General features: G+C 46.1%; 1 protein-coding gene across 1 annotated transcript; it reads right to left on the bottom strand.

The window, feature by feature from the left end:
- Positions 1–18,000: 18,000 nt before the first annotated feature.
- On the bottom strand, positions 18,001–58,623 carry LOC142216320 (dynein axonemal assembly factor 8-like). The gene is made up of 30 exons (XM_075284071.1): positions 58,498–58,623; positions 58,278–58,367; positions 57,162–57,458; positions 56,850–56,925; positions 56,459–56,621; positions 55,852–56,001; positions 55,339–55,629; positions 54,714–54,864; positions 54,316–54,504; positions 54,082–54,234; positions 53,746–53,940; positions 53,134–53,244; positions 52,676–52,820; positions 51,983–52,298; positions 51,839–51,900; positions 51,604–51,758; positions 51,195–51,342; positions 50,834–50,965; positions 50,075–50,266; positions 41,059–41,373; positions 40,771–40,821; positions 39,682–39,735; positions 38,374–38,543; positions 37,817–38,012; positions 35,753–35,850; positions 30,581–30,677; positions 26,634–26,845; positions 22,847–22,932; positions 18,443–18,506; positions 18,001–18,172 (listed from the first exon to the last, which is right to left on the bottom strand). Exons 1-30 carry the CDS (start codon positions 58,621–58,623, stop codon positions 18,095–18,097), a joined length of 4,563 nt encoding a protein of 1,520 aa, XP_075140172.1. The 3' UTR covers positions 18,001–18,094.
- Positions 58,624–58,907: the final 284 nt, after the last annotated feature.

Here is a 58,907-nt window from a genome sequence, read left to right as displayed (position 1 = left end):
GTACCACTCATTGGCATGGATGATTACACTAGAAAATGGACACCATATTGATTAACTCATTATACCATTTTTTTTATGATCCAATTATGGCAGTTCAAAAATGGCGTTCATGTATGAAAGGCTCAGTCTCCTGCGCGTGATCCCCTTCAAGTCAAGTATTAGGATTTAAGGGAATTGACTAAACATAGGTGCTAATGGCGTAGCTATAGGGGGTGCAGAGGTAGCCGTCATTACCAGGCCCAGGAGCCTCAGGGGGCCCAAAGACCTCTCTACAACATAGGAAGACATCATTATTATGCAGAGCACATGGCAAGTGGGGGCCCTATTAAATATTGCATTAGGACCCAAGAAATTCAAGTTGCGTCTCTGGGTGCCACCATTTTCATCGGGACTGCTGCTGGGTTCTGTTCTGTTGGGTTCTCTTGGTTTTTTGATGGCAAAAATGGTGTCGTCCGCATGCTATTCTTCCTGTCAAAAGAACTGAAGAATGACCGACATTGGGATCTGTCAGGATTCATTGGGATCTGCTCAAAAATGGATCCGTCAACAGCTGCCTTGGCAACGTTAAGAACAGAACTTAATGCTAATGTGAACTGAGTTGAATATCTGTATAATGTATGTACAGTTTCATTCAGTGTCAGCAACCTATGGCTAAATTCTCCCTCCTCCCGCCATGATGTACATAAAATGGCGGCCATACCTATTGGTCAAGTATCTACAACAAGTTATCTAAGCCTCCTCTGTGTATCCGAGGACTTGCTACTCAGTCAATACAAATCATCTTAAGGGCTACAGCATTGCTATATCAGTGGAAGTGCCGTATCTAACACCAGTGCCCGTTACCAAAAAAATAAAGCGGTGTACACATCAGAGTAACACAAGATGGCTGCCATCGGGCCTAGCTCCTTTCTCTCAAGACATCAGAGCTTTTAAGAAAGATAATCATTTCTAGATGTCTATAAAACTGTCGAAAAGGCGTTTACGTCTTTGGAAACGAGCAGTCAGAGCACAATAATGGGCCTCGTGGACCGAAACCGTCTCTAAGGAGCAAAAAGCCTCCACAGCAACCAATCGGGCCTCAGCTTTCATTTCCTCTGTTGACACAAAACGCTCAATCTTATTGGTTGCTGATAACAACCAATCAGAGCCCACTTGTCACTTTCATAATGCAGTGTAAGAAATGAAAGCTGGATTCTAATTGGTTGGACTGTTTTACCACTAGGCCCGATCTTCCTTCCTTTTTGTCTCCCCCCGGGTTTAGGGCCTAGTCATGAGTTTTTTCAAGTTTTGAGTGAGACCCTGTATATTCCTCCGACTCTGAGTGGTATAGACGACTTAAGTAGCATACCCCCCTATTTGCCTTAGACGTCTTCAATGTTCACAATATTAGTGCAATAATGTAGATAAGGTGATAATTGAGAAACTTTTTAACTTCCGTGTAGGGTATTTCTCATTCAAGGTTAGGGCTAGCTTAGTAAAGTTACCTCAGTTTAGCTGACCTGTTAATAGTATATATATATACATATATATATATATATATATATATATATATATATATATATAGATACCGTATACGGTTATGTATAGCTGTAGAAAAGCATATTCCTATATGTGGACTTTTTGTTTTAATGTGACTATAACACCTTTTGTTCCACGGACCTCTATTTACTCTTGTGACAAATTCTCGGAGCGTCTATCATTTCATCTCGCAGCCTATCGGACCTTTTTGGACAATCCCAATCTATTAAAAGGGTCCATTGACCAGAATCTGATTGTGTATCTCTCTCCTGTTCCCCCAAAGATGAGCTGTAACCCAGCAGTATGTGTTTAGTTTCCCTGCAGCACCCCCGCAGGAGAAATCTAGTATTACATAGTGTACATACAAATTAATTGTTTGTGAAACCTAGGACGGGACAGGTCCTCCAAAGTGAAAGACGCTCTTTGTAACTGTGATACGTATCTCAGAGGACCCCCAACTATTAACTCAGAATTTCCTTAAAAGGGTGTATGAAAATGGTTTTTAAAATTGGATAACCCCTGTTCAGGAGAGCGGCGACACAGCATATTTAGTCCTGGAGGACCTTCCATCTACGTATATTAAAAAGACATCCCTTTTTTTTTTTTTTTTTTTTTAAATTATAGCGTGTAATACTTCATTTCTCCTCTGAGGGTGCTGCAGGGAAACTGAACACTTGCTCCAGATTCCCACACGGTCAGGAATGACATATACTATGCATCTTATTTATGAATTCATTGCGCCATATCTATATTTCCCGCTGTGCAGTGTGCCCGGAACGTTTCCCCCTTCTATATATCACCACGCCACCTACTTTATCACCACGTCACCCTCTTTATCGGGGACCTCGTGGCCCATGGTCTGACTATTACAGTCTTGCACTGCGTGTACTATTCTGTTTCGCCAGTACGAGTGACACTGTGAGACCTGTCTACGGAGACGTCTTAGAATTATCTCTCCGATTCTGGCCTTTTCAGTGGCGTTCCAATAGAAACTGAAGTGTTGTGCAAAAAGGCCACTTGAGATGCGCGACCCTACGTGCGTCTTCTTAGGAAGCCCTCCGCACACTGTCCTCCGGGTCTTTAATTTATCTCTCTTTCTTCTCTCTTAAGAATCCTTAATAATACAGGACAATGCATTATAAATAAGATACTTAACTTGTGCCCTGGGGAGCCGAGTCATTAAAGTATAACCACGCGTCCACTAACCGTTCTTAATGGCCGACCATTTCACTGCGTCGGGAAGGAAATTTTTTTTACTCTGCATTTCCTATTACTATATATTCCGTTTCACTATTAGGACTTTGCATCTAGTCGGTGCGTGGGCACTTTAAATTTCGTGAATAATGCACAGTATGTGCAATAGATTAACCCCTCCCTGTCCTCGAAGAAATTTCTAAGTGCTCCTAATCACCCCGGAATGGGGCAAAGAGAGGTCAGCGAGGACGTGGAACATGAGGTGTCTTCTTTCGTTGGTCGTGTGGTCTGTCATTGTGTTAACGTGTCTTTCCGTGTTCCTGCACTGCGAATGAGGGAGGAGCGATTAGCAAATGAGTGCTATAAATAAACCACACCCTCAGAGACGTATTCATTGTACCGAAATCCTCCCTGCGGACTCTGGATATCATACGTACCGTGCCGGCGGTGCAGAGGAAACTTTATAAAATGTGTGTGCATTTTTATTTTTTATTCTTTTCCTGGTAGACAATAAATTAAAATTCTGAAAATAATAAAATTGGAGGATTTGTGTTATTTGTAATGGGGGCCGATCACGTGGCTGCCATGGGGCCCTTGGACGGATAGGGCCCAGGTTTGGTTGGTCCATTCGCTTTACTACCATAGTTAGCCTGCTGCATTGGAAGCAAACAAGAAGTTATAGGGGTTGTCCAGGGAGTCTGCTCTGAGGGGGGGCTTTAGATGATGGACTTAGGGATCTGGGGCTGGTTCCGATCCTAGGTCATGTGATCAGAACCACCACGTGGCCCTTAGGTTGTTTTGGTTCCACTCCATACCTGTGCTATGGGGAGGGGGCTTTACTACAGTTAACCAATGAAAACAGGAGAGGAGGGAGGAGGCGTGACAACCCAAGGATCAGGTGATGGTTCTGATCAGGGGTTGTCCAGAGAGTCTGCTCTAAGGGGGAGGCTTTAGATGCTGGACTTAGGGATCTGGGGCTGGTTCCGATCCTAGGTCATGTGATCAGAACCACCACGTGGCCCCCAGATTGTTCCGGCTCCACTCCACACCCGTGCTATGGGGGGGCTCTACTACAGTTAGCCAATGAAAACAGGAGAGGAGGGAGGAGGCGTGACAACCCAAGGATCGGGTGATGGTTCTGATCAGCCCTGAACCGCCATCTAATACACGTAAGTTAAAGCAGACTACCTGGACAACCCCTTTAAGGCCTCCCCCAAGATAAAAGGAGGCCGATTTTGGTGCCGTCTATAGGAGTCTCCGCATCAGATGATATTTGGTGAAAGAAGGATCGGGCATGTTGAATTTCAATGTCTTATCTAAAATAAGTTGCCCGGGGTGTCTGGGAGCAAGTGACTCCCCTCTCCTCATTGAGAACACATTCACACTTGACCAAACCAAGTATGCATGTGTTATTATCAGGTATATCCAACTCCTCAATGGTCATTATTATGGTTTTGCACAATGGAGTGTACTTTGTAGGGTAGGTAGTTCCTACATCGGTGACCACCATTTTGTTTCAAAAATTTCACCCCATCAGTCCAATATGGCTGTCCTTAAACAGACCAATGACACCAACATAGTTTAGACTTGGTCCGAAACTAAGCCGCAATTTGCGCCACAGGCCGTACAATGACTGTTCCGCCATATTATACAGGCTTGTTTCAGACCCCCTACAGCACAACGGAGAAGATGGCCGCCATTAGAGTCTACGCCTCTTTCTAAGAAGGGAAACCTGTAATCCATGTACACAGCGCCACATAATAGGGTCACGTGACTATATTCGCTAGTCTGTTGCCAGCCATATGAATAACACATTCTCTATATTCGCGCAGCTTATCGTCTTACGCGGCGAAATGTCCTATATTTAACAACCGGATTAACACATGAAAATCTCTGCAAAATAAAGCCGAGGAAAAAAAAAACGTGGGTGATAATGACAGATCGGAGATTTCTATTTTTAAGCCAAATCCGACATTTATAGAATTCAGATGTTGGCAAAAGATAAAATTGTATTGTTACATATATTCCAGCCACCGTACTGTATATCTGTGTATGAAAGCAAAGCCGCCATACTGTGACCACAAAGCGCTATGGGAGTATCTGCTGTCCATGGTGACCACCTGTCATATAGTGGCCCTATACAGGTCATGGGGCGCCTCATCTGGCCTCCAGCCTTGTGGCTACAACCTATTAGCTACTTGGGTCCAAGGCAGGCTACAAACTACCATGACCTAATGTTCGCAAAAACCACTTATACGTTGATGCCGAAGTGCCTTCAAGGCCGATGACTACATGACTACTTATTTCCAGAATCACCTTGACCTACCTCAGCTGCCGACGCGTAGCCGGCAAACCAATGACACTTGCCAAATTTCTTAGAGAGCAGTCCCTTTAAGACCGTCCAAGTCGTATATAATACTGCAATACAGTACTGTAGTGTGTTATATGAACCGTCAGAGGCGCAAATCTTCAAGTCCTCGACCAGAAATCGGCCAATGAAAGAAAAATTTCCTGTAAAAAATGTCCACACAGAAAAATAAGACAAAATTTCAAAAATACTGAAATCATACCTGTCCTTAAAGAGAACATTTCACCAACTTGACTTCTTTGCGTCCTTTAATAGCCCCAGCGCCGCTGATTCCGGCGCAGTTGGAATTTTTTCTCTAGCCCTCACCGTTCCTGAGCAATCAGTGCTGTTAGTTTTGGTGCCTGATAAGCGATCTAGACTCCCTAATGTGCCTGACAACACCCGCGGGCTGTTAGGGAGTCTAGATAACATGAACCACCAAAACTAACTGCACTGATTGCTCGTGAACAGTAGGGGCTAGAGAAAAAATTCCAACTCCATCGGAATAGGTCGAAGGGTGTCTATTAGAGGATGGAAAACGCCAGAGTTGTTGGGGGTGCTGACAGGTCCTCTTTAAGGTGTTAAAGTCAACCAACTCTGAGAGCTACTGTCTATACTAGTTTGTAATAGGGCTGAGCAGCAATCTGGAGCAGCAGAGTACTAAGGGGTTAGCTCTATTACCATGCAGTGCAAGGTGAATCTGGGACAACATCAGGATGGACTTTGTATGTTGTCCCCTTCTTTGGGTGGGTTTCTTTTGGTTTCTCCAGTCTCTTTCCAAACATACCAGTAATGGCGGCTCACCAACGAATGTGTCACATTGCTATGGCTATGGGCGCACAACAAGGATATCACTGACTTGAGGGTCCCATGTAGGTACAAACCAATCCTGGTGGTTTATTTAAGCCAGGCAAGGTCCTCCAAATTAGGACAGAAAGGGAAATGGTCACGTCTTTGGTTGGACATGTTCACCATCACTGCTATATGGACCTACAGTATATGGTACACTGCGGTACTACATGAGATGAACTAGTGGTCACCTAGATGGGAGATTAATGGTTGCTAAGCAATCTGAAAGGACAAACCTTTAATTATACACTACAGGGAAGCTACAAGTCATATAAACATCATCTGTCACCTTTAATTATTTGTATGTAAGACAGTTACAATTTAAAGGGGGACCTTTCGACACCTCCATCAACTCCAACTCTTTGCATCTGTTGTTAAGTGCCGCTCCACTAATTCCGGCGCAGTTGGAATTTTTTCCCTAGCCCCTACCATTCCTGAGCAATCAGTGCTGATAGTTTCAGCACCAAATATAGCAAAGACTCTCTACTGTCTGGTGGGCGGTCCTACGACAGAGCAAAGAGTCAGGGACCGCCCACCAGAGCTTCTACAGTATATTGGGTGCTGAAACTAACCACACTGATTGCTTGGGAATGGTGGGGGCTAGAGAAAAAATTCCAACTGTGTCAGAATCAGGGGAGCAGGGGCTATTAAAGCCTGCAAAGAGGTGGTGATGTTGAAAGGTCCTCTTTAAGGTGGAATCCCCCTTTATTCCTACCGAACGGTGATTCAATGTTAGGCTACCATCCATCATGTGTCCGTAGCGCCACACTAGTCCACCGGTTGTTAGCGGTATTTCACCTCGGCCCCTTCAGTTTGAATGAGCTCCAATTCCAAACACAAGCCATGGGGAGATGCGGCGCTGTTTTTGGAATGTTTTTGTAACCCTGGACAATCTGCTTAACGTTACACCAAGCTATCTTACGGTTATGGCCTATAATATAAAACCCATAAGAGACAGTCACGCCCGCAACGCGACCCACTTGACTAACATCAGTCACACATTGATCTCTAGATACGTGACAGGTGTCGTGACCGAGGTCGGCATGTAGCCCTATCCTCAGTAACCGGCGGTATAATTATAGTACACCGTTATAATGTCCTCCCTCCATTTTATACCGAACATTCAGCCATCCTTCGCTCCCCGCTGCTGCCATTATTGCGCTGAGATATATTCGTGATAATGGCTCCGTCTATACATGTTGGCCCCGTATACGCGGTCGTGTTTCGCTGCTTGTCAGGGTTGGCCCTCGGTGTAATACCTCCGCTATATCTAGACCATACAGAGAGGGCTCTCATGGTTACCGCGGCAACTGCATCAGATAACCATCCACATGAAAGAAGCTTGCAGAGCGCGGCGTCCCTTGTTATAGCTACACAGGGAGCTGTGGATACAGCACTGAGCCCCCCCCCCGACTTGGCACGCCGCTCCGTTACCTAGAATACCAGGGAATAAAGGAGCAGAGCGGGGCTCCTCGCAGCCGCCACAGCCCTCCGTAGCCATGTTTATTAGTCTACGGCTAGAGAGTGCTGTATTCATTTAAAGGAGCCGATCGCCGGCCTTCAGGGCTGGTTTTAGGGGGAGACACACTGACTAACTGCCCCAGGCGCTGTATAGCGGTATTATGGGGATACCATATAGTTCTTTTATTTGGCACTGGGTGATAGTATGGTGTGGGAAATATATGGACGTGCCAAATGAGCACTATATGGTAATATTATTTGGATTCTGCTATAGAGTTATAATTTCCGTATTATATGGCGGTATTATTTTGGCACTAAATGGCAGCATAATGTAAGAAATATATGGACATGCTAAATGAGCAGTATACGGTAGTATTAGTTGGAGGTATAATTTATGTATTATATGTCAGTATTATTCTGGCACTGAATAATAGTTTTGTGAAGGAAGTATATGTACATGCTAAATTGACAGTATACAGTAGTATTAGTTGGATACTACTACGGAGGTATAATTTACGCATTATATGTTGGTACTATTTTGGCACTAGTGGCAGTATATTGTAAGAAATATATGGACATGCTAAATGAGCAGTATACGTTAGTATTAGTTGGAGGTATAATTTATGTATTATATGTCAGTATTATTCAGGCACTGAATAATAGTATTGTGAGGGAAGTATATGTATATGCTAAATTGACAGTATATGGAAGTATTATTTGGATACTACTGTGGAGGTATAATTTACGTATTATATGTCGGTACTATTTTGGCACTAAGTGGCAGTATATTGTAATAAATATACGGACATGTTAAATGAGCAGTATACAGTAGAATTATTTGGATACTACTGTGGAGGTATAATTTATGCATTATATGTCGGTATTATTTTGCCACTGATTGAGAGTATTGTGTGGGGAAAATATGGAAGTGATAAGTGGGCACCACATAGTAGTATTATTTTGATTCTAGTATGGAGGTATAATTTAGGTAATTTATGTTGGTACTATTATTGCACTGAATTGCGGTATTTTTTTGAGAAATAGATGGAAAAGTAAAGTGGGCACTATATGGTAATATTATTTGGATATTAGTACTACTATGGATGTATAATTTAGATAACATATGTGTATATTTTGTATATTAGAGAGGTATTCCTAGCTTATATAGTGATGGTATTTTGCAGATATATGCCGTCGATTTATCATCGGTGGGGGAATCTAAGTCCTGGGATCCAAAAGGGGGCCAAAGCTGATTTAGCACGGCGCCCCCTTCACTACCGCAGCTCTGTACACTTTGTATCAGCTCGATCTCATTGCTTCTCAGGACCATTGACAATTTAACAATGAGGGCACATAATACCGCCAGACATTTCGTAAGTAGTGCTTTCATACAAAGCCCAAAAAATAGCAGTAGGATTTAGACTGGAGAGCTATGCCATTTCTGTGTGATCTATGTGGCCTGTTGTTTTTGTAGCACCTGGTGGAGGCAAATGGCCTCACTCAGAGGCATAACATGAAGTTCTGGGCCCCAGACCGAAATATGTAATGCGGCCATAATACTGGTATCCACTTATGTTGTGTAGAGACCTTTGGGCCCCCTGGGGCCAGTAGTGACTGCTGGGTCAGCATATCCTTCACTTTCAATATTTCACCACCTGATCAAGTTGACGTACATATGGCGGTATCTTAGAAGATGGAGCTTTCAGTGCATCGCAAGTATAGATTTTATCGCGGGCGGCCTGGATATATCCGATTGTAATAAGGTCTGATGGGTTATGGCCTAAATACATCACATGGTCGCACAGATGCCGCTCAGACAGTTTATCAGGACAGCTCGGAAATCTCCCCGCCATCTCCGTCAGGGGGTCTTGAGAGAATCTGCTCCATCTGCTGCTGCATTTCTTCATCTGGGATTATGTAAAAGGTATCATGTGATGGCATCTGAGATTATTGGGCTGAGATGGGAACGGTGCGCTGTTCCCAGCAGATTGTGACCGGTGGATACACAGCCCATCCATATACATTCCAGCTCATAGGTGGAAATCTAACACCCATACAGTGCTAGTTAGCAGTAGTATTATTTGAGGACGATATGGCAGTATTATGTGGTATCTTTAAAAGGAATATTATTTAGATGCTTCATATTATTCAGCCACTATTTGACGGTATTATCTAATCTGTACTGGATAGTATTACGCCGTCTTAAAGGAATATTATATAGGCACTATTTGGCGGTATTATGTAACCTGCCTATGGCAGTATGCTGTGGTCTCAATAAGGGAATGTTATTTAGATTCTGCATATTATGTAGGTATTATATGGAGGTATTATGTAAGCTGTATATGGCAGCATTATGTGGTATGGAAATATTACTTCGATTCATATTATTTAGATACTATACAGCAGTATTATTTAGATACTGAATGCTATTTAGGCACTGTATAGCAGTGTAATGTAAGCTGCCTATGACAGTAGTTTGTGGTCTAAAGAGAACAATATTTAAACGCTGCATATTACTTAGACACTGTATAGCAGTGTTATGAAAGTGTATATGGCAGAATTATGTGGTGTTAAGGGAGTATTATTTAGGCACTGCATAGTGGTATTACTGTATCTTAAGCTGTATATCGCAGTATTACGTGATCTTAAGGGAATATTATTTAGATGCTACATATTATATATATGTTATAGGACGGTATTACTTAGTCTGTATTATTTGGCAGTATTAAGGGAATACTATTTAAATGCTGCATTTTATTTAGGCACTATATGGCAGTATTATATATAAGGTGTATATAGCAGTAAAGATGTGGTCTTAAGGGAATATTATTTTGGCACAGTGGGGGGTAGGTATAGAGGTGCCATGTCATATTAGGACAATTGCATAGCTATAGCACCACATTTTAGTGACTTTTTATGCGGCAGTATATGACAGTACTGTCTAGTTGGTAACAGCACCATTGTAGACTACAGATCTGGATTGTTTGTGTAGGGTATCATGCATCATCTCTACTCACATGGAAATTACAGGCAGTGATATAAGGAGGTGGGGGCTCACAGAGGGCATGGATGTGGCACAGAGGGAGGTAGGCTGGCACTGCCTCCTCCTTCAAGTGCAAACAGAGCACTTGGCAGGACAGGGTATGTGTGGGAGAGGACAGCACTGCTGCCGCCCCTTCTGTACCTGTTCTGTACACAAGAGGAGAATCTGGCAGGGCAGCACGCGTGGGATCTTGGCACTGCTGCTGCCCGCGCCATACCTGCTATGTGATCAGAAGGTTCTGTTCATTCTGTGGAAATGATTTAATTACCTCTGATATACCGGCTGCCGCAACGCTCCTCCGGCTGGGAGATAGAGACATTGGCAAAACGTTAGCAACGAGATATATCCCCAATCGCACCCGCCGAGGGGGGACGCGACCCAGATTGTAGGGGTCATAAGGGTGAGATGTGACGCTGCAGCCAAAGAGGATCTGGATCCCGTCTCTTCCTGCTGAGAAATCACAAAAGAGGGTTTATGGTGACAAAAATATACTACGCCTTTACAGTAAAGAATCCTCCACAAGGTCACGGGGTGCGCACGTTGTTGCGTTCGAATGATCTGGCGCTGTCTAAGGTTTTCTCGAAACGAGCTAAGGAGGACCCGTCCTCTCTCCTGATGTCGGATTACTTGAAACAAAAATTCTGTAGCATCTTTAACCAGAAGGGTAGCGGTTGTGTCCCTCCATTGTTCCTCCTGTTTATATTTTCAGATTATAGATTTTTTTTTCTATTTTCTGTCCAAGGTGATGGGGGCGGCCATCTTGCCTGAGCTTCTCCTCTGCTCCGTTAACAGCATTTAGTGATCTGCTTTACAGCACAGTCATGGCCGTAGGCAGCAATAGACTGGAGCCAGCGCAGAGAGGGGGGAGGAGATAAGCTATGACATCATCTATTGTCACTAGTGATGTAATAATGTATTAGTAGTGTCATCTATAGGGGTGCTATCTTCTATTGTAATTCTATGTGTGATGTAAATGAGGTGACTGCTGCAAAGAAATGTCAGAACTGACAAATTCCAGTCTTATTAAAATATATGAAAAATCTTAAGTAAAATCATCAAACAATCTCTAAAAATAATCCCTTTTGGTGACACATTCCCTTTAAGGAGCTGTATATAACTGGATGACATTGACCTTCCTGCTGGTTCAGACTCCTCATACAATAATGTCTACCGTAAGAGCAGACCCCGCATCCTAGGCCGCCGCCGCTCGCCGATGTACTTATGGGTTAAATGGAGAAGGGCGGCTCAATCAGTCTCATACATTAAGGTATTGATGCTCGGGGTCCCCTGTGGGAACATGAAGACACAGCTGGAAGGCTCAGCACAGACACCCGGAGGACCTGTAACCATGAAGACACGTGTGTCCCTACATGACAGCAGAGCTGTTTACCTGAACCGAGGCCTTGCCGAGAGAGCTGACAGTCTAAATACGTCCCGTTCTTATGGACTAAAGCTTATGGTGACTGAAAGCTGAGATGATACGGCAAAGTAGTCACTTGGAGCTCGCTTAAAGGGGAACTCTATCCATAACACATAGAAAATCACTCATGAGAAGTGCTCCCAGTTTTTTCTCAGGGACCATAATGCTTTATGGCATCTCACGACCTGAGGAAATCTCCTGCCAGGGACCAAGGAGTTGGCACTGGTCAAAGCCACCATCACTACATATCTCTCAACATTCAAAGGACTAAAAGAGGGCAAAAATCTGTCACACAACTAACATGGCATCCTCTGGGCACAACCCATTCCGATATGTGTCCCCATATATTAAGATGCCCCCTTAGTGGGGCCACCATTACGTACCCCCTCATTGTGACTTCTACAGTATAATGTCCCCTCATTGTGTCCGCTACAGTATAATGTCCCCTCATTGTGGCCTCTACAGTATAATTCCCCTCTCATTGTGGCCTCTACAGTATAATGCCCCCTCATTGTGACCTGTACTGTATAATGCCCCCTCATTGTGGCCTCTACAGTATAATGCCCCCTCATTGTGGCCTCTACAGTATAATGCCCCCTCATTGTGGCCTCTACAGTATAATGTCCCCTCATTGTGGCCTCTACAGTATAATGCCCCCTCATTGTGGCCCCAACTGTATAATGCTCCCTCATTGTGACCTCTGCAGTATAATGTCCCCTCATTGTGGCCTCTACAGTATAATACCCCCTCATTGTGGCCTTTACAGTATAATGCCCCCTCATTGTGACCTGTACTGTATAATGCCCCCTCATTGTGGCCTCTACAGTATAATACCCCCTCATTGTGGCCTTTACAGTATAATGAGTCCTCATTGTGGCCTCTACAGTATAATGTCCCCTCATTGTGTCCTCTACAGTATAATGTCCCCTCATTGTGGCCTCTACAGTATAATGCCCCCTCATTGTGGCCTTTACAGTATAATGAGTCCTCATTGTGGACTCTACTGTATAATGCCCCCTCATTGTGGCCTCTACTGTATAATGCCCCCTCATTGTGGCCTCTACAGTATAATGCCCCCTCATTGTGGCCTCTACAGTATAATGCCCCCTCATTGTGGCCTCTACAGTATAATGCCCCCTCATTGTGGCCTTTACAGTATAATGAGTCCTCATTGTGGCCTCTACAGTATAATGCCCCCTCATTGTGACCTCTACAGTATAATGCCCCCTCATTGTGGCCTCTACAGTATAATGCCCCCTCATTGTGGCCTCTACAGTATAATGCCCCCTCATTGTGGCCTCTACAGTATAATGCCCCCTCATTGTGGCCTTTACAGTATAATGAGTCCTCATTGTGGCCTCTACAGTATAATGTCCCCTCATTGTGGCCTCTACAGTATAATGTCCCCTCATTGTGGCCTCTACAGTATAATGCCCCCTCATTGTGGCCTCTACTGTATAATGCCCCCTCATTGTGGCCTCTACAGTATAATGCCCCCTCATTGTGGCCTCTACAGTATAATGCCCCCTCATTGTGGCCTCTACACTATAATGCCCCCTCATTGTGACCTCTACACTATAATGCCCCCTCATTGTGGCTTCTACAGCATAATGCCCTCTCATTGTGACCTCTACAATATAATGCCCCCTCATTGTGGCTCCTACAGCATAATGCCCTCTCATTGTGACCTCTACAATATAATGCCCCCTCATTGTGGCCTCTACTGTATAATGCCCCCTCATTGTGGCCTCTACAGTATAATGCCCCCTCATTGTGGCCTCTACAGTATAATGCCCCCTCATTGTGGCCTCTACAGTATAATGCCCCTTCATTGTGGCCTCTACAGTATAATGCCCCCTCATTGTGGCCTCTACAGTATAATGCCCCCTCATTGTGCCCTCTACAGTATAATGCCCCCCTCATTGTGACCTCTACAGTATAATGCCCCCTCATTGTGGCCTCTACACTATAATGCCCTCTCATTGTCCTCCTAAATGTCAATTTTTTAAGTGGATTTTCCAGGACCATACAGTGTGTATGAGTGAGTATAAAAAAAAAACATCAAAAACAATTTCCTAATTCCTGAAGCAGATTTTTTCCCCTCTGTGTGAACATGCCCTTACTCAGATGTATTCAGTTCGGAGATGGGTTCATGTTACTGCCCCTTTAAATGAGGATACGTGTTAGTAATTGCGGGTGTATTTGCGGGCTGAGATATAGATGTCATACTTATTTAGTAGAAGGGTAAGCTTCCTCCGAATCGCGTGTTCCCTCCCACAGATGCCACTTGGATGGAGGTTGTGAACATCGTACGAAGATGGAAGTTTTATTTGCCGAGACATTTGAGACATTTTTCAGCCTTGAGCTTTATCCAAAACCATTGACAGATGGCGAGAGGCTGACATGAGGGGCGGCAGTGGATCGCAGAGCTCTCATGTACCAGAACCCCGCACTTTCCGGATGGTTTAAAGGGCTTGTGCAGGATTGCAACATGACTTCTTTATCCAAAAATAGCGCCACACCTGTCCACAGGTGGTGTTTGGTATTACACTTCAGTCTCAGTAACTTTCATGGAGCAGAGCTGCAATACCAGACACAACCTATGAACAGATGGAGCGCTGTTTTAGGAAGAAATCAGCCATGTTTCTACCTGTGTTACTGCATAGCAGCAGTCCTCATATGCTAGTTCTTACAGTCCATCATCCGAACCAGAGCTACACAGTGTACAAAACAGGCAGCAGACAGCTCTGTACACTGTGTAGTGGCTATGCTGGAACTTGAACAGAGCTGAGCTGCAGTGCCCCAGCATGGCCACTACACAGTATATGGCGCTGTCTCCTCCCTGCTCCATACACGGTGTCTGATTTTGATGACCTATTCTCAGGATAGCCTATTGATATCTAAGCCTTGGACAACCCCTTGAATCAGTACAGAACGTTGTCCCCCATTGTGATAAGTAAAACACGACACTGATGACATCACACAGAGGCTGATGACATCACAAGTAGAGGTTTATTGTATATAGTCATAAAATAAATACAACTTTTTATATTAATGGGGGTCCTAAACCATTAATATCGTCATGTAGGGGCTTTTAATAGGAGCAGAAACATATCCGTGTGGCCACAAACCGACAAAGCAAAGCAGAGATAATCATCTTCTTATGAATATGCAAATTAGACTGCAAGTGCACTGAGGGCGGGGCTTCATTTACCAGATTTGCCTACAGACAGCTGGGACATGGGGAAAAGCTGAAAATGTCAATTGCAGATAAAGGGACCGTGTTGACTAATGATTCCAGAGGAACAATGGAGCACTTGCAGCTGCCTGAGGCAAATCTGGTAAATCAGGCCCCGCCCTCAGTGCACTTGCAAGCTGATTTGCATTTCCATAAAAAGATGATTATTTCTGCTTTACTACATCGGTTTGTGGCCACACAGGTATGTCTCTACTCCTATTAAAAGCCCCTACATGGCACTATTTCGGGTTTGGGAGACATTGAGGACCCCTTTAAATATTGATAAATAAAAACAGGATTCAAGTTCCAGTCTTTACTGTAAATTTTGGTTCCATAGATTGCAATGGTGGAGATGAGAGACTTGTTGTGGAAAAGTCACCATAGTCAGACCAGGAAGCTCTAATGGGGCGAAGAAATCCCCCTCTCTAATGATAATGGAAGAGTCCATTATATATATCTGCAGTGACAGGTAGCCACTTCCAACATCAGAATGGAGATCTCATGAATGAGGTGGTCCAGGGCTACAAAAACATGGCTGCTTTCTCCATAGAGCACTGCCACATCTGTCCACAGGTTGTGAGTGGTATTACAATTCATCCCCATTCATTTTAAGGGAGCTGAGCTGCAATACCGGACACCACTCATGGACGGGTGTGGCGCTGTTTCTAGAAGGAACAGCCCTGTTTATCTAAAGACAAACAACACCTGACAGTCCGGTTTAATGTCAAAGGCACCAATGTTTTTTAGCCAGGGCTTGAAGATACATAGAAACGCTGCACCGACCCCTCAGCTATGAGAAGTATTAGGCCGGGGTCCCAAAATACGGAAGTTTTTAAAAACACAGTCACCAGTTTATAGATAAAGAAACCTAAAAAAGACATGGCTTGTCATAGGAGAATCAAGGGTTAATAGGCGAGCCCCTCCCCCCCATGGGACCCCTATGGCTCATTTATTCAGGTCCTGAGAAGAAGACAACTATAAATGGGTCTTTGGTCGTAGCCTCCAAATTATATACATTATATACATAACACTTCTGGACGGATCTGGTCAGCTCCTCCAGTCCTAAGACTACACTCACTTAAAGGAATTGTCCATGATAACACAGAACAGTCTACTTTTTCTCATAATAGCGCCACCCTTGTCCACAGGCTATACCTGGTATTGCAGTTTTCATCTGTATGCGATTATGAGACACTGCCAGGTGATAGGAGTTGTGTTTTTGGAAAAAGCAGACCCTTTATTCTAATCTTGAACAACTCCTTTAAGGGTAAGATGAAGAGATAGCCAAGATATTGGACTGGAGACCTGGCTTCAAGGGAAGCTTCCCGAGAAAATCCCTTTAAAGCGTTGATCAGCTTTATCCCTGGTTTGGGGTCCTCTCCTCCACTATAAGGAGGTCTCCCGCCGTCTTCTTCGAGACATCTGTAAGAGTCCTGAAGGATTCCAGTAGATTCCAGCGTGGCGTCTTCTCCTTATAGACTGGTAACTTTCTGAGTCAGCCTTTCTTGGTCGTCTTCTTGTGTTCTCAGACGCGTCTTACATATGTTTACAAACCACTCTTAAAGTGCACCCCTTGATCTTTAAAGGGGATGTAAACTTTTGCAACCATTTGTCTAATCCATCTAATAGAACAATGACGCATCTTTGCAATGAACCTTGACCTTCTACTGTTTTCTGTATACAGCTCCTATACAGAGCTAGGTGTTTCCAGACTACAAACAAACCCGGTGTCGTCTGAAGACATATTATTATTTTCTACTTCTTACTACAATACGGAATCCATCTTATCGAGAAGACCTTTGCTACTTCCACCAACTCAAGTTCTTTGCATCCTTCAATGGTCTCTGCTCCAATAATTCCAACACCGTTGGAATTTTTTTCTCTAGCCCCCATTCCTGAGCAATCAGTACTGTCAGTTTTGGTGTCGATATGCTAACTAGGCTCTATAATGTAAAGGGGGGGGGGGCGTGTCAGACAGGGGGCATGGTTCTGAGCTCTGATTGGTCACGTCTAGAGATGGCGAATACTATTTGAAACAACCGAATGGACGCAGCCGGCGCGCAGGGGGTTAAGCGGACAGCGCCGGCTTCATCCATTCATTCCTATGGGAGCATGCTATTCGAAACGGCCGTTTCGAGTAGTATTCGCTCATCTCTAGTCACGTCCCTTACCTGCTCCTGCCTGACACCATCCACTTGACATTAGGACAGTCTACTTAAGAGATCAGGCACCAAAACTAACAGCATTGCTCAGGAATGGTGGGGGCTAGAGAGAAAATTCCAACTGTGCTGGAATCAGTAGACGGGCGACTATTAATGGATGACAAGAGCTTCAGTTAGTGGTGGTGAAAGGGATATGACTGAAGAATCCGACTACACTGGGTTTGTTTGTAGTCTGTAATCATGGAGACACACGGGTTTATACAACAGCTGCAAAACTGCTTAGATTTCTTTAAATGCATTGAAGAAATACAAACCATTGGTTTCAATAACATGGGTTGGGGGCTATGTTCTAAAATGTAAAATCTGCTCCTTGGTTCCAATGTATTCTTAGAACTCCAGTTCCTGCTTCCTCCTCTAGGTGGCACTTTCTATATATAGATCAATATATGTCTTCAATAAGACTGAATAGCGCCATCTAGTGGAAGAATTGGAAGCTGTATTTCTCAGAATAGGATGTGAAAGGACCAGGGTAGAGAAGGAACCAAGCCTCAGTGTCCATGGAAGTAAACTGCAGACCTAGTTAGAAATATCGAGTCTTAAAGTTTTCTTCCAAGAGTTCGGAGAGGCCATTAGGCCAGAAGCGACTACGGCAGAGCAGCTGAGTCTCCTCGTTCCGGGTACCAGTCTTTGCTTCATCCTCTAAGGAGAAGACGGCAGAGATCTGCTAAAGGAGGTTTGCAGAAGATCTCCTTGGTTTGAAGGGTTAAGTCTATAAGAACGTCCCCTGCAAGGCTCTCAGGGTGACATTGAGCCTTGTCATTGCGACTTGACGAAGGAAACCGGGAAATGGCACCTCCTCTTCTCAGGAGGCTTCAGGCACAACTTGGTGAATGCTGTCAGGGGTCAGTGAATCAAAAAAGCAGCTGATCATCCTGACGGCCTAAAGGGAAAAATAATAGGAGGATGGGAGGCGTGTGGATGGGACCGGGCGCGTACGGGGGCATGATGGAGAATACAATCCCGCGTCAGCACATCCTCCTCTTATCTCACAAGTCCCAAAGGCCCCAGAAAGAATGTAATTCACTTCAGCTAAATGAAATCAACAATATAAATGCAATTCTCCACCACCTCCCCGGCATCTGGACTGTGTACATTGTGTATGTGTCATCATATTATCTGACAAGGCTGCGTTCCGGGGAAGCGGACTTACCTGCCGCTGGCTCTGAGGGCTCAGGATCAACGTCGAACACTTCTGGTCTCTCTGCGGGTCGTGGCTGCAACAAGGAAAATAAGAAATTACAAATAAAATCTATAATAGGGCAATAGAAAAGCCCCCTGGGGGGTAAGTGTCTGGTCCTAAGGGAGTCCTCCGAGGATAGGGCTCTCCAGTACTGCCTAGAAACCCAAGGTTCTTGAACATGGGTGTCCTAAAAGGTAAACGTCCATTGTAGGGGTGTCTTAGATGGTCGGTATCTATTTCCAAGGGTGTCCTGGTTAGCAGGTATCATTGGAGGTGGAGGCCCTCTTTAATGGGTATCCTAAACAGTAGGTGCCCTTCTTAATGGGTGTTCTTGAAGAGCGGTGTCCACTCTAAAGGGTGTCCTACAGAGGTGCAATCTGAAACGGGGCCCTACCTACCATGAGCCTTTCACAATAGTGCTATCTTTTAGGTCCTTTGGGGCCCCTCGGGTTCCAGGGCCCAGTCGTGACTACTACCTTTGCGCCCATCAGCTATGTGAAGGGGCCGAGTGCTCGTGTTGTTACAGGCACCCCATTCTCAAGGTTGCAATTACATTGTATGGCCACTAGGAAACAGACTGTGTGATAAGGTCATGGCACGAGTGTCGGGGGTCAAGGGTGTAGGACCACCAATGATCTCTTACTGGGACCAAGTCATAAATAAAAATGAACTGGACATCCCCTTTAAGAATAGGCAACAATCATGGGCACCTTCATTGACCAGCCTCTCTATTGGGCTTCCACAATTCTTGTGATCATTGAGAGTGTCAATAGTGGATCAAAGAGGTGCAAAGTAAGGACTTTAGAACGACACGCCATCTTCTTGCAAGATCCGTGCCGTATGAATGGCCGGTCAGTATTAGAGCAGCCGGTTTTGGACATGTATTTGGCATAAATGTCACCATTTTGGCCCCAAGTTAGGAGTTTTCACCTTGCCTGTTGGAGAACCGTTGGTATCGGTGTCCTGTGCGGTATAATGGCATCCATGTGACATCGCTTAATAGCCAGCTGCTGAAATCCAGGCATTAAGGGTTAAACTGCTGTACGTCAATGAAGGGGGTCATGGAGAGAGGATTTGGGAGATTGAAGCCGGGACAGTTCAGTTTCCGCTGATGGATTATGCTTGGGGAAAATCCGTTTATAGGAGGCTTTTGTTATGTCACAGATTAGATGGCGTGCCCATACATTCACCGAGAGGAGGGCACCTTCACACCACGCCAAGGGCAGGGGGCAGGGTGTCTTCCTATACCGCCATGCAGACTGAATATTAACCCATTGAGGGCTCACTAGGACGTCACTGAGAAGCTGTGTGCCTGATGCTGTAGGGATCTCATAGAATATATAGGGTCACCCTCAGCCATGTACAGGTCTCAGGTAGGTCATCACGGGTATGCACGAAACGTATGGAAAAGCACAAAGTCAATCCAACTGGTTCACGCTCATTAGATCCTGAAGAAGGCAAAACCCTGAGAGGTCTCCTTAGAAGGTCACCCTGTCCCCTGGCACTTCGTGCAAAAAGCGGGGGATGTTGGTTCATGGAGTTCTGCTTTTTTTTGTTGTCCCATAAAACATTAATATACAGAACATTATTATTCTGGCACCAAAAGTAGGTAAGTCGGAGCATTAGTGCCCAACACTTGAGCGTGGTTCCTGACATTAGTGCCCGCCCTCTCTACACGATTCCTGAGTATTAGTGCCCGCCCTCTCTACACGGTTCCTGAGTATTAGTGCCCGCCCTCTCCACACGGTTCCTGAGTATTAGTGCCCGCCCTCTCCACACGGTTCCTGACATTAGTGCCCGCCCTCTCTACATGATTCCTGAGTATTAGTGCCCGCCCTCTCTACACGGTTCCTGAGTATTAGTGCCCAACCTCTCCACACGGTTCCTGAGTATTAGTGCCCAACCTCTCCACATGGTTCCTGAGTATTAGTGCCCAACCTCTCCACACGGTTCCTGAGTATTAGTGCCTGCCCTCTCCACACGGTTCCTGAGTATTAGTGCCCAACCTCTCCACACAGTTCCTGAGTATTAGTGCCCGCCTTCTCCACACAGTTCCTGAGTATTAGTGTCCAACCTCTCCACACAGTTCCTGAGTATTAGTGCCCGCCCTCTTCATATGGTTCTTGACATCAGTGCCCATTACTGCTCTCCATGTCTGTGTGGTTTTTGAGCATCAGGGCCTCTGGGTAATTCCTGTTACTTTGGGCACCACCAGCATCCCTGCTTGCTTGATGGAGTCTCGGCCTTAGCTTCGGTATCTTCTAGACCAATCCATATCTCTATGTATAGCCAAGGCCAGCCTTTTAACCCTTTAACTACCTGTCGACAAATTCGCCATATAATAAGTCAATGCATCTAAGCAGTCCTTGGTATCTCCTACCTAGATTGCCCATTTCTCTATAAGTCCAGGTCCTTCATGCCAATAACTTGGGGTGCTCATCATTTCTGACTCCAGGCTTTTCCCCTGGAGCACCAGCCATGTGCACTCACATGTATATATACCGCACACACGTGTGCATGTGGCACGAGTGTATAAGGCTTCTAATTCAGGAGACAGCAGGGAGCAGGCTATGTGACAGGAGGCTGTGTCAGTCCCAGCGGGAAACAGTGTTGATTTCTTTCTCTCTGTCAGAGGGAGAGGGGGGTGACAGGAGCGTCTGAGATGCCCCCTCCTCGGCTCTCTTAGCTCTTATCTCTGATGTTCCAGCACCGCTATCCTCAGAACCATGAGTTATAGCCAGCTGCACAAGGAAACTAGGCCAGACAGAGTTTAGAACAGTCTATTGAAATCATGCAAAACCCCAGCAAAGGGATTTTACTTTGCAGAGCAGTGTTCCCGTTACCTCCACCAAAACCACTTCTTCAGCGAGTTATTTTGAGGATGTTTAGGGCGCGATTATTCTTACTCACTATTTGGTCATCATCGCCACCTGGACCTCTGCTGAGCTTAGGCTTTTGTGCAAAGTATAGGAGATAGTGATGTGTCCTACAAGAAGATGTGAGGGTCAAGCAACAGGGATGTCCTCTAATCCTAAAGCCTCATACACATCCCCGTCTGCATTGCCAGTGTGCTGGGTAACACATCGCACACTAACCCATTCATTTCTATGGTCCTATTCCTGTATGTTTTGTGGCCTGGGTTCACTGAGAGCAGAGAATTGGGCCATGGAGGCAAGGACGGCACATAGATGTAATCCATATACTGTCATGTGCCGCTCTACTACCTACCCAGCTCATGTATATGGTCGTATGTATCAGTGGCCTGATCCAGGAGATCTAAGGAGTTGGGTTCAGTTCTGAAGACTTCTCCAAAAACATAAGATACCTTAAGATACCTACTGGAAATGACAAATGCTTTATAGGACGCCCATCAGAAATGGTGACAACCTTCTAGGACACCAATTACAAAGGACATTGCTCTTCCAGGGCTCTTATATTGCTTTCTTTTTCTTGCTTATATAGCATCAACATGATCTGCAGCACTTTACAGACATCGCACTGTGTGAGGAAACCCATCCAAACACGGGGCGAACATACAAAGTCCATGCAGATGGTGTCCTCTATTACATTTGATCCCAGGACTCCAGCACTGCAAGGTGCTATCACAGGCTCAGGCTGGTCCACCTTGTTTCTAAGACACCCTATGGCGCGGACATTTGTTGATAGGATACCATTCTTTAGGGACACCTCATAAAAAGAAACCTACCTTCTCTGCAGGTGCTAGGACACCCATTACAAAAGATGCCTAATTTGTAGGACAACCTTAAGATTAGACGCTTCTATGATGTATCTTCTAGCAACCAACTACCCTGCATGACTCCTAACTTCTTGGGTAGCCTTTGGGATGTGCACCTACCTTTGAGGATATGAGGGGTGTAGCTATAGGAACCCCTTTAAGTATAAGTCATATATGAAACAGTTTTGCCAGTCATACCAGTCTAACCATCTGGGCATCTGCAGGCAGTTTTATAAGCAGAAGGTGCCCCTGGCATCTACTTGTTGTTTTGTGGGTAACCCCGATCTGATACCTTCTAAGACCAAGCAGCGTTCCTATAGTCGTACTACACAAGGCTGCTTTGAAGTATACGAATATTTTCCAATCCTGTGACCTAAATATGTCAAGACGCTTTGTATAGAAAAAAAGTGTCTAAGGAATTACAGTATTCTAGAGGGCAGTCATGCCAATGGGTCAGGGCACAATGGATCGGCCGCCTCCCTGGAAGATTCTGTGATCTGCTCTTCACGTGGCGGTTCCTTGTCTGAGCAGGCGCTCAGATCGATGTGGCTGTAATAAATTATTCACTTCATTTCCTTAGCTAATTATTCCCAGGGTTTTTGTTTTTTTTTCCATGACAGAAATACACTGGCGCTTACCTGGCCATTAGCGAGTGGAAACAGGTCACAGCGTTGTCCCGCTGGGCGGCTACCAGCAGACAGGGGCCCGCCATCATAGCCCTGAACTGTAAGAGCCAGAAGTTATCTGATCAGTATCTAGAAATAGTCTCTACAGAAATAGAAAGATCACGCAGACTCCACAGTGTCTAGGCAGATGCGACATTCAGGAATCTGGGAAAGCTGAGTGATACGGAATATGGCTGCGGGAGTGGAGTGTTATCACTGTGCAGCACTGTATACCTGGTGTACAGAAAAACTTGTACTGTGGATATCAATAAATTGACAACTGGGCGTTACCCTTCTCTTTGTCAATGGGGCAAGTCTACACAGACACTGGCGGAACTATAATAATAATATAATACATTTTATTTATATAGCGCCAACATACTCCGCAGCGCTGTACAATTTATAGGGTTCAGATACAGACATACATAACAAAGAACGTCATTTCACACAATGGGACTGAGGGCCCTGCTCAAAAGAGCTTACAATCTATGAGGTAGAGAGGGTGACACAAGAGGTAGCAGGGGCGGCATTGCTTATACAGTGTTCAGACAATTTTGTGCATTAGGAATTGTGATAGGCTTGTCTGAAAAGATGCGTCTTTAGTTTGCGTTTGAAACTGTAGAAGTTGGGAGTTAATCTGATTGTCCGGGGTAGAGCATTCCAGAGAAGTGGTGCAGCTCGGGAGAAGTCTTGTATACGAGCATGGGAGGTTCTGATAATAGAGGATGTAAGTGTTAGGTCATTGAGTGAGCGGAGAGCACGGGTTGGGCGGTAGACAGAGATGAGGGAAGAAATGTAGGAAGGTGCGGCATTATGGAGAGCCTTGTGGATGAGAGTAATAACTTTATATTTTATTCTATAATGAATAGGCAGCCAATGTAGCGACTGGCACAGACCGGAGGCATCGCTGTAGCATCTAGCCTGATAGATGAGCCTGGCCGCTGCATTCAGAATAGATTGTAGAGGGGAGAGTTTAGTGAGGGGAAGACCGATTAGTAAGGGATTACAGTAGTCAAGGCGAGAATGAATCAGAGAGACAATCAGTGTCTTTAGTGTATCTCTGGTAAGGAAAGGGCGTATTCTGGAGATGTTTTTGAGGTGGAGGTGACATGAACGTGCGAGTGATTCAATATGAGGGGTGAAGGAAAGGTCTGCGTCAAATATGACCCCAAGGCAGCGGGCATGCTGCCTAGGAGTTATAGTAAGGCCTGAGACTGCAATGGATATATCAGGGACAGATCTGTTAGATGGTGGAAACAGTAGTAGTTCAGTCTTAGAGAGATTTAGTTTCAGATAGAGCGAGGACATGATATTAGAGACAGCAGAGAGACAGTCACTGGTGTTCTGAATGAGTGCAGGGGTGATGTCACGGGAAGATGTGTATAATTGGGTGTCATCAGCATAAAGATGGTACCTGAAGCCAAATCTGGCGATGGTTTGTCCAATGGGGGCTGTGTAGAGAGAAAAGAGCAGGGGGCCGAGGACCGAGCCCTGAGGAACCCCAACAGCAAGGGAAAGAGGAGAGGAAACAGAGCCCGCAAATGATACACTGAAAGTGCGGCCTGAGAGATAAGAGGAGAACCAGGAGAGCGCAGTGTCATTGAGGCCAACTGAGCGGAGCATAGTGAGGAGAAGTTGATGGTCAACAGTGTCAAAAGCTGCAGAGAGGTCCAGAAGAATAAGAAGAGAGAAGTCACCATTGGATTTAGCCTTTAGTAGATCATTAGAGACTTTTGTGAGAGCTGTTTCAGTAGAGTGCAGAGCGCGGAAACCAGATTGTAAGGGGTCAAGCAGAGAGTTAGCAGAGAGATAACGGATTAACCGAGAATAAACCAGGCGTTCCAAAAGTTTAGAGATGAAGGGGAGGTTAGAGACAGGTCGATAGTTAGCAGCACAGGATGGGTCCAGGGAGGGTTTTTTCAGTAGCGGGATTATAACAGCATGCTTGAAGGAGGATGGGAAGATTCCAGAAGAGAGAGAGAGGTTAAATATTTTAGTAAGGTAAGTAGTGGCAGCAGGGGACAGAGATTGGAGAAGGTGTGAGGGGAAGGGGTCACTACTGCAGGTTGTGGGGCGAGATGAAGAAAGTAGCTGGGAAACTTCCTCTTCTGTGACAGGTTCAAAAGATGAGAATGGACAGTCTAAAGTGCGGCTGGTGAGGGGATCAGTACTATCGTAGGTGTGGGAGTCAATGCCACCTGGGGCTTGGGCAGTAATTTCCTGACGGATCTTATCAATTTTATCATGGAAATACATGGCCAGGTCATCAGCACTAAGGTCTGTGAATGGCGTCTGCACCTTGGGTGTGAGTAAGGAGTGAAAGGTTTCAAAAAGCCTTTTAGGGTTGCTGGAGAGAGAAGAGATGAGGGCGGTGAAATAGTCTTGTTTGGCAAGGTAAAGGGCAGAGCTATATGTTTTAAGCATAAACTTGAAGTGGAGGAAATCTGCAGGTGAGCGTGATTTTCTCCATAGACGTTCGGCACACCTAGAGCAGCGCTGAAGAAATCGTGTCTGTGGCGTGTGCCAGGGCTGATGCCTCCTATGTGGGACTTTACGAGTGGAGGGGGGAGCAACCTCATCCAATGCATTTTTGAGGGTATCATTATAGTGACTGGTGGCCAGATTGGGACAGGAGATTGAAGAGATGGGGGACAGGGAGGACTGTAGAGTATCTGAGAGGTGCTGGGTGACGATAGCACGCAAGTTCCTATATGTGTGATGGGTAGGGGCGTCTTGTGAAGGGGAGAGAGCACTGATGGTGAGAGATAGAAGATTGTGGTCAGAAAGCGACAGAGAAGAGTTAGAAAATTTAGAGACTGTGAGGAGTCGATGGAAGACTAGATCAATCGTGTTACCGTCTATATGTGTGGCGGAAGAAGAACATTGTGAGAGACCAAGAGAAGTGGTTAATGAGAGAAACTGTGAGGCAGCCGGGGAGTGAGGGGGGGCAATAGGGATGTTAAAGTCACCCATGATGAGCGTAGGAATGTCACTGGATAAAAAGTGGGGAAGCCAAGAAGCAAAGTGGTCCAAAAATTGGTAGGGTGAGCCAGGTGGGCGGTAGATCACAGCTACACGTAAGGAGAGTGGCCGGAAAAGTCTGATAGCATGGACTTCAAATGAGGAGAATGTGAGTGAGGGGACCGGGGGAATGGACTGAAAAATGCACTGCGGTGACAGCAGTAATCCTACCCCACCACCCTGCCTGTTGTCAGGCCTAGAGGTATGTGAGAATTGTAGGCCACCATGACACAGAGCAGCAGGGGAGGCAGTGTCTGCCTGCTGGATCCAAGTTTCAGTAAAGGCGAGCAGGCCGAGGGATTTACTAAGGAATAAGTCATTAATATATTCTAGTTTGTTACACACTGAGCGGGCGTTCCAGAGAGAGCAGTTAAAGGAGACAGGGGAGAGATGAGGGGAAGGAACACGGTAAATATCGATGAGGTTTGTAGGCCTTCTATGTGTGCAGGAAGAAGAGCTAGTGAAGGAAGGAGGGCCGGGGTTAGGAGAGATGTCCCCAGCAGCCAGGAGGAGTAACATGGACAGAGACAGAAGGTGGAACTGATTGTCCCGGGTCAGACTGCGACAATTACCGTAATTTGTCCATTTGCAAGAGGAATAACACAATGCAAAGATGTAATGCAGCTCTAATATGTTACTTAAAGGGGAATTATAGTATTTAATAAATTGAACATGACCGAAGGAGTGACCACTCCTCTTTATTAAAGACACACATACCCCCGTCCACGGCTAGTCATACCTCGGCAGAGAGGCTATCCTGTAGACTATACATCTCCGCAACAAGCTGAGCCTGTGATTGGTCGAAAACCGTCAGCCGAGCCCCCGTGATACTGAAGGCCTTCCTGCTCAGCTGCTCCAGCCCTTGAACGTACGCCGGTGAGGAGCCACCTAATGTGCGAGAAGGGAACAGCAGGCACGTGGTCTGACACAAGGCGCTAGTGAACAGGGCACCTAAAATACAAAACACAGGAAAGAAAAAAAAAATCTCACAATCTTGTGCGAATCAAAGTCAGATCCAAACTCTACCGCGAGCGTGTAATAATGTAATTGTGTTAATTGCGCTGCGTCTTCCTGCGTGTAATGGGATCCCTGACAATGAGCGCTGTCACTCCGCCTGCCTGTCACATGTAATTTATAAAGTGATTAGCGAGCGACGCTTCCTGATTATTATATGTTAAATATTGACATGACTATATAATTATCCTGTAGAAAATAACACGATGAGCGCCGCCGCCCAAACAATCGCGGAAACATCAAACTCAATGACACATTTATTGTGCTTGGATTTGGGATCTTCATACAGGGTCATATGTCAGAGTTGAGAGAGTAGCAGAGATCACAGAGTCCACTCTGCTACATGGAGATATGGGTATCCCATGGCCCGCTATAGTATTACAGGTTATCTGCACAGTTCTGAAGCCTATGCACCCCATCCCCCCTTCACGCCGTACCAGCGGAGACCACAGTATACTGTACAAGAGTCCCCCAGAATGCAGCAATATGTGGCCCCTATACAGTGTCCGGGCCAGGAACACAGCACAAGGAAGCAACATGGCACCAAAGCAATCTGCAGAACTCTGTCACCTCTACACCAACCTGCAACCTCAACAACAATGTGATCATCTGCAACAACTTGTATCCTCTGCAATAACATAAAACCTCAACATCACCACCTTGTAACCTCTGTATCACTCTATAACCTTAGCATATTGCATCCACCTGCAACCTCTGCACCAACCTGTCACATTTGCAAAAAAACCTGGTCTGCCTTCTAACCAACCGCTAACCCATTACCTTTGCAGACTGCACCGATGTGTAACCTTAGCCTACTGCAAACTGTAACCTACACACAATCCTGTAAACTTAGCATACTGTACCAACCTGAAACTTTAACCTTAGCATGCTGCACCAACTTGTAACTTTTACATTCTGAACCCACCTGCATACCTTTCCACATAGCGCCACCCGCAAACCCTTTGCATGCTGTACCAAACTGTAAACCTTTGTAAACCATCCTATTCGGTCACCCCTTGCATGGTGGCACTATATTGATGCTGCACAATGCACCAGCTTGTTACCCCAGCGTTCTGTACCTCTGTATCAACCTGTAACCTAAGCATAATGCACATACTGGCACTCTGGTATACTGCACCCACCTGTAACTTTAACCTTAGCATAGTGAAATAACCCTGTATCTTTAACTTTAGCATATAGCACCAACCCACAATCTGAACCAACCCGTAACCTTAACTTTTGCAAATTGCACCAACCTGTAACCTTAACTTTTGCAAATTGCACCAACCTGTAACCTTAACTTTTGCAAATTGCACCAACCTGTAACCTTAACTTTTGCAAATTGCACCAACCTGTAACCTTAACTTTTGCAAATTGCACCAACCTGTAACCTTAACTTTTGCAAATTGCACCAATCTGTAACCTTAACTTTTGAAAATTGCACCAACCTGTAACCTTAACTTTTGCAAATTTCACCAACCTGTAACCTTAACTTTTGCGAATTGCACCAACCTGTAACCTTAACTTTTGCAAATTGCACCAACCTGTAACCTCTGAACCGTTTCCATACTGTACCATACTAAAACCCTTTGCATGCTAGACCAAGATGACGTCTTGAACAGTGAATCCACTTGGAGTCTGCACAGTGCCCTAACCTGCTACCCCAGCACGCTGCCCCTGCTGGTGACTCAGTAATCAGCATCATCCCATCTGTTCTCACACTAGACCAGTCTATGACCCAGCATCATCTCATTTGTCCTCCACACTAGACCAGTCTATGTCCCAGCGCCATCCCATCTGTCCTCACACTAGACCAGTCTATAACCCAGCATCATCCCATCTGTCCTCACACCAGTCCTGTCCATGACCCCGCACCGTCCAGTACAGTTCCCTGCCCCATTTCCTAACCCCTGCACACAGCACCAGCCTATAACACCTTGCCCGCTGCCCCAGCGTACTCCTCCACCCCACTGTCTTCATCCACCATCTGTCATGTTCTGACAGTTCATCTCAAGTGAGAGAATTTCCCGCGCCCTCACGGCTGCACATTTTCATCAAAACATCACAAAATCTCATTTGATTTCAGAAAGTTCAGCTCTTCAATGTGGAACACATCAGGATTTCATTATGCCACTTTCACGTCTCGACCCAATAACAGCTCTGGGTATAGGTAGCCCCCGAGACATTGCGAAATAAGCGGCGCCGCAGACTTTCCATTGTTGTTGACACACAAACACAATTCTGCTAATCCGCTTGCTACGCCGAACCCATTTAACTTTAGCTAGGATTAGTTCAGACTGGGAAACAAGTCTGTGAGCCGAAACAGAAGGGAGAAATTGATCTGCCGGGAGTGAATGGGTTAACGGGACGCATGGTCCTGAAGAAGACGATGGCGGAAGTGTCGGACAGCTGTGTTCCTGTGCAGAGATGCTGACACCAGCGTGCGTCATTAGCCCGGCACACGTGTCGCTGTCTATGTGACTTGCATTTTCCATAGACTTAGACTGTAAGCTGCAGGCATTTGTCACCGATACAGCCGCAGGTCCTCGCCATTAACCCCGAGTGGGATAGCACGCTGTTTAACTCCTTCAAAGCCAAGCCTTTAGATGCATGGCAAAATTTTACAGTGCCAAATTCTAAAGGTGAAATTTTTTTTTATTGTGGCTCCAATACAAATTGGTTTTCATTAGTTAAAGGAGTATCCCGATTATAACAATGGATAGGTGATAGCTGTGAGATTGGTGGGGGTCTGGCAGCTGGAACCACCACCAATCTCCAAAATCAGGGTCACGTCCCCTGACTCACTCAGCCACAGGACCGTGACCAGGAGGAGTTAAATAAAGGGTGTTAGGCCTTGCGCCCTGCCACTCCATTCCGATACCGAAGATAGCTAAGCAAAGGCATAACGGCGTCCCAATGTAAAATCTGTAATGAGGCCGCCACTTCCATCTATAATACTGGTGACTTCTTACCTTGTAGAGAGGCTTTGGGCCCCGGTACAGATAACATAATGTACCCCAGCATTCTTCTAGAGCAGGGGTAGGGAACGTACGGCTCTCCAGCTGTTGCAAAACTACAACTCCCAGCATGCATACTGGCTCTGCTGTTCTGGGAACTCCCATGGAAGTGAATGGAGCATGCTGGGAGTTGTAGTTTCACAGCAGCTGGAGAGCCAAAGGTTCCCTACCCCTGTTCTAGAGTGATCTAGTTACTGACTGCCATCATTTCTGGTGGCTTTAATGCATACAAGGTCTTGAGAACGACATTACACTTGATGGAAATCAGATAAGGACATGATATATGAATCTCTCAGTAGTGCAGCCTCAGGCTGTGGACATCATTGCTCCATAGGGCTAAGTCTTAGGTGACCGACTCCTTCTAAGAAATCATAACAGCAATGACAATGGTGTGGGGACTGTTACAGATTTTGCATTGGGAGTGCGATAGTAGGGCCCACTTGTAGTGCCCAATGCTATTAGCCAAGGTTGGTGATATATGACAAAGAACACGGGTTGGATCATCTTCAAGATACCTCCATGTTGTCTGCTCATCAGCGGGTATCTTTAGTATTGTCTTGGGATAACATTACCGTCCTGATCAGATGCTTCAGGATGGATGTGCACCTTGTCCTACGAGCCCGGACCCCCAAGAACTTCCTTTAGGACCAGTTACCTGCATTCTGTGATAATCCGCCATTGCAGAGCTGATTCTTCACAGTCTGTCTTTGTGTTCTGCTATTAAATATGGCGTCGTGTGTCATCCTGGGGATCTGAAGGTAGAGAGGTGAACGTGAGATTAATACTCCCTGCATATTCATAAAGTGAAGCCATATTGCAAGGATACTAGTGGTGAGGGTCTGACTGCTGCGACCCCCACAATGTCTGCAGGGACCACAGTGTTCGTGAAATGCTGCGGCCTAGTCCTATTCACTAGAATACTAAGCACATGTCTGCATTGTGGCATAGGGCAGGGTTTGTTCTAGGTACTGGTCATAACATTATGGCATTTCCTAGCAATAAAAGAGGAATAGCCCTTTAAATATCTATTCCCATACACTGCAGCCAGCACATTCCCAAGTGCTCATCCAGATCATCCTACTTCATAAATCAGATCTACAGAACTGCTAGCACTTATGTTATACTAACATGGATCTTGGTGCTACTGCTTCTCCTTGTGGAGATCCAGCTGGTGCAAGCAATGTTCCCTGGGAAAATATATGCAACAGTATGATTACGTGAGGCCGTCAAGCTCTCCATGCTGCGGACATCCTTTACTCGGGCTATGAGGTCTGCACAAGAAGGTGGGATGGTTTACCTAAATGCATGGGCGGGAGGTTGAGGAGATAGGTAAGAGGGTCCAAGGGGACCCCAAGGGATAAATAAAGCATCTGTAATAGACTTGACCTCCGACCAAAAGGGGCGAATCCCTGAACATTCCCAAAAGATATGATACAAGGTACCAACCCCTGCCTGGCAATGCCAACCCTGAGGAGGTATGCTAGGGTTTGGAGAGTGACGCAAGGCAGGGGTATGGTACCAGTGCAGAAGTATTTTATATTGAGTCTCCCGGGATGTGATGCAAGTGGAAGACTTAGCCGCTCGTGACCATATAACTTGCCATTGGTTCGGTGAGATCTGCCTATTCAACGCCCCGGACCATTTCTCCATATATTTATGCGAGACAGAACCCTTCTTCTCAAGCAAAGAAAGGAGTCCATAAATATCGGAAATAAGGCCAGGCGTGGAGGTGCCCGCTCGACAGTCTCTCAAAGGTAGTCGGTAGGGACACCTTCAGGGAGCCGAAGTGGGTAAACATGAAATGGGCAATTTGCTGGTAAGGTAACCATTCAGAGGCAGGTAAGTGAAGATTAGAGATGAGCGAACACTGTTCGGATCAGCCGATCCGAACAGCACGCTCCCATAGAAATGAATGGAAGCACCTGTGACGCCGAGCGCCGGCAAAGTCAGGGTCACAGGTGCTTCCATTCATTTCTATGGGAGCGTGCTGTTCGGATTGGCTGATCCGAACAGTGTTCACTCATCTCTAGTGAAGATCAGATACAAAATAGTCAAAGGGCCTGAGCTCCAACATCAGCAGAAGGTCTAACCTACTCCAAGGACGTACCATAGCCGATGAGAGACCTTCCGGGAGCAGGGGGTTATACAGGAAGGAAATCATGGAGGAACACAGAGAGGCCAGGGGGAAGACCGTAGAGCAGGTGAGCCATATAGCCCCGAATGGGACCTAGAAGGGGGATGGAGAGGGGGGGCGGAACCACAGGAGCGCGTTGGGATGGATCGGTGCAAGCCAGAAGTAGCCATCTTTTTAGTGTCACCTATAGGGGGCGACAGTGTAAATCAATGGATGGAATTGAAGAATCCAGCATCCACGATTAGTAAAAATTCACAATACTTTATTAGGTCCAAATTTTAAAAATAACAGTCCATTAGAGCAGAGATGATCCCCACCCCTTCACACCGAGATACAAGGATGACGTTGACTGACGCGTTTCAGCACGTAAGTGCCTTAGTCATGTTGACTAAGGCACTTACGTGCTGAAACGCGTCAGTCAACGTCATCCTTGTATCTCGGTGTGAAGGGGTGGGGATCATCTCTGCTCTAATGGACTGTTATTTTTAAAATTTGGACCTAATAAAGTATTGTGAATTTTTACTAATCGTGGATGCTGGATTCTTCAATTCTGTATGGACTGCTCCGAATCGACGGGGAATTTACTTCCGGGCACCCGATGCATGTATCTTCTGAACCGTGAGTGTGAATGCGACCTACAGATGCGGTTTTGATAAATGTATGACACAGAAATATCCTATCCATCGTGGAGTTAATAGGATTACTTGAATTTCATACATCTGTGGTTGTCATCTCGCATATAAATTTCTTGACGCAAAATTGTTGCACTTTTGATCAAGTAATGCGTGGATAAAGTTTTTGCTTGGGCTGTGTACTCCCCTTTCCCTACTTCCTTTTACAAGTTAAATCAATGGATGCCTAAATATATAGATGTGAGTACAGGGATCAGCAACCTTTGGCATTGCAGCTATTGTGGAACTACACTTCCCAGCATGCACGGCTGTTCTCAGAGCTTCCCCAGAGCCTGCTGGGAGTTGTAGTTGGACCACAGCTGACCCAGTAGACAGAGTGTTTTCTTCCTTCTATAGTTGCTATAATGGCTTCCTTTAGAGGTTACCTGTGCAGAAAACGTATCCAACGAATGGGTAATCAGAATATTTAGGGCAGTCACCCCTTCTTTTACGGGTGCCTACAATTAAGAACGTCGTGACTCTTCAAAGGATATCGCTGTGCGAGATTTTCTGATGTGTTACAGCCCCTTTGTATTAAGCCACTAGTAAGTACATACATCAGAAAGCGAGCCTCGGGACGTGTCGCAGCAGTAAAGGAAGCCAAGGCAGCAGATTAGCCCGAACCCTGGAGGGGCCTGGAAACTGGGTCTGTACAAAGAAAGCTGGATGCACAGACAGACCCACATTCCAGCAATAAAGCGCCTGTGCAAGGTCGTCTCAGCTGCAGAAAACCTAAGAAAGACTAAAATATTATATGATATAGTAACAGAAAGAGTACAGACTGATGGATCCTATATACTGGAGATATCACTGGGGCCTGATCACTAATGCAGGGTTGGTGTAGCACTGCCATCACTTACAGTCTTTACCCCCGGCCATCCACTGTATAGGGATCCGCAAATGTGGCCCCATTCAAGTGAGTATTAAAAGGGTATTGTCATAACAGCCAACCCGCCCGTTTTGACTGCTGCCATAGCTGCAGTGAATGGAGAAGTGGCTGTGCATATGTAGTGCTCTCCATCCACTTCTATGGAAGTCAATGGAGAGAGCCAGACAGGTGCAGTCCCTCTCCGTTCACTACAGCGTTCTGGAGACAGGGGTGGGACCCGCCTCTATCAGATATTTACAGAATATACAGTAGATCCCTTGCGTATCGTGGCGGCACAGTGGTCCCTTGCATGGTGTTGCCGGAGTCCTGGGCTTGAATCTAACCAAAGGGAACATCTGCGTCACCTGTAGGTGGCACTAGAGAGGCAGTTTTCTTCCTTTGTATACTTCCTTACCCCAGCTGGATCTCCATACTAGAACAAGTTATCTCAAGTGCTCCTTTCAGAAGAGGGCTGTTTGGCACACTTATTTTGGTCCTCCCCACCCCAACACCCCACGAGTAAAGGGGGCTTTGAACAATGTCACTTTATTGGATTAGCTCTTATGGATATAAAGGGTTAACGCCTGTTTAATTTGCAGAGCGGTCCCCTGTGGTGAACGGGTGAAGGACGTGTTGATGTAGATGTTGGCAGCAGTTCTGCACAATGTGCCACATGAGTCAACCCGTCACATGTTCATCAGCTCTGTCCCATAAGGACACCCAGGTAATGGCGGTATAGGAGGACGGCGTGCGGATTCAGCATGTAAATAATTACCTTTCCCGTATTACATATTTCCTAGCATTAATGTCCCCTGGGCCCGCGCGGGCGCAGCGGTGTATTCATCAGATATAGACGCTCATTGTAAATGACATGTACATATATATATATATATATATATATATATATATATATATATATATATATATATATATATTCTGCCTGCAGAATCGTCTTCTCTAAGTAAGCCAGGACAACCAAAAATATCAGCATACGCCTTGTACTTTCATGGGATCTATTTTGGGCCAAAGTCTCATGGTGTGTTCCGAAAAGCTGTGCCGTCTGTCTGGTAGCCCATTTCCCAGCCAAATATTTCTTGTATTGTGTTAACTCTTCCTGGAAATGTATTTCTAAAGGAAAATCAATGAGGCTAGACAGGCTGGCTAAGAAGTTAAACCTATACATAGTGTCTGGAGCCGTCGCACAGGTCTGTGCCATACATGTGCATAGGTACGGGCAGAATCCATCTATACAGTCAAGGTTTTGCCAAAGTTGGCAGCTGCTTGGGGCATTAGATGGAAGGGACTTGTGGTGCAGACACATACAGCTACACAAGGTAAAACCTTCCAAAGTGCAAAACTGGTTTACCATTAGGGTGTGTTCATAGAGTGCAGTTGTGTACAGATAAAATTGCATAGGAAAAAAAAAACAGCTTGCATGTGCAACATGTTAAAATGGATTTCCAGGACTTTTGCATTGATGAGATAACCTCAGTATAGATTCACTGAACATCCTTAGGACCCCTGCAGATCAGCTCTTTGCAGCAGGAAAGGCGCTCCCTGAACGAGGCCATGTGACCTCACATTCATCGCAGATCAGTCCCATCCAAATGCTGCGCTTGGTAAGTACTGACAGCTGATCCTGGAAAATTTCTGCAAATAAATGTGTTACTCCTGTAAAAGCAGCTGGCAACCTTGGCAAAAACCTGACATTATAGATGGATTCTGCCTATCTATACACCTGCTTTTTGCAATTGTTCAGGCCATGAGGATCCCGATGGGGAACAGAGGACCCTTCTATTAACTCAAAGTTCTCTAATAGGTTGGTTACAATGGATCTTCTATACTGGACAAGGCCTAAAGTGCCCTGTCACATGACGCACCCGGCCATGTATAGGCAGAGGAAACATTGCTCCTATGAATGCCATAAAACGTAAAGTCGCTGAGGCATGAGGCACGGCACGTCTCATACCTCGGCGGTGGATAGCATATGCTTAGGATACCTTCTCATAGTCATACATCCCGCTTCCTTCATTGTGTGTCAGGTCTGGTACATAATGGGGTCAGTCTCAGCATTAAAGGAGGTCAGTCAGGCTTATTTGGCAGGGATCCCAGAAAGGAGATTTTCAGGACAGAAAGTAAAGATGATGCATTTACCTGTTCTGCCTGCAGAACAATGGACTGGTGATCACAGACGAGACCGTCAGGGAAGAAGCGCTTTATCTCTTGGATGGCAGCCTGGTAAGAGGTGGAACCTGGAGAGCGGAAGACGGTGGTGAGCGGTCAGAAAGACACACAATCTTGTGCCAAGGAGATGTACCATGTGCACTTACTGTAAATAATCCCTCCCTACACCCGTCTCCTTCATTCTGGCTGTCCTATAGGGGCAGATAATCCCTTGTAAAAAAAACCAAAACCTTACCACCTCATCATGGGACAGGTGTGCACTGACACTTGCACACTAGGCTTCTTCACCACCTACCAAATTTGCCAATTGGTCACATGACAATGATTGTGACGTCACAATGCCTGTAAACCAGGGGCCACTGCAAATAGCTGATCTGCAGGGGTGACAGGTGTCAAATTCCCCCTGAACCGATCTTACAAGGTGCTCAATATCAACCTTAGGGGCTCCACAGACTATAGTGTGAATTGTCTGCCCAGTAGAAGACGCTGATCAGTCTGAAGTGGACAGAAGAAGCACGTGGAAAGGGTTAACAGGCCCGCCGATTTTAGTTTATTGCCTAGATGGCCGGTCACATAGCGCAATCCTGAAGAAGAGGTATTACAATCCTTGGAAGCCATACAGGAAAAGCATCAATAATGTAGAAGCTACATAGGGAGGTTTTCCAGTAAGTCAGAACGATGGACTGACAAGGTGGTTAATAATGGTCCGCGGCCGACATCTCCAGCGCGGCATTAATTGTGTAAAATGTTCAGCACTTACCCTTTGTACACGGTAAATGCCACGTTTATGACTCACGGCGAAATATTATAAGGCAAATGATCGTTTTACAAAGTAATATTAATTATCAGGAAGAGGTAAGAGCAGGATCTGAGAACGGGGGGGATCCAAAATGGCAAAGGAAGACGCTGAATTTTTATGAGGACCATTATACGGTATATTACATGCAGAATGCATATTTAACATATAGTGCATACTGGATATACGTGTAATATAATACTAATATACGGGACATGACCGGAGTGTGGAATCAGTGCAGTGACATCTAGAGGTGGTCAGGGGTATTGGGCTATATTTTTGATACCGTAAGCTTTAAGGTTTGGTTCACATCTGTGTTCGGGATTCCGTTCTGCTTGGGGACCCCCCGAATGGAAACCTATACGCATTACCTGGGAAAACAAGAGCACCCCATAGACTATAATGGGGTCCGTGTGGTTTCTGCATGAAGCATGTGGAGAGAAAAGTCCTGCAAGCACCAATTTTCTCTCTGCATGTTTCATGCGGAGACCACACAGACACCATTATAGTCTATGGGGTGCGCTTGTTTTCCCAGGTAACCGCTTTTCTATGCATATAGGTTTCTGTTCAGGGGTCCCGAACGGAATCCCAAATGCAGATGTGAACCGGTCCTTAGCCTGTTTTCCCTCTGAAATAGATCAGTGCACTGTCCGCTTTACTGTTATGTGCCCCCAGGGCTGGAGTTATCGGTGCCGTTACCGATCTCAGTGGGCAGAGACCGGTAACAACACTGATAACTCCAACCCAAGGGCACATAATGGGAAAGCCGACTGAATTCAGCGCACTGTTGGCTTTCTAGCGGTATATAATACTGCATGTGCCTGAGAACATGAAAGGTCCTCTTTAATTAAAGATCAGTGGGGATCCCACACACGAGACCTGCACGGATCAGTAGACCAGAGCGCTGCCTCTGCTTTGCATATCATGTGATGTCACGTTCACATAAACTGCTCAATTGGAATGGAAATGGGACTGAGCTGCAATACCAAGCACAACCACTATACAATGTATGGCACTGTGCTTGGTAAGTGAAGAGGCCCAAACACTGTAGTCTCTTCAAACGACAATTCGGTGGGGTCCAGATGTTGGACCAATCTTCAATGGGTGCCCTATCTGAAGGTTAGGTCATCAATTGATAAGTAAAACTCCTGTAACATGAAATGAGGACGATTCCCACTTTTTCCTGTGTAAAGGTTTCCTAGCTATGGAAATGACGACGATATGGGGGTTGCACATACCGTACATTGCGTTCTGCACACAGCTGGTGCCATATTGGGCTCTCCAGAGGAACTGGTCTTGAGCTTTACACAATTTCGGATCATCTGGGCCCAGGAGGTCTAGAAGTTTGAGAATTGCATTGATCCTCTGGAGACACAGCACAAGGGATGGGGCTGAGGTCAGGTAGTCACAGTGGGCTCGGCAGATAAGATCGTCCTGTAGAGATAATGGCAAATGTAGGTGTCCAAGGAAGACGGTAAGTGCAATAAGATTTCTTATATAACTAACTTGAGAAAACCAAGGCTGAATGATGGTGATGTGCTGGGGTCTGCAGGGGGCAATGCAGACCTTAAACATCCCAGATGGGACGTCCACCTCTGCACCCCTACAACTTCCCCTGTTATGCCATAGGAGTGCATTCAGATGGCTGTATACTCATAAAAGGTTGCATGACGTTGTGATATTTGCCGCACACCATGAAGACCATGAAAATTGCAAGCTGAGACTATGGCCTTAGTTGCACGCAAGCCTTGCTATAGTACTGGAGTCCAGGTCCAAGGCAAAATGGACGCCTCACCTCTTTGGCCTCGGTGGGGATGATCTGTAATGAATCTTCTGTGGTGAGTGTCACCGGCTTCATTCCAACCAGGACAAATCTTTGCATCTCTATTTTGCGCAGGATCTTCCCCAGGTTACTGCTCCAGGGTCCTGGCTTAAGGAGAAGAATCGTGTAGAGCAGAGGAGGACCTGGGGGTAACATGAGGACAAAAAAGGCTTAGTTTACTGTACACATCAAAGCAAGCAGGAGCGCAGGCAATCTAACGCTGCCATGATTATGTAGCCGAAAGTAATTAGGACACCAGACCCAAGAGGCCAAACAGAGCGAAATCCTGTTGCGGGATCCGTCCGTGTGTTGCCAGCCTTAATCCGAATCTGATATTCGGCCAATTTCCCACCAGTCATGTTGTTGTTGCCTGTTTTCTCTGTCAGTTGGAAGCCATATTACTGGGGGCAGGAGCATGGCTGCTCAGAGATCAGCAAAACATAACTTAAAGGGACAGTCTACACAAAAGTTTTCTTGGTCTTCAAGATCCCCTGCAGAACATAGCTAAAGACGGGTGGTATCGTGCAAGATATTCACTGTAGACAGAGCAAAGACGGCCATGTCCATCCAGGTTCCAACAAGATTTCTGGCTGGCGACTGCCTTGGGCAGAGGTGGGGCTTAGCTAGAGAAGGGGCGGTATTCTACCTGGTCTCCTCTTCAGAAAGATCAATATAGATGCACATGTACAGAAAAATTCCCTCTATTTTTGGTGTGAAATGACTTAAGCAGGGGTGGTGCTTAGCAAAAAAAAAAAGGTTGATACCTTGTCGAACAATGGAGATGTCTATGTCCAAAGCGATTCCCTCTAATTTGGTTGGAGGCTAACTTAAGCAGGGGTGGGGTTTAGTTAAAGAAGGTAAATTACCTGGTGTCGACAACAGTGCAGATATCCACATCCAGCAAGATCCCCTCCATTTTTTGGGGGGCAATGCTTAGCTAAAGAAGGGGAGGTATCTTGCCTGTTCACCATTCCAGATAGAATAATGTAGACATCCATGTCCAGCAAGATCCCCTCCCTTTTTTGGCTGCGGACTGTCTTAAGCAGGGGTGGAGCTTAGCTAAAGAAGAGGCGGGGTATATCTATAGAGGTAGTGTCATGGGGCCCGGGTTTTGGTAGAATTCTGACCACAGTAACTCTCTACCTAGCCTGACATGGTTGATACACTGCACTTGTACGTATGTCCCTTTAATAAATTTCTTTGATGATTCTACGACTTTTCCATTCTTTAATTTGAAGGAATTCCTTATTTTCTAGTCAATACTAGAGACGGAGAACTTACCTGACAGCATGTTTGTGAATATGGACTCCGTCTGCCCCCTGTAGTTTCCTCCACCTGCCAAAAGAACATAAAATGCTATTTAGGTTGGGGCTATATATAGACGGTAGTACAATGTTACAGTCCAGGGTCCTTTAAGGACAACCAAGGAAATATGAAGTCACACTACGACTGCTGCTGTCACTGGTTGCTACTGAAGCTGCTGCAAAACAAAGGGTGTATAGGAAACCACACAGTCATTTGTAAATGGCTTTTATGACCAGAAACCCCATTTTCAAATGCCCTCTTCTTATAGGGGGTCTTATCAACATGTCTAAAAAGCCCAATGACATCTGTCATTCGATTGGCGCTGTCATTCGGAGCATTTTAGCGTTTTGTTTATCCAAAACTGTTAAGCTACTCCAAAGATATAAGCCCTGTTAAGCATTGATTAGTGTTTGCTAGCCAAGTGGGCGGTAACATAGCACACAGTGACCCCACCCCCACAGAAACCAGTGCTACCACCTATTTGGCACTCGGGGCATTTTAGCATTTTTTTTTTATCCAAAACTGTTAAGCTATTCCAAAGATATAAGCCCTGCTAGAATTGATGCAGATTAGCGTTTGGTAGCCAAGTGGGCGGTAACATAGCACAGAGACCCCGCCCCCACAGAAACCAGTTGTCTAGAAGACTCTAGTATACAAAAACACTAACATGGCTTGTATCTTTGGAATAGCTGAACAGATATGAATTTAAAAAAATGCCAAAATGCTCAGGGTAAAAGCGCGATCATATGATGGATGTCAGTGGGCTTTTTGGGCCTCTTTAAAGGTGCTGGCAGCCAAACTTTCACGTTAAGGGCCCCAACAGTAAGTTCATAACATGTTTTGGGACCATCAGGGGTTGCTGTGGAGAACCTAACCACATGAGTTCAATAACTTTGCAATACCAGCACCAGAAAAACAATGAATTACAGTTCCCACTGGTTCATGTAATCCATAAAGGTGGGCTAGTAACCTAGAATAAGGCGTCAGACCACCCCTTTAATACAAACCACTGAACATTCACAATTGTTCGTGAGGCCATGGCCCATCACTTACCTTCTGACATACCATGGATCCAAGGAGGAGCCATATATTTCAGCAGAGGACGTCTCTGAGAATCTAAGGAGGACAATAGATAAGGTCAATACCTATAGATATATGTATATATACCAGCAGAGAAAGACCCCATTAGATCTCCTAATAGAAGCCATGTGAGCTTCTTAAAGGGGATGTCCACTGAGGACAATTTCTGTTCTTTCTGTGCAACGTTAAATGCTGAACAACAGGAATCAGATGCCAGAAACGAAGACATAACTAATGAGGAGGAGCAGCGGTACCATGTAAGATGAAGATTACCAGAAACCAGGTCCCTCTCGGTAAAGAAGTGGACGACTTGACGGAAAGCAACTTCAGGGGTGGCGGACATGATGATCTGGGCTTGTCGTTTCCCAGCGGTCACTGGAACAAGCTCCTTGATGGCCTTTGCCAGGGTGGAGAAGGCCTGGACGCGGCGCAGGGCACACACAAGAGCTGGGTTGGAGACGAGCTGGTCCACGCTCTCCTGCCAGGGGTCTTCTCCCACCTCATGAGGGGTGATGGCAGTCGCCTGGGCCCAACTCAGAGAAGGCATCCACTTCAGACCCAGGAGCTCAAAGCCTTGAAATCCAGTTCCTACAGGGAAGAAATATCATTTTACCTCCAACTCTGCACATCATTGCGGTGACGACAAGGTCCGAGCTGTGTTCTGATGCTATAGAGCTTCAATCCTCACATAGAATCACACAGATAAAATGCCTGCATGCGCCACTAGGGGGAGCTCACTGCATACAGATGTAGACAGCTCCCATTGCCTTCTGTACAAGGCACCACTTTTAAAGGGCTTGCTCTAAATTAGAAAAACATGGCTGCTTTCTTCTATAAACATACTGGTCCACTGACTCTTTGTGGTACTGGAGCTCTGATACATTCACATACTAGATATAAGCTATGTACTGGTTTTGCGCTATTTCCATACCTCCCAACCATCATGGATTCAGCAGTACAGACAAGGATTTCAGGTGCTCTTACTGTGTTGTGCAGCAGGGTGTATATCCCATATATCCCAGCTTCCATCCTATCTGCACCAGAATAGACTACGGGGGCCACAAGAGGGACATTATACTGTGTGGAGGCCACAAGGGGGGACATTATACTGTGTGGAGGCCACAAGGGGGGACATTATACTGTATGGAGGCCACAAGGGGGGACATTATACTGTGTGGGGGCAACAAGGGGGGACATTATACTGTATGGAGGCCACAAGGGGGGACATTATACTGTGTGGGGGCAACAAGGGGGGACATTATACTGTGTGGGGGCAGCAAGGGGGGACATTATACTGTGTGGGGGCAACAAAGGGGGACATTATACTGTATGGAGGTAACAAGGGGGACATTATACTGTGTGGGGGCCACAAGGGGGGACATTATTCTGTATGGAGGCCACAAGGGGGGACATTATACTGTGTGGGGGCAACAAGGGGGGACATTATACTGTGTGGGGGCAGCAAGGGGGGACATTATACTGTGTGGGGGCAACAAAGGGGGACATTATACTGTATGGAGGTAACAAGGGGGACATTATACTGTGTGGGGGCCACAAGGGGGGACATTATTCTGTATGGAGGCCACAAGGGGGGACATTATACTGTATGGAGGCCACAAGGGGGGACATTATACTGTATGGGGGCAACAAGGGGGGACATTATACTGTGTGGGGGCCACAAGGGGGGACATTATACTGTATGGAGGCGACAAGGGGGACATTATACTGTGTGGAGGCCACAAGGGGGGACATTATACTGTATGGAGGCCACAAGGGGGGACATTATACTGTGTGGGGGCAACAAGGGGGGACATTATACTGTGTGGGGGCAGCAAGGGGGGGACATTATACTGTGTGGGGGCAACAAAGGGGGACATTATACTGTATGGAGGTAACAAGGGGGGACATTATACTGTGTGGGGGCCACAAGGGGGGACATTATACTGTGTGGGGGCCACAAGGGGGGACATTATTCTGTATGGAGGCCACAAGGGGGGACATTATACTGTATGGGGGCAACAAGGGGGGACTTTATACTGTATGGAGGCCACAAGGGGGGCATTATACTGTGTGGGGTCCACAAGGGGCACATTATACTGTATGGAGGCCACAAGGCAGGCATTATACTATGTGGAGGTTACAAAGGGTGTATATTATACTGTGTGGGGGCCACAAGAGGGACATTATACTGTGTGGCAGCCACAGGGGGATATTATACTCTGAGAACGGACAAACGGAAATGGTTGGGAATAGACAGAGTCAAAAGGGCTGTGGGTGGGATTGGAGGTCTGGCTTACGATACCTAAACCTACCACGGTCTGTAATGCATATTTTGTCCCTCTCTCCGTCTTGTGAAAGTTGTGAGATATGTCATATTTGTGGAAGAAAACAACCATGTTTTTCAAAATCTAGACACTCTTTAAGCCCCCCCTAGTGGTGGCTGCATGCAAGGAATCATGCGGCAGATAGGGAAAGCAGTTTATGGATCCCTAGGGTTCAATGACAGCACCGTGACCTAATGACTAAATACAGGATCATCACACCAACTTCATCCACAAGGGGCAGGAAGACACAAAGCTCCTGGGCTTGCCGTCCTGGGATCTGGTGGCATGGTCCAGCACCAGTAGGGGACGCCATTCTCCTTCTCTTAAAGGACCATATATAAATGGCCATCAAAGTGAGTGTAAATACCATAGATATAAGTTTGGATGATTTCTTTCCCTATACCCCATACACGTGTCACCCTTTACAATGGGAGAAGGGTTAACAAACAAAGGCAATGACTCCTATCAGGGAGCTACAAAAACAGGAGGGGGGAGTCTAATTCCGTATTTTGCTGCAAAGCATCATGGTCCTGTTTTCAACCATTGGGTGGCACTTTTTTTTATTTTTTCTAGCCTCCATTAATGTACATCCAGCGTACGCAGATGACGGATTCCTTAAATTTTTAAAGAGTTTTTCCCCTTAAAATAAAAACCCACTGCCACATATAAACGATTTATTTCCCCCCTTCTCATGCAGCTACTTGTTAGAAAGCAAGGTGACCATAAACGTGGCCACATGGGAGTTGCAACCCATCTTTTCCAGACCCCTGCAGGCTATGCCCGTCTATAGGGGCAGATCTGATTCCTGGAAAGCTGGGTGACAGCCCCTATAATAGCGGTACTGAGAACACGACTAGAATAGGAAGAGTCTTAGGTAGGCATCCTACGGGTGAGAGCGCTGGGTAGACTCTGCCAGACCTCAGGGACCCTACACTCATTAATGGTTAAATGTAAATGAAAGCCCCCCGTCCCAGCGGATGCCCCATTAGCCTGCCTTCCCTCTGGCTTCATCAGAGCAAATGACACACTTGCAACAGGGAGCTCGGTCCTTACAAGACGACACCAATGGGGAAGCCCTTGGATTCCTATTTACGGCATACCTAAAAATAGAGGATTCTTAAATTTGGATGAGCTGGCAGCAAAGCCTCAGGCTCTATGTGCCCATTAAGAAGGGCAAGCCTGGGGGAGATGGGAACAAATGTGATCGGAGGAAGCGGAGAAATCTGTAATGAGGAGGAAAATCCTTCACACCCAGGCAGAGGGGAAAGCACAAATATCTGTTTACCCTGGTGTCAGAGGCGGCTTAAAGGGACACGCGCGCCATAAAGGTGGGCGCTGACGCAGACCTGGGTGTCACTTACAGGATATGAATAGAATCTGTAACTGGAAATGGGCAGTGACATCATTATCCCTTATTAATCCTGCTCATCACAATGACATCATCAGCCTTCCCTACATAACCTACTCAGTGACATCATCTCTACATGGATGATTCTACTTCCTCACTATGTGACATCACCACTTCCTCTTTATAATCTTGCCCTTTCCCCCAGTGACATCATCGCTCTCCCTTATTAATACTGCTCATCACAATGACATCATCAGCCTCTCGGTGACATCCTTCTCCACATAATCCTGCCGTTCACTCGCTGATATCATCAACTTCCCCCAGATAACATCTCTTTACTCGTTGACCTCATCTCTACCCCCTCACTATGTGACATCACCATTCATCTCCATATAACCCTGCCCTGTCATGCAGTGACATCACTAGCCTCCGCCTCACTAGTGTTGTAACCTGTTCTGATCAGATAACCCCACCCCTTCCATATGACATCATCAACCTATCCCTATCCCATCATCTTAACCCGGATAATTCCCCTCTCTCACTATGTGACATCCTTCTCCATATAATTGTGTAATTTTACCCAGTGACATCATCTCTCCATGGATAACTCTACTTCCTTACTATGTGATATGACACAACATGATATACATAAAGCAAATTCCTCTTGTAATAAGCCTGGTAAAGCTGGGTGAGGACCTGTGACAGCAGCCATATTGGTAGTCACCCAGCTTTCCCTGATACAGAGGTAGCTATATATGACTGGTTAGTGATACAACTAGCTGAGATGTTCATTTCCTATAGGACCCAGGGGAGAGGAGCACATGGGGGGGGGGGTCCTCCCGCAGCAGCAGGGGGCTCAGTATCAGTGTATATTGGGCATCCCCGCAGCTGCTGCCCTACGCCACAGTGTCCGGAGCATCTGCAATCCTGCCAGATGTGTCTATGTCTGCAGAAATCTCCCAGCGCTAAAGCTGAGCTTTGTTCCTATCCAATCCCTTGTCCCGGGGGGCCTGACTATATACTATGGTAGTGTTGAGTCATCCCTGCTGAAGGGCCGCATGTGGCTCACTTTTGTTGGGAATCAGTGAAGTGGTGCTGGTTCTGTACAGGGGCGCAGGTGCTTCCAGTGATGTTCTGCAAGGATCTGCAGAGCATTGCACCACAGCTTAGTTGAGACCAGCAGTCTACAGACTTCGAGTCACAGTCGTCTCATGTAAAAAGAGTAGCCCCACAGCAAAGGTGACATCACAAGGGGGTTCCCATCAGGAAAGCTGCTATGACATCACAAGTGTGTGCCTGTCATGTAAACGGTGACATCACAAGTGTGTGCCCGTCATGTAAACTGTGACATCACAAGTGTATGAATGTTAGGTAAGCTGCTGTGACATCACAAGTGTATCAATGTTAGGTAAGCTGCTGTGACATCACAAGAGTGTGCCTGTCATGTAAACTGTGACATCATAAGTGTGTGCCCGTCATGTAAACTGTGACATCACAAGTGTGTGAATGTTAGGTAAGCTGCTGTGACATCACAAGTGAGGTTAAGTCAGACAACCTAGTGTGACATTGTGTTGTGGTGTCCGCCTCTCACCTGCCATTAGTGATGTCACTGAGCCTGCATGGAGGGACTGTACAGCATAACACTACACTTACCTCTGTGTCTGAGATGTAGCAGAGTTATAACGGTTTCTCTTGTTCACTGTGTTTAACTAGACCATGTTGAGGTAACACAGTAGGGTTGTCTGCAACAGAGCTCTGCTACATCTGACTCAGCTCTGCTCCGCTTACCTTTACCTTCCTATTGCCACCACTAGAGGGAGATCTGTATCCGACTACAAGTTACCTGGTATCTGTATACAGCTGGCCATAGATTGCCCCCTAGTGGTGTTAACAGGCAGCTGATTTTTATATGTATGGTCTTTATACCCTGTACCTTCTATAGGTACTGTCGCCGATTTCTTTGAAGCAGGGTCCCTTTAAATGTGTTCTGATCCCGGCCCAGTCACTGCACAGATTATATCTAGGAGATATATTTATACCAGAAAATGGCAGACTTGTCTGATTCCCAGAGATGACAAATTACTTGTGTCCGTCTGGCAAGGACATCTGTGATGGGAAGTCACTTTTTTTTGGTTGTTTAGAAGCAGAGCAGTGTCCAAGGTTATGACGGCGGGGGAGAGATCTGATAGCACCGGCGGACGTGGAGAAGTACAAACCTCACGATTCTGTGCCAATACTGTACTTTCAGTCTGTCTATGTGAAGTTTGTCTGTCCTACAAAGATGGTGTATCACATGTCATCTTCTATCACCGTTTGATATTCCGGCAATCGTCATCAAGTTTAAAGTTTGTTGGATAGGTTATCAATGGAAGATCTGCAGGAGTCCGACGCCCAGCGTCAGGTGTTTGAAGCAGCAGGTGTGAAATCCCACCAATCTTCAACTGATGACCTATCTTAAGGAGATTAAAGGGATCCTATCATTGGATACCCTTTTTTGCTGACTAACACGTAGGAATAGCCTTAAGAAAGTTTATTCTTCTCCTACCTTTAGATGTCTTCTCCACGCTGCCGTTCGGTAGAAATCCGTGTTTTTTTTCAGTATACAAATGAGCTCTCTCGCAGCACTGGGGGCGGTCCTCAGTGCTCAAACAGCACGGGAGGCGTCCCCAATGCTACGAGAGAACTCTCCAGCGACGCCTCCATCTTCTTCTGGAGCAGCCTCTCCCTGCGTCTTCTTCCGGACCTGGGTTTCAATCTTCTAGGCCTCGGGCAGAGCCGACTGTGCATGACCATGGCCACAAGAAAATGGCCGCTTACACCAGCTTACTGTGTAAGCGGCCATTTTCTTGTGGCCCAGGCATGCGCAGTCGGCCGCTCCCATTCATTCCTATGGGAGCGAGGTATTCGAAACTAGAGTTTCGAATAGTATTCGTTCATCTCTAATAAGGGGGAATGGTAACACCCAGTTGTCAGATTTCTGGGAAGAATAACAGAGGAATGGCACAACGTAAACTTATGAGAAAAGATTCTCCAGATTTGTTTTTCCAGGGGGAAAACTAGAACTTACTATAACAGACATGTCAAGAGAGGGGAGAGATCCTGTTTAAAGGAGTTGTCCAGTTCTTTTTTTTTTTTTTTTTTTCATGACCTATCCTCATGTCAGTGGGGGTCAGACACCCTTGCAGATCAGCAGTTTGGAGGGTCCATGATGCAAGCACTGTGACCCCTTCACTGTTTACATCACACACAGTCTGTTTTATAGCGTGTGATGTCATTACTGACTCGTCTTATAGAAATGACTAAGATGAGGCTGTAATGACATGAGGTACGAGCACTGCAGCCCCTGAAAAAAGGTGATCGGCAGAGGTCTTGGGTTTGGGACCCAGGGGCGGATCCAGGGCCGGGCGAGCGTGGCACAAACCCAGCGCCGCACCTCTAATGGGGGCGGCAGACTGGTCGATTCTTTTTTTTTACTTTTTTTTTTCTTTTTTCTTTGAACCAGCGCAGGAGAGCTGCTGCTCTCAGTGCGCTGGTTCAGATGTCTACGTATCAGCGTAGGCGGCGTCATCACGCCGCCTATGCTGATACATAGACGTCTAACGTCTGCGGAGAGAAGAGGATCGTGGAGGCAGCGGGAGCAGCAGCAGCGTGATCGGTAAGTATAATAACATTTTTTTATTTTATAATAGGCCGCTACCTGCTGGAGTATTTCCAGCAGGTAGCGAACTATTTACCAACCTCCCCGGACCTGATCACTGCCGTCCCCGCTTCCCCTTGTACTATAGGCCGCGGAGAACGGCAGTGAATAGGCCCGGGCCAGGCCGCGATCCCACTGCCACTATTATTATACTCAGGGGTCTTTTCAGACCCCAGAGTATAATAATCGGAGCCCCAGGGGAGGTGAGAAAACATAATAAACACTGTTACTTACCTCTCTGGGATCCGATGTTAATCTTAGCTGGCTTCGGGCCTATATGGTAATGCCCAGACGTCACGTGGCCTGGTATATTACCATATAGGCCCGAAGCCTGCTAGGATTAAAGAGGACCTTTCATGGGTTTGGGCAAAGACAGTTCTATATACCACTGGAAAGCCGACAGTGCGCTGAATTCAGCGGTATATAGAACTGCCTTTGCCCAAACCCATGAAAGGTCCTCTTTAACATCGGATCCTGGAGAACAGTGTAACAGTGTTTATTATGTTCTCTCATCTCCCCCGGGGCTCCCGATTATTATACTCGGGGGTCTGCATTGTATTTATTGTAATGTCAGAATGTAATGGCAGAGAATATGAATAGCATTTGAAAAACGCATTTTTAGGGCTAATTTTTTTTAAAAAATCCCTGGGGTGGGAGACCCCCAAACCCCCCAGTAAGTAGGGCCCCGACAAAGTCAATTGCCCAGGGCCCCGCAAAGCCTAGATCTGCCACTGTTGGGACGTCCACCGATTTCTTACTGATGGCATACCCTGAGGATAAAATAAAAACTGGACGACCCCTTTAAAGGGAACTCCATCTCAGTATACACACATGGTGTTTTACTAAAACTTATGCAACCCCTTTGATCCAGAGAAGGTTTTTCCCTTGCATGGTGGCACTCCAAGTCATAGGCCATTATTGTATGCAATGGGAATAACCCTTTGTGGACCAGGCAACAAATATAATGGCAATAAACACAATGGATATTTTCATCATTTTGTTGCATTGGGGAAACCTTGTGATCTATAAAGTCTCTGTAGGACATTATAGAATATCGGTATTTACTGAGCAGCACATCCAGGTCAGATATCAAAGAGAAATAATCTATATAATATTATAATGTGTCTGCTGCCACCTACTGGTCTGTTTGTGAAGGGACACGCTGTATACTTTTGATGGTTAGAAGATTATTACATTATCACCAATCATAGTATTGATTATTCTATAGATTAGAAAACCTACAGACTGAACCGCAGCCAAGAGACAGAGGAAGAAATGTGATCCCATTCATCCTGAGCACAAGGAGACAACGGGAGGAAGAAATCTATTTCCCTCTTGTTTAGTAAAGGCAAAATAATACGGGAAAATTGAATTCCGATGACACAAGAGTCCTGTAAATCCTGTAAATGTAACAAAGCTGCTGCTGTGTCTATAAGCCAATACTGGGAAAGGCAAGCAATCTGTATGGGTTATAGTGGGTGGATTTTCTACATTTGTCTTCAAGTTGCATTAAAGGGGTTTTCTGGGCTAAAAAGATTTTTTTACCCCCCTCCCTCCCCCTCCGATCAGCTGTTCTCAGCAACTGAGATGGGAGCGGGAGACAGACAGCGCTGTTCTCTGTGTAGTGGTCAGGCCAGGTACTGCAGCTCCTCTTTATTTGAATGAGACCCAATCTGTAGTGAATCAGTTCAGACACTACCCAGAGAACAGTGCTGTCTGCTTCCTGCCCATTCTCTGTGTAAAAGCTGCCAATTGATAGACAGATCAACAGATCTGATATACGCGAGCAATCTTTTAGTATATGATCTCATATGAGTGACCTTTCTTCAGGTTTTGCCCAATGATCCAGGATAGGCAGGGTACAGAGTTTTCCAGGACTCCTAGTGGTCACTATTGCATGTATAATATTTTTACGCTTACCTGGCAATGACTCTTGTCTATTGGGCTTTGGTCTAAGGATCTGACGGAGGAAGTATCCAGCTTTCTGCAAGGCCTGTCTGCCGCTGATAGTCAGGACTGCAACTTGCTCAACTTCAGCATCAAAACTGAAGGGTTGTCTGGACTGCATGTGCCACACGGTGCCGGAGTCTGGTACAGAGTGTAAGCTTCCACCTGCCGGGTACAGAAATGGAGATGTTACTGTCAAACACGTGATTGCGTCACTTTGGGATACGATGGTGTGTAACCAATCAGATTCTGAATGAGCAGAGGAGCGAGCTGATCTTGTAGAAGGAAGTGACCTGTCCGCTTATGTGCTCCAGTGCTGTATGTGGATGTAGATGTATCTAACAATGTTCTGTGCATGCACAACCTCTTCCTGGAGAGAAGTTTGACCATACTTAGGTAGAGTTTCCAATATCCCAGAGATAATCACATGTCTCTACCCTTCTGCGTCTCTAGGACACAACACCACGTACTGCCTCGGCGGTCCATGGTGTCTTAAGCAGGCCTGAAGAGGATCAAGGCCAGAACAGGAGCCCAGGGGAGGTGAGTAACAGTTTTTGGTTTCCTCACCTCCCATAAGTCTCCACTAAATACACTTGAAAAGCAGCGTGTTTAACGGCGTGGTCTACATAATCACCATTCATCCTAACCAAGGTAAAATTCCCGATGAATTGTGAATTAATTTGGGTCATAATGGCCCAGCTAATCCTTTTAACATGTCGTCTTTTGCCTTACCCAGGATTTGTAGCAGGCTGTCAGAAAAAGGCACCGCATGGAAACACATGTTCTGATCCAGATCTTCAGGGTGAAGTATGTTGGACCGGATGACACCCAGGAGACCCTGCTCAGCCACATCATTCATTAATCCTGGAAGAGGGAAAGTGATCAGTGTATGCCGGTGACAGGCCCATCTCTTATAGGTTATGTGCTGTAAAGTGCAGTTTAACCAAAGACGAAATACAATGTCAGGTGGTCGCAACAAAATCTATCGTTCAGATCTGTGGTATATATCTACAAGGTAAGAAATTTTCTTGAAAACCTTCTATGAGACGTTGGGTAGAAAATGTCTGTTGTGATACACGTATTATGGAGTCACCTTGGAGGAGAGCGGGTGTATGGTGTCCTGCGTTCTCCTTCCGGAGCAGGAGCAGTAAGCAGTGGAGGAGCGGCTCAGGATCGGAGATGTTCACCTGCAACTTCTCCTCTGGGTGACATAATGGTTTATTGGGGCAGAAGAAAGGCACCTGCAACAAAGTGAGAAAAATAACGGAGCTATTAGCTATTGCTATTAGCATGAGTGAGGGTCCTGAAGCTGAGGACCCCATCAGTCACCATAAGGAAGGGGTCACAATGGTCTGTTCTGACATGCTATGTAACACTTACAGCCTTATAATGTATATTACTCTTACCTATGCCATGAGGTGGGCCCTGGTTATCAGAATATTATGACACATGCTACCAATATACCATGACATTTACCCCTTAGCTAACACTATACACCATACCTGGCCAGGAGACATGTTTAACATGGCACCTCGCTTAGGAAAGAGACGAAGACGCCGGATTCCATGAATGGCGAATCCGCGCTGGCAGCACGTGTCAATTACATCTCCATATGCACATGGCGGCACAACAGGAGAGACCACCAGAAAAACATCACCTGGAAATACATGAATAAAATCGTATCTACACTGTACCGGGTCAAACCTCACACGACATACCCTGCCTGGCGGTACTTACCCCAAGTGGTCGCTGTTAGCAGAGCAGGGGGGCGACAATGACTTTCTGTCGGGCTCTGAGGTCTAATTTCCGGAAAAAGAAACAATTTATACAAAAAGAAAGAAATAATAAAACTGAAGAACTTAATAAGTAACCCCTTATTACCTGGGGGGCTTAATCCTTCCTGATGGATATGAAATTCTAGTATTGAGAGTACCATTACTGGGTACTCTGCCCCCAAACCATAGACTCAGATCCCTCAGTATGTTGCTTGGGGTGCGGGAATAATTCAGGAGTGGAGATTCCCTTGTGAGACCATAAAGGGCGCTCAGAGAGTTCTGGTCTGTCTGACGGGCAAGCTGTGGATCACAAGGGCCTGATATGTTTTCCCAGGTCTTGCCCGCATGGGACCCCCGTAGTGCCATAGCAAGGACTGGTAGGTTTTTTGCATCTCCTTCAGCATAGGAGGGGGGGATGGTATCTAAAGACAGAAAGGTAAATAGTAATTCAGTTGCAAATTTTGATAGATGGATGGATAGATAGATAGGAGATAGATAGATAGATAGATAGATAGATAGATAGATAGATAGATAGGAGATAGATAGATAGATAGATAGATAGATAGATAGATAGATAGATAGATGAGCACATCCAGCACTGATCCTATAGGCAGCCCTGTCCACTGTATAGCGATGCTCCTGGGGACCTGCAGCACCGATCCTATTACTTGTATAGGATTGGCACTACACACGCTAGCACTTCCGACATCTGGAGGCTACAGCTGATCCGGGAGTCGAACCCCCACAGATCACTTACTGATGTCCCATCCTGTGGATCAATAAATATATACATACGTACATATATTGGAGCGTAGAGCAGAGGCTTCTGGGTACAGTAATCTTATCCCACATATATCCAGCCCTGCCATGAGAGTAAGGTGTAAGGCATGGTGAAAAGCAACAGGATCCTGCAGAAGTGTATCATATACTATGACAGGAACCACCTGTGGAAAGAAGAAAGTAGATGAGCTCAGAAACAATCTTGAGAATTGTACTAATCTTTTCTATTCATTTATAGGTAAGCTGGATGACAACCAGAGAAATGGGTGGTCACACAACTTTACAAGTGTCCTGAACAAGCATATCAGTCTCGTCGTGTAGCATTACATAACCGGACGATGTATTACTGCAGAACTGGCCTGATATATTAAACAAGACCCCGTGAAAGTTGTAAAATCAGCCATTCCTGTTGTCACTCAGCTTTCCCAGATACAGATATGAGCAGTGAGTGGTTTCTCTGCCAGTGAGATGATGTACCTCGATTCCTCCATCCTTAAAGAATTCTGGGTCCAGAGAGCTCAACTTCTCTTCAGTCTCCAGTGTCTGCCAGAAGAATCCAGAGGGCGAAGAGAAAACCTTCTCCACCGCCTGAAGAAGGGGCAAAACGTGAACAGATCACTATAATAAACCCGCAACGTGGTCACAAACATTCTTAGACTATAATAAAATTGTAATAATTAAAATGATATTCTAGAATCTTATAAATCATCATCAAATGCAGAATTTTCCCTACAAAGCAGCCACCACTAGGGGGAGCTTATTGTATACAGTAATAATACTGCAGGAAGCTCCGACACTCCCCCTAGTGGTGACTGCAGCATGTTATCATTTCTCTCTACGTCTATGCAGAGGATTTGGAGCTCTGTATCAGAACACTGGAGCTCTAGATGGATATTTACTTTAAGGCTTCACTTTAATTAAAAATTTCTGCAACTAATTAATTCAAGTAATAATTAGTTGCCCCTGCCCATAAGTCATCATTCTATGTAAGCCAACATGGCCGCTATGTAGCTTTATTTTTGTCACTAGTACGTTCCTAAAAATCTGCCTAAATTCCGTCAGGATGTGACAATATGAGGATTTTGTTACCTGTGGGTCAGGGTTCACCATTACTAGGCTGCTCAACTTCATTGCTGGGACCTCCAGGTTTAGCGGGAATAGTTGGCCCTGCAGCTGCTGTGCGACGCTCTTCTTCCAGGGTGTGACGCTCTGCAGGGTGTGGTGTGATAGGAACAGAGAGACCTGCTGGTAGAAACTTGATGTCCCACGAAAATCCTCCTTGGCCTGTGTCAATGAAAGACCAAACCAATGTGTTCATCTATGTCAGATTGCTGCAAGACTATCTGGTTGCTGTATTATTTTTTTGTGAATGAATGTATTTACGGTAATAAAACTAATTGACTTATTTCACCCCAATTCTCCCACCTTGTGCTTTCGCATCTTGGTATTTCTATGGGCTGAGGCTTCTCCAGGTGAGACACAGGCATACAGCGCCATTCCTTCCTCCCGCCACATTTGTTGAAGTCCTAGTACCTGGAAGGGGGCATCGCTTTCATAGTGGGGATTTAAAGGGGCAACCTAAGACAGAAGACATTGTGAGACGATGACGCTGGATACTGTATTGAGCATGGGGAAGAAGAGTGCAGTTCTCATTCTCACCAGGGAGAGGAGCCAGACCAGTAGAGTGTTATAAGCGTTGGCCATTGAGAGAGCTGAAGGCCCTGAGCGGCTGCTGTGCTGTCCTGGCATAAGGACTTGCCCACAGCTGGACAGCCAGATAGTGAAGAGTAATATCTCCACCCCGCTCCTCGGGGGCAGTGTGTCAATCTCCAGGCGGTAGGAAGCGTCCTGTGAAGGAGAACATGGCTGTTCACATACAGAGACACTATTATTATTTCTTTACCGTAATCTCCTTACCATATTCATAACCCATTCACAAAAGTGATCAGTGAGGGTTCAACACAGAGGGGACCACCAAAGTCCCTGGACCATGAGGGGACCACCAAAGTCCCATCTTATCACATGTCCAACACAGGCAGACCCAGTCTAAGTCTTACCGGATGGAACAGCACTGGCGTTTGTTCTGCCATCGGCTGCCAGCCGCTCACTGAACTTCGAGGCTTCATCCCCTCCAGCTGGGTCTGCATGTTCTGTTTGCTTCTCCTTTCCCTGTATTGCTTTTCTCTCTGTGCTTGCTCCTCTGTGCTGCTGTGACACGAAAGAAGGAGATTTACACCTTGTATTATCCTTATATGCATCACCACCTTGGTAGTGACTTATTATGGGATTGTCTGCCAGAGCTAGTCTCTGTCCCATGGCATACTGCTGCAAAATGTCGTAAAGGAGATAACCAAAACCCCATGTGTATTGGATATTGATGACCTATTCACCAGATAGGTCATCACTGGGTGGTGTCCAACACTCATCTGGCTGCCAGAAGTTGTATACAGTGTACTGCAGTTCACCACTATATATAGCGGCATCCACTTGAGATGCTTCTGGGTGTATATACTGTATACAGCGTCTGACAACCGGATAAGATGAGTAGGGGGTCCAGGTGTCAGGATCCACCAATCAGATACTGATGAATCATGCTGTGGCTAGGCCATCGATATCCAGTATACAGGGGTTCTTGGACAATCCCTTTAAGGACATGTAACGTTCATCATCCCTGACTCCTACCTGCAGCCTTCCTGTGTTTTTCTGGGCTCTTCCTTCTTCTTACTTGGACTGTCTTCTTCTCTGCTGTCCTTCTCTGAGGTTTCATCCTTGTTCTGAAGGCAGAAGGATCTAGCATCGGCCATGACATTAGGTCTCTCATCCGCCATGATGTTAGGTCTCTCCTCCTGATGGGACCTGATCTTTCTGTCAGTGACAGGTGCCTGATCATTATGGCTTAGAGGTGGTGTACAGGGCCTCATCTTGTGGTCACGCAGCTGTCGCAGCAGTGCACTTTTACCAGTGTGTACAGACCTGGAGAAGAGAGGTGCAATAGTCTCAATTAAAGGAGCAGTCCATAATTAGAGAAACATGGCTGCTTTCTTCCAAAAATAGTGCCTCACCAGCTCGCTGGTTGTGCGTGGTATTACAGCAATGTCGGATTACAGTATCATTATGCCCTTACCCAAACAGACATAAAAGTAATGGTAAGGTTTGCTTTCATGTGATGTGTAGTCAGTAAACGCTGCGTCTTACACGTACCGCGTCACATCTGCTCTCCTCGGGTTCTTTGGTGTTGGTTCTTCCCTACTTGGATTTGATGAAGTGACTCTCAAGTCTATGAAGACAGTGGCGATATTTTCATTGTGTCGCCTGTCCGTTTTCTTCTTGCTCACGTTCAGTCTGCTAAAGACAACAGTTTCCGAGCCATACGCCAATAAGGGATAGAAATCAGTTATATATGGAGGATGGACGCTGGATAATACATGTGCTGACCTGGTAAAATGCTATTTACACACATAGAGATGAGCGAACACTGTTCGGATCAGCCGATCCGAACAGCACGCTCCCATAGAAATGAATGGAATCACCTGGCACGTACACTTTGCCGGCGGCCGGTCGCCGTGCCGGGTGCTTCCATTCATTTCTATGAGAGCGTGCTGTTCGGATCGGCTGATCCGAACAGTGTTTGCTCATCTCTATACACACAATAATACCCACATGAAAAACAAAGCGTGACAATAAGACTTCCTTAAAAATCTCAGAGTTTTCTGTGACAAGACATCATGTGATCATCAGTAAACTTACTGCCCCCTATAACCTACCGAGGCTTCTTACGTGCTCTTCCCACCCGTCCTGTTACCTGTCAGGGTTGACGACTTCATTGTCCACATGTTCTCCTCTAAGACACGGCTCAGGAGTGCTGGCCTGTGACTGTCGGGTACTTAATTCAACAAGCTGCTCCATGATCTGTTCTTGCCGTTTCTTTGCATTGTTCTCCATAGGCAGTATAGATGGGGGCAATACTTCCCCTGTGGGCAGAACAGAGGCCACCTATGAACATATACTGTATATCCGGGAAAGCTCCACGAGGGAAATCCAGAATATCACAAGCTGTAATATCTTATATCACTTCATCATCCAAGACATGAAACATCTCAGCACTCGGCTTTTTGGGCAATTCTCGGACGGGGAGGATTAAGGGCCACCGTGTCGGGCTATGGGTCACGTAATGCCAATCCATACAGACTCACCAGGATCCTTCGCAGAGATCGATAACTTCCCCCCGCCTGTCAGTCGTTGAAGGATCGTTTCCAAATCCTCCTCCAGCTGAAAAGGAAGGGCAGACACTGTGATAGGGGATAGAGCCGTCATCCAAAGTCACCATCTGTTTCTAGGAAAGCTGGGTGGCATAAAACTTAGAAACCAGTACAGTTCCTAAAGAGGCTGTGACTCAGCTTTCCCAGGTCCCTGATTGGTATATGTACTGCTCAGGCATGGGGACAGTCCCTTTGGATTCTCTGTAAAGCTCTTCGTAGAGGAGTCAGTGATAAGGTTAAACGCACCTGTAAGGCCGGCAATGGGAACACGTCTTCCTCCGCCTGATGGGAGTCATGACCTTTCCTAGATTTTACGAGGTTGTCTTCAGCGATTCCTTCGAGGTTATCCAACTCTGCAAAGATAACACTTCCTGGCAAAGTCTGAGAGGCAACGACATCAGGGGTCTTCTCCATGTTAGAGTGGGATGCAGTATGACAATCGGATGAAGGACTTGGCAAATCTGGAAGACTTGTGGATACAATACTGCTCGATGCCACTACACCACCCCCACCCATCTGGCTGATCTCCGCTGCCGGCAGAACCTACAACAGGACGGAGAGAAGAATTTGGTTGACACAGGGCACCGATGTTTTTTCCACAGCTTGACCCTGACTTCTTCATAAATGGCCGACTCCCATGGTCAGTTAAAGGCAGTAAAGATCCTCGAACTCATTAACATGTTAAGAACGCGGTCTACTTTGATACTTAAAGGGGTTTTACAGGTTAAAAATATTGAAGAGCTACCCTACAGATAGGTCATCATTACCAGATTGGTGATACCCCAATTTACTGCAGATCCCAAACACTTGAAAGGTATTTAAGCCGCAGTAGCTCAGTTTGGCCACTATATAGAGAACAGCGCTGTCTGCTTCCTGCTCCATTCACTGTGTATCAGTCACTGGAAACAGCTGATCGGTGGGGGTCTTATGAGGGTGATGTGAGGGGCTTTGTAGTATTGCTTACCCCCCGCAGGAAGATAAATGTCTCACTATTGCCCCCTATAGGTAGATACCCTGTAAGTCAATGTCCGAAGAGATCTGAATCATGACTATGGACGTCCGCCAAACCAAAAGTAAAAGACCCCCTTGTGTAGACAGCGGCACAGAGTTCTGGTCAGTACATGGCAGTAGTGGGGACTAGGTGGCCGGATTTTAGGAAGATGTTCCTCCTTGTGAATGCAAATGATTTTCACTCCAGAAGGAAGATTTCTTCTCTATAGAGGAGAGCCCAGGAATCGGAGAGAATCCCTTTAACAATGTATAAGACTACAGAACCTGCGGCGTCCACAGTCGGGGTCCTGATGGTACAGAAGTAGTGACCGGTTCCCATATCTCCACATCCCCGCTCAAGGCTCCTCTCACCTTCCTTATGAAGTCCTCGTCCTCTGACACATCAGACACGGGGCAGTCGTCCCTCTGGAAGATCTCCACATCCTCCGACTCCAGGTCAGACTGTAGAAATAGTGACATGTTGTAGAGTTGTATATAGAATACAGTGTGTATACTCTCCTATCACCATGTGGAAGGCCAGGCCTGCAGAGTGACGCGCACACATGGCGGGTGCAGGATCTAAAGTGCTCACCAGGGAGCTGGAATCAGAATCCAGAGATGGCGCCATCACACAGGAGAGGAACAACGACAACTCATGCGCGCCATGATGGTCAACAGGAGACGTAGAAGGAGTCTGTCGGCTGTCACTGGAGGCCATACTGCGAACCTGAAGGAAGGACTGTGCGAAGGAGCTGTAAGAAAGGGCAGATCATCAAATAATACTACTGATATAACACCGCGTATACACCTACCTGCAGTGACGTCTGAGTATACACCTACCTGCAGTGGCATCGGAGTATACACCTACCTGCAGTGACGTCTGAGTATACACCTACCTGCAGTGGCGTCTGAGTATACACCTACCTGCAGTGGCGTAACTAGGAATGGCGGGACCCCAAGGTGAACATTTAACATGGAGCCCCACCAGCCCCCTGATACACC

The sequence above is a fragment of the Leptodactylus fuscus genome, chromosome 8, assembly GCF_031893055.1.
Source record: "Leptodactylus fuscus isolate aLepFus1 chromosome 8, aLepFus1.hap2, whole genome shotgun sequence".
In the NCBI taxonomy this organism is placed as follows: domain Eukaryota; kingdom Metazoa; phylum Chordata; class Amphibia; order Anura; family Leptodactylidae; genus Leptodactylus; species Leptodactylus fuscus.
The sequence above is the reverse complement of the archived record's forward strand: the minus strand, read 5'-3'. Positions and strand labels throughout refer to the sequence as shown.

Excerpts from the sequence above, each read along its gene's own strand:
- LOC142216320 (XM_075284071.1), bottom strand. The coding sequence starts at position 58,623 with ATGGCCTCCAGTGACAGCCGACAGACTCCTTCTACGTCTCCTGTTGAC. Across the intron at positions 54,505-54,713 it reads CGCCAGTGCTGTTCCATCCG|GACGCTTCCTACCGCCTGGA; the intron begins GTAAGACTTAGA and ends TCTCCTTCACAG. Across the intron at positions 51,901-51,982 it reads GGAAGGATTAAGCCCCCCAG|ACCTCAGAGCCCGACAGAAA; the intron begins GTAATAAGGGGT and ends TCCGGAAATTAG.